Source organism: Phoca vitulina, unplaced genomic scaffold, assembly GCF_004348235.1.
Source record: "Phoca vitulina isolate PV1807 unplaced genomic scaffold, GSC_HSeal_1.0 scaffold62, whole genome shotgun sequence".
Lineage (NCBI taxonomy): Eukaryota > Metazoa > Chordata > Mammalia > Carnivora > Phocidae > Phoca > Phoca vitulina.
In genome coordinates this window covers 2,697,211-2,769,299 of record NW_022589765.1, presented here as the reverse complement: position 1 = coordinate 2,769,299, position 72,089 = coordinate 2,697,211, and the positions used below count along the sequence as shown (strand labels likewise).

Here is a 72,089-nt window from a genome sequence, read left to right as displayed (position 1 = left end):
CTTACACCCTACCGTGTCTAGCTCATTCAATAAACTAGTTTATATAAGTGCCACACTATATGTATAGTCAAGGTTCAGTGCGTGGTAGCACATGGGACAAAGTCATAAACTCTTCCCAGGGAGGCCAGGAAAGGCCTGACACCTTCTCTCAGAGGAGTTAGTGCTTGAGTTGGATTTTAAACACCAAGAAGGAATTTGCTAGGTAAGGATGGGGTGGGAGGACATTCCAGGAAAAGGGAACAGTGTGTACAAAAGTAGGTGTATATGGGTAAGTGCATGTAGTTCAGTGATTCTGAATCACTGTAGTGTAACCACAGCTGGATAAGGGGGGTGGGGTGGAGTAACATTTAGGAATCTGCTTATGAAATACCTTTTTTTCTGAAAGTGACAGGGCCAGAAGAGCCCAGTATTTTAAGCAGGGGAGTCACATGATCATATTTGCATTTTGAAGATCACTCTTGTCACAGTGTGGTGGGTGAATTGGTGGGGGTTGTGGGGACTGGGAAGCAATGCCAGGTTAAAATTGAGTCAACGAGATCTTTTGATTATCTAGAAATATCCTAATAATAGACTCATCTATTTTAAAAAACACTTTGTCTAAATAGAGTAGGGTTCCCAGCTTGAGTCCTGGCTGGGATTTGAATTTTTCTGGGCTTATGCAATGAGCTGCAGGGATGGGCAGCTGTAAGTCTTTTAGTATGGGGCCCTGTAAGGACTTGTAGGGGCCAAGGCAGGCAGCCCCAAGATGGACCACTTTGGCATATTGATTATTTTAAGTAAAAGTTACTTAATGTTAGAGACAATTAGTTAGGTTCTAACAGGATACCTGGAGGCCAGCAAAGAGGAAGTCATGGCCAGGTGTGGAGCAAGTCAGAGGCCTGTCCTGGCAGCACTCCACAAGAAGCCAAATCAAACCAGTCAGGCCCAAGATGGCAGGTGCCATGACAGGAAACCCCTGACAAATAAGGAAGAAAAGGTGTGAAACCCTGCTTCCTGATATCCCTGCCTGGAGTAATGAATATTCCACCCTCTAGTGAACAACTGTCAATAAAAGATAGAAACCTAAACCCTAGGGCTCATAGCTCTCTCTTGAGCTTGCCTGCTTTCCCATCACAGGAATGTACTTTTGCTTTAATAAACTTTCCCAGTTGTGTTGCTTGTCCACTGTGTTGTGTCCATCCTTGAATTCTTTCTTGTTACAAAACCGAGAACCTTTGGCGACATCTTTGGGATGGGCTGGGTTGAGAGGCCCCAGGGCCCAGGGTCTCCCCAGTTCACCTGGCAACATTCAGAGACAGCCTATGTAAGGACACTCAGAACCTCCTCTGTGCCCCTGAAAGCAGGAAATAAATATCTCATGTGAAAGGTAACCTTCCTGTACCAGGAGGTAGAGACATCCTTATCACCAGAATTGGGAACTTCAGAGCCAAGAAGGCTGTATAAAGAACTCTTGTTATTTTTTACTAATTTACTACCCCAGCCCAAATTCTGTTTAGAATTCCTTACTAATTGAAGCTTCCACAGTTTTCTTTGTCCTGCCAATTCCTCACAGATGTATGATCTCTTTATCTAGAAAGGATAAAAACTGTCTGCCTTGGTCATTTCTTTAGGTCTTAATTTCATAATTGGGCCTCTGTGCACATGTAATAAAACTTGTTTTTTTCTCCTTTTAATCTGTCTCATGTTAATTGAGTTCTTATTCCAGTTGGAAGACCTTGAGGGTAGAGAAGAAATTTTCCTTCCCTTCAGACTCCTTAAAGAGAACTTATTCTAAGGCAGTGGTTTTTTTTCCTTTTAGTAAGTTCTGTGCCCAATGTGGGGTTTGAACTCATGACCCCGAGATCAAGAGTGGCATGCTCTACCAACTGAACAAATCAGGTGCCCCAAGGCAGTGATTCTTACCTTGGGGTTCACAAATAGAATTCATGGGGGTCTGTGAACTTGGAAGGTTACATCTTTGGAAATTTAGCATTTCTCCCAGTTATGAACATAGGCAACAAACCCCAATGGTAGTAGCAGGATCACAGATATTTTTATATCACATTGTAATTTTATTCAGATGTCTCAAAATATTATTTACTCGTGCACTTCTTTGAATTATTGTGGTATTAGACTTGCTGCTAGATCATTTATTTAATGTGTCAATAAAAAGCAGTATTACCATATAAAATTTGTGCTAAAAATAGTTATTAAACTATTTCAATGTAATTGGTTCCCTTTGTAATCTAATGCATTTTATTTGATACATTTAAGAACCTTATTCTGAGAAAGGGTTCACGGAGTTCAACAGACCGCCAAACATATGCATGGCACACAGAAAGGTCAGGAACTCCTGTTTAAGGAAAAAAAGAATCACTCACATTTGTATCCCTGTCCATTTACATGTGAGACTGAGTAGTGTAGGGGTGGAAAAATAACCCTTCTAGGTTCCTGGCTGACACCCCACTGTAATAAAGGCAGATTAACAGGAGAAAAACAAACATAAGTTTAAAAATATGTATACCTCTTGTACACATGACACATGCCCAGGAATATTGAGTAGCTCCCCTAGATGGCCCAAGCCAACATTTTAAATGCCATCACTAGCTAAAGACAAAAGGAGATGTTGGGGGTTGTTGGAGAGACCGGTTTTGGGGGGTTACCAGGAAAGATCACAGTAAATGAGGGTAGGGTTGTTATGCAGATTTAAGTCCTTGCTGTCTCCACTGATAAGAGTTTCTAGAGATTGAGTAACCCCCCTCTTCCCGGTACAGAGAGGGAGACATTCTTACAAAGAAAGATTTCCTTTATAAATGTAAATTTCCCTCAAAAAAGGGTAACTTCTACTCTGTTTGCCCAGCTTCTCCTGTGTCTGCTGTTTCTTAAAAATAACCAGGCGAAAATAACCCTTATGCCAAAGAGGCATATTTTGGGGTGGCAAATTCTGCTCCTCTTCAGTAGTTACAATGAAAGTGCTATCTGCGTGCTCCTAAGAAGAACGAGGAGGCTTTAGTTCACTTATACCACCCACTCTTTCTCCTTCCACTGAAAAAGATTCTAGAACACAAGCAGCCTCCTCCCCCATTTGTCCTCCAAGCACCCTACAGAGCTGACATCTCTAGATTCCAGGGCTTCAGCCTCAGTGAGACATCAGAGGAGCCTGGTGGTGTAACCAGGGCTCCAGGGGTCCTAAACAAACCAGGCTTGGCCATTGCAAAATCCAAAGGCAGAGAAACGAGTGGTGGTGAAACAGAGAGGCCAGCACCAGGAAGACAGCGGACTAACGTATCAGAGATGGTCTCCAAAGTGCTGAAAATCCTTCCCGGTCCCTATAAGGAAAATGTGGGACAAAGGTCGGTGGGTACAGGCAGGTGGGCAGGAAAGGCCAGGTCGATCATTGTCTTGGGGTTGGTCCCGCGGGGTCTTGCTGGCTCAGGGCGGTCCTTATTGCTTGAGGGGGCAGTTTCAGTTCCCATCCCAGGATGCTTTGCCCACCGGGTCTTTGGCCTGAGTTAAGAGAGAAGTCGGAAAGAACTTAAATCAATTAGAAAGTTAAAGGTCAAAATGGAGGTAGTTGAATTCCTCTTTCAGTAGGTAATGGCAGAAGATGCCTGGGGGAGGACAGTGGTGTCTGGCTGATGCCATGGTGCCCAGCAGAGAGGGTGGGCAGGGGAGGTGGAAACAGAGTAGTAGAAACCACTTGGTAGCTGATTAGACAGCTGATTAGACTCGTTTGGGCTCACAGGTGATATTCACTCCCCAGCAAGATCTAGAAACACTCTGGAGGGCCCTTAATCAAAGAAACTGGAGTGTTAGGCGCCCTGAATGGAAGAACCAGCAAAATTTGGTGATTCTGTTTAATAGGACCTCTAGTATCCACAGGCCAAAGAGACCTGAAGAAATTTGGTTTCCAAAGCAATTTGTTGTGGGAGTGAGAGCCATCACATTGGCTTTTGTTATTACTTTTTTATATAAAAGATAAAAAAAACAGGTGGACTCCCTTTTTGTGTTCAGTATTCCATTAGTTGAACATCCTCTACATGTGTTTACAGAAATATTTTATGACCTGAGAATAACTTCAAAGGCTGAGAGCATATTTCCCCCAGCATTTGCTTTAGAGCTCACTCGAGTAATCAGTTCCCAGCTTCTAGAACAAATCTTAGTTTTCTTGAATATCAGTATCATCAGTCACTTGCTGATATATATTTGAATGGAAAAAGTGCCAGGTGTTTCAACTTCATCCCCAACACGTTTACAGTCAAACTGTCAATAGTTCATTGTTGGTTTAGAAAGGTTTTGTTTTGTTTTTTTTTTTTTGGTTTGTTTGTTTTATGCATATAACAGGAATTCTGTAATCTCTTGGGTGGAGATGTGCCACTGTAAATGCTACTACCTTGTGAAAAAATTTCCAGTTTACCATCAGCTGTGTCCACTGACATTTATCAGCTGTAAATTGAGGATCCTTGCATTATAAATGCCAGGTATTTTTAAAGTAGCCATGGTATTAAATAAAATAACATGTGACAAGGGCTTTGAACAGTGCTTATTGGCACAGAGCAAGTGCTTGATAAATGTTAGCTGTCATCATCGTCATCACCATCATCGTCCCACCCAATAAGAATGGATTTGAATAGTCCTCCCTAGGCTCCTGTCCTTCTGCATAGAGCATGTATGTGAGCAGCGGGGCAGAGGAAGGGAAGAATCAGATAAAGGAAGTCTCCTCATCTAGGTGTTCACTTGCTTGTATGGTTACATTTCAATGGAAAAGGAGATAAACTAAAGGTTCAGCTTGGTATGGGCTTCATTGGTTTAGGAGAACAGTTCTTAGGACTCTCTGTGGAAAATTAGTCCAGCAAGATCCCTAGGAGAAAAGCGGTCCCTTGTCACATAGGTCCGTGAAGTACTGTATACTTTAGCTATTCTTCAGCCCCCACCTTGGAGAGTCATAATGTCCTTTAGCACATTAAGCTAAGAAATCCCTCAGAAAAAAAAAGCAATTTAATTTTTTAAACTCAGTTTGACAAAGATCCTTGGCTACATCACTCTTCTTTCTTGTAACACTTATTAATATCCCCAGGCACTAGTGTTCTATATGTAGTAGGGTGTTCTGAGATAATTATATCTTTCTCTCTTCGGAGAAATGACCTGTCAGTCACTCTCCACACAGGCAGTCCGAAGGGCACCCTGCATTAGGTCTTCAAGAGGCCATGTCAGTTATGAAGATGTTCACGACAGATGTATAGAAGTCTAGAGCAGAAATCCAAGGAGGGAACAGACTTACATGTCCAACCCCTCTGACCTGAGATTTGGAGTTAGGAGGATCTATCAGGGTAGAGAAGAGTAGCCCTCTTCAAGGCCTAATGCCAGGAAAGGATCACTGGACTCATGAAATAAAGTCACCAACAATTTAAAGAGAGGCTGGTCTGGCGGTCTGGCCCTGGTGCTGAGTAGAGAAGAATGAACAGGATGGTGGCAGGACTGACAACATAGTTTGTAGCACCATATGGGTATTGAATCCTCTAAGAGGTTAGACTGGGCTGCTTTACATGGACATCTTAGGGCAGCAAGAAGGCAACAGGAAATTGCCCAGAAATTATACAGTGTCACCTCCACTGCATTCTTTGGGTCAAAGCAAGTCACAAGGCCATCCCAGATTCCAGGGGTGCAGAAGTAAACTCTACCTCCTGATGGCAGGAGCTGCAAAAAAGCTTGTAGCCAATTTTCACCAAATTACCATAAGTGAATTTGGCCTGTTCTTGAACTTCATAGAAATGATCACATTTATATGAAAGTACTCTTATTTCTGGCTTCTTTTGTTCAACATTATGTATGTGAAACTCAACCATTTTCTTAAAAAGATTTTTTAATTTATTTTAGAGAGACAGAGGGAGAGAGAGCAGGGGGAGGAGCAGAGGAAGAGGGAGAGAATCCTCAAGCCGACTCCCCACTGAGCATGGAGCCTGACACAGGGCTTGATCCCAGGACTCTGAGATCATGACCTGAGCTGAAACCAAGAGCTGGACGCTTAACTGACTAAGCTACCGAGGTGCCTTCAACCATGTTTTTGTGTGTGGCAGTAGATTGTTCTTTTTTACTGCTACTGCTCATATTCCATTGTATGAACATACTGCAGTTATTTAAATTCAATTTATTTTTTTACGATTTTATTTATTTATTTGAGAGAAAGAGAGAGAGAGAGAGGGCACAAGTAGGGGGAGGGGCAGAAGGAGAGGGAGAAGCAAATTCCCCTGCTGAGCAGGGACCCCAATGTGAGGCTCGATCCCAAGACTGTGGGATCACGACCTGAGCCCAAAGCAGACCCTTAACCGACTGAGCCACCCAGGTGCCCCTATTTAAATTCAATTTAGTTAACATATAGTGTATTTGTAGTTTCAGGGGTAGAATTTAGTGATTCATCAGTTGCGTATAACACCCAGTGCTCATTACAACAAGTGCCCTCCTGAATACCCATCACCCAATTACCCCATCTCCCCGCCTACCTCCCCTCCAACAACCCTCAGTTTGTTCTCCATACTTAAGAGTGTCTTATAGTTTGCCTCCCTCTCTGTTTTTCTTATTTTATTTTTCCTTCCCTTCCCCTATGTTCACCTGTTTTCTTTCTTAAATATCACATATGAGTGAAATCCTATGGCATTTGTCTTTCTCTGACTTATTTTGCTTAGCATAATACCCTTTAGTTCCATCCACATTGTTGCAAATGGCAAGATTTCATTCTTTTTGGTGGCTGAGTAATATTCCGTAATATATATATAATGGAATATTACTCAGCCATATTACTCAGCCATATATATATATATATATATATATATATATATATATATATATATACATACATACATATATATATATGTATATATATACACCACCTCTTTTTTATCCATTCATCTGCCGATGGACATCTGGGCTCTTTCCATAGTTTGGCTATTGTGGACATTGCTGCTATAAACATTGGGGTGCACATGCTCCTTTGAATCACTATTTTTGCATCCTTTGGATAAATACCTAGTAGTGTAATTGCTGAGTCATAGGGTCGTTCTATTTTTAACTTTTTGAGGAACCTCCATACTGATTCCAGAGTGGCTGTACCAGAAAACTATAAAACACTTAATGACAGAAATTGAGGAAGATACAGAGAAATGGAAAAACATTTCATGCTCATGGATTTGAAGAATATTGTTAAAATGTCTATGCTACCCAAAGCAATCTACACATTCAATGCAATCCATATCAAAATACCACCAGCACTTTTCACAGAGCTGGAACAAACAATCCTAAAATTTGTATGGAACCAGAAAAGACCCTGAATTGCCAAAGCAATGTTGAAAAAGAAAAGCAAAGCTGGAGGCATCACAATTCTGGACTTCAAGCTCTATTACAAAGCTGTAGTCATCAAGACAGTATGGTACTGGCACAAAAACAGACACATAAATCAATGGAACAGAATAGAGAGTCCAGAAATGGACCCTCAACTCTATGGTCAACTAAACTTTGACAAAGCAGGAAAGAACATCCAATGGAAAAAGGACAGTGTCTTCAACAAATGGTGTTGGGAAAATTGGACAGCCACATGCAGAAGAATGAAACTGGACCACTTTCTTACACCGTACACAAAATAAATTCAAAGTGGATGAAAAGCCTAAATGTGAGACAAGAAACCATCAAAATCCTAGAAGAGAACACAGGCAGCAACGTCTTTGACCTTGGCTACGGCAAGTCCTTGCTAGACATGTCTTCAAAGGCAAGGGAAACAAAGGCAAAAAAGAACTATTGGGACTTCATCAGGATAAAAAGCTTTTGCACAGCAAAAGAAATAATCAACAAAACTAAAAGGCAACCTATGGAATGGGAGAAGATATTTGCAATGACATATCAGATAAAGAGCTAGTATCCAAAATCTGGTTAAGGAATGGGCAGAAGACATGAACAAACATTTCTTCAAAGAAGACATACAAATGGCTAACAGACATGAAAAAATGCTTAACATCACTCGGCATCAGGGAAATACAAATCAAAACCACAATGAGATATCACCTCACACCAGTCAGAATGGCTAAAATCAACAACTCAGGAAACAACAGATGTCGGCGAGGATGCAGAGAAAGGGGAACCCTCTTACACTGTTGGTGGAACATACCACAATTTATTTATTCATTCTACCGTTAATAAATATTTGACTTGTTTCTAGTTTCTGGCTATTATAAATAAAGCTGCTATTCTTGTGCATGTATTTGGAAGAATATATGTACTCAGTTATCTTGGGTATGTATCTAGCAATAGAATTACTGGGTCAGAGGGAAGGCTAATATTAAGCTTTAGAAGATACAGCCAGATAGTTTTCTGAAGGGATTGCACTAATTTACACACCCACAAGCATTGAAGACTGACAATCTGGTAAGGAATTACCATGTCAGAAATGAAGGGCAAATGGTAAAGAGCATGGAAACTCACTATTATTAACAGACAATATAGAATTTAAGGTAAAAATCATTACTAGAGATGAAAAGGGACTCTTCATACAAATAAATGTTTCAATTCACCAAGAGATATAACAATTAAATATGCTTATGTTTCCAATAACATAGCCTCAAAATTTAAAAGCAAATATTGAGAGTACTACAAGGAGAATCAAACCCACAATCAGAGTGGTAGATTTCAACACACTTCTCGAAATAATTGACAATCCAGGCAGAACAAAAACTCTTTCTCTCTGTCTTTCTGTGCATGTGTATATATATGTATAAATATAATTTGGACAACACAATGAATAATGTGTTTTTAGTAAAATTTTAATTCTGGAATAACTTTAAATATATAAAAAATTTGTAAAGATAGGATAGAGAGTTCTCATATCCTCTTCACCAAGGTACCTTTCATATGAACTTCTTAACTAACCATAGTACATTTGTAAAAAGTAAGAAATTAACATTGGTACATTTACTGTTAATTAATGTGCAGAACTTATTCAGATTTCACCAAGTTTCCCACGAATGTCCTCGTTTGTTTGCAATATCCAGTCTTGAATAACACATTGCATTTATTTGTCATGGCCCCTTAGTAGTCTCCTCCAATATGTAACAATTTGTCAGTCTTTCTGTGTATTTCATCACCTTGCTAATTTTAAATCGTCAGGTATTTTGTAGAATGTCCCTCAATTTGGGTTTGTTTGATGTGATGTTTTCTCATGATTGAAATCTCGATTTCCCTGGGGTTATGGGTTTTTGGAAAGAATACCATAGAAGTGAAGTATCCATCTCATTGCATCATACCAAAGGGTATGTGATTTCAATATGTCTTATCTCTGTTGATATTAATTCTGATTGCTTGGTTAAGTTAGTGTCTGCCAGGGTTTTTCACTGTGAAGTTACTATTTTCCCCTTTCCACACTCCGTTCTTTGGAATTGAGCCATTAAGTCAAAGCCCACACTCAAGGGGTGGGGAATTATGCTCTCCCTCCTTTAGGGTGGAATATCTACGTAATTTATTTCAAAATCTTTTGCATGGGAGATTTGTCCCTTCTCCCCCATTTATATATTTATTCAATCATTTTTTAAGATTTTTATTTATTTATTTAAGAGAGAAAGCGTGCATGAGTGGGGGGAAGGGGGCAGAGGGAGAGGGAGAAGCAGACTCCTCACTGAGCAGGGAACCCGATGTGGGGCTCCATCCCAGGACCCTGAGATCATGACCTGAACTGAAGGCAGATGCTTAACTGACTGAGCCACCCAGGTGCCCCTCAATCATTTATTTATATCAGTATGGACTCATGCATATTTATTTTATTTTCTGAGTTATAATTTAATGTTATTTTATTTATTTTGTTCACATTGTACAATGAACAAATTTAAGCTAATGAAATATCTGGAGTACTATAACAAAAACTGCAGAAAAAATTGTTTTCAAGTATACATGGAAACATTTATCAAATATAATCATGAGCTGGGCCATAATGATGCTCCTAACACATTTCAAATAATTGAAATCATAAACAATGTAGTTTCCAACCTTGATGCAACTAAATTAGACATCAATAATAGAAATATATCTAGAAAATCCCCATATTTGGGAAATTAAGAAATAGATTTTGAAATAATCCTTGGATCAAAGAAGATATCATAATGGAAATAATGGAAATTAGGAGATACTTTGAACTTCACAACAAATATATAAATATCACAACTATGTATATCATACAACTTTCTCTCTATATCTATCTATATATCTATCTCTATCTCTATCTATCATCTATCTATCTATCTATCTATCTATCTATCTATCTATCTATCATCTATCTATGTATATCCTATCAAAACTTATGAGATACAGCTAAATTGGTACCTGGAAGAAAAGTTAGTCTTTTTTTTTTTTTTTGGAAGGAAAGTTAGTCTTAAATATCTATATTAAAAAGAAGAAAGATTGAAATTTAAAGAATTCATTACATTAAAAAAAATTAATCCAACGATTGTAGAAGGAAGAAAACAATAAGGGTGATGTGAAAGACAAAATATACTAGACAATTAAGGAGATGATTTTATTCATGCTATTGCAATCAGGTAAGTGTCCCTTAATGAGGAATGTCTCTAAGGAAAGGAAGAGGGTCTGAGGTTTTATAGAGGCAGGTAAACAAGGGAATTGTGGGTAAATCTTATAGGAGTCATGAGGAAGGATGGAAATAGATCTTATCTGAGGAATTGAGGAAACGTAGAGGTGGGTCTACTCTTGGGATACCTGAGGGCAAAGTGGTCCACAAATGGGTGGGAGTACAGGGTTCAGATGTTTAACATTGTCAGCAAGAACAGAAATTAATGAAATAGAATAAAAAATAATAATACAAGGGGTGCCTGGGTAGCTCAGTCGTTAGGCATCTGCCTCTGGCTCCGGTCATGATCCCGGGGTCCTGGGATCGAGCCCCGCATCGGGCTCCCTCCTCAGCGGGAGGCCTGCTTCTCCCTCCCACTCCCCCTGCTTGTGTTCCTGCTCTTGCTATCTGCTATCTCTCTCTCTGTCAAATAAATAAATAAAATCTTTAAAAAATAATAATAATACAAAAGTGGACCAACAACACCAAAGTTGCTCCTTCAAAAAGACTGATGAAATTGACAAATCTCTAGCAAGACTGATCAAGAAAATAAAAAACGATCTAAATAATCAATGTCAGAAATGAAAAATGATACATCACTACATACGCTGCAGACATTAAAGAGAGTATATTATAAATAACCAAATGGGCAAATTTAGATCAAGTTGGAAAATTCCTAGAAAAATACGACTTATTAAAACTGACTCAAGAAAAATTAAGCAATTTTATTCCTACTCACCCTTGTAGGCCATGTCTTTATAAATTGAAGAAAATTGGTAGAAGCTGTAAGGTTTTTGTAAACACTCCTCCTTTCTTCAGCACTAACTATAGGAAGGGAAGTAGGTTTGGGAGCACCAGAATTTTTTTTTCCTTGGTTCTCTCTTTTAAAAGTTTACAGTGTAAGGTTGTTCCCCTCTCCTTGTCTGGCTGCTGTTAGTTAATTTGGGGCAGCTAAAACAAGACTATTTTTTTTTAAGATTTCATTTATTTGTCAGAGAGAGAGAGAATGCGAGCGCTCAAGCAGGGGGGAGGCAGGCAGAGGAAGAAGCGGACTCCCCACTGAGGAAGGAGCCCAATGCAGGACTCGATCCCAGGACCCCGGGATCATGACCTGAACTGAAGGCAGACCCTTAACAACCTGAGCCACCCAGGCATCCCAAGATTATTTTTTCTTAATTAGGGATCTTAACACAGAATACAGCAGGATGAAAAAGAATTACATAATTTCAACCCTTCTCCCTCCCAATTCCTTTTTTTAAGGTTTATTTATTTAAGCAATCTCTACACCCAATGTGGAGCTCAAACTCACGACCCCGAGATCAAGAGTCGCACACTCCTCCGACTGAGCCAGCCAGGCACACACTCCTCCCTCCCGATCTTATATGGTTCTTCTATACTAGCCCTTGTAAAAGCCAAGCACATATTTTACAGTAACGTATAAAGGGGAGCAGCCAGGGCAGCCATGTGTGTTGCTTTCTAGTAATCTAACATGTAGGTTAAAGATGAAAAGAATCTGGAAGAGTATATGGTCAGAAAGTAGCTGAGACCAGTGGTCTACAAATTCTTGTTCACAGATCAACTTCATCAGGATCACCCAGGGAGCATTTGGTCTGGGGCCAGTCCTTGGGTGATCCTGATGGATATTTAGGCTTGGGAACCACTATCTTTCCTATCTTAAGCATCGATTGTTTCAACTGTGCTATTATACTTAAGATGACTCTGTTCAGTAAGTTCTGGAATGCAGAAATTCTGTACTTGTAATGAGACTGAAATGTAAACTGGTAAGTAAGACCATTCTGAAGAACAATTTAGCAATATATAATAAGGCTGGAGATGTATGCATGGGGAAAATTCTACTTCAAAGCACACACTCATAGATGTATATCAGGAGACTCCTAAACCGTTAAAAGGAATGAGCTAGTTTACAGTTATTAACATGGGAAGATCTAGAAAACATCATGGAAAGTGGAAAATGCAAGTTGGCTGCCCCAAGATGTACCACAATGGCATATTGATTATTTTGAATCAAATTTACTTAAAAAATAGCCTATGCAAGAAGCATACTCAGAACCTCTTCTGTCTCCCTGAAAGCGGGAAATAAATCTCTCATGGGAAAGGTCCCCTCCCTACACCAGGAGATAGACATTTTTATCACCAGAGGGAGGGAATCTAGAGCTGAGAAGTCTGTATAAATAAACCTTGTTACTTTTTACTAATTTACTACCTTAGCCCAAATTCTGTTTAAAATTCATTACTAATTGAAGCTCCCAAATACAAGTTTTCTTTGTCCTGTCAATTCCTCACAAATTTATTGTCTTTTTGTCTAAAATGTATAAAACTTGCCTGCCTTGGTCATTTCTTTGGGTCTCAATTCTTTGGGTCTCAATTTCATTATTGGGCCCCCATGTGCAGGTAATGAAACTTTGGTTTTTATCTCCTGTTAATCTGTCTCATGTCAATTTAATTCTTAGTCCAGCCAGAAGAAACTTGGACAGAGGAAACTTTCTTCCTCTCCTTCTCACATCTTTGGTGAGGGCGCAGTACTGAGTGTGCCCTTGGGCAGAGAGAACAGGGCAGAAATATTGCCTTCTCAGTTGCTGCTCTGATGGGTACAGGGTCTGTCTCCCCTGCAAGGTTTGTATGAGTTTGTGCTTATTAGTGTGATGGGTAATGAGTGCCCTTACCTGGCATAAGGCACTGTATGATCTGGGTTCTTCTAAACTCTAGTCCCAAATTTCCAGAGAACAGGGTGACACCTCCAGAGAGTGGTCAGTTCTCTTCCTTGTCACGGCCTTGTGGAAAACAGGACAGCAGTGGGGTGTGGAAGCCAGGCATTGGCAGAATTTGTGAAGAAGTCACCATCCTCTCTTCTCAGCCTTGAGGCAAGTCTGGAAGGATAACTGATTTCTTCTATCAGTGACTTTACAGGCCTGTCCTTTTCAAGTTAGGAAGATTTGGATAAAGTCCTTCTAGCTCTCCTTGTTGCCCATTCCTTTCTAATAGCAAAATGTAGTCCACTGAGCAAGACTAACAAAGGTTGTGGAAAAAGAATACCTTAAGTGGTATTTCAAAAGGCTGTGGGATGGTATGGGGTTGGGCTCATCCATACCACCCTCGCTGGTGAAAAACAGAAGATGACCTTACCTCTTCCTGTTTATTCGATCAGCATCTATCACCTATTGACCTTTAGGTACCCAGTACCCTCAAAAGTCTCCTCCTTGCCATCAGATCAAAACCAGAACAGTAGTCATTTTATACTGTAGTATACATGCATTTATATTAATGATATAAATGCATGTTGGAGGTGGCCCTATTGGTAAGCTATTTCTAAGAACGGCTGGGGCAAAAGGATCTATCCATTTCCTCCAAGTCTAGCCCAGTGATTTTTCTCAAAGGCTATGTCCCCAGTTTTTCTGTACTAGTCAGTCTATGCTTGATCTGAAAGAAACAGCTGCTTCACAGATCTGCCACCCAATTGGTTCCTCCCCTTCTGCTTCAGCCCCTACCTTCTGCCCCAACTTTCAGTCTTTCAGGTCCTAGGGGATTAAGAGTCCATTCTTCTTTGTTTCACACCAAGACACTTAGCTGATGACTCATCTGTCCTTGCCCTCCCCTCCAAGTGTGGTGATCCAAGCATGACTTGTCAGCTAGTTAGTCTGCTGGAGCTCAAGGCCCCAGAGTCTCCACTTCCTTGAGTTCTCCAGGGCACCCCAGAATGTGAGCAGATGTAAGAGATTGTGCATATGAGTGTGTTTGAGGTGAAAGTTGGGGTGGCAAGACTTAAAATTGTGAATGACTCCAGCGAAAATGTTCAGTGGTGATGTTACTCACAGATACTCAAGAACTAACAAGGAGAAAGGAAATACAAAAATCCAGTTTGTCTGCATAAAAAGAATTTATGAGATCTGCTTACTCTTCATGGCTAATTTTACCATATGTGCAATAATAACTGTGTGTGTTGTCAATACGGGTTAGATGAAATTGATTGTAAGTTATATTTACTTGCAATGTGACATTGTGTTCAGCTATGCTCACACTGTGTTGATTATCTACTATGGTTTCCTACTGGTGTATTCGGCTCACATCGGGGGAAAAAAATTTCAGGGAATGTGACTAGTATTTCTGAGATTAACTACCCAGGTGCCTCTTCCTTTTTTTCTTTTGGCACCTGCTGGGCAGCTATATTGCAGAGGTCACTGTGGGTGCAAAGTACCAGAAAAGAAAGCAAATGTAATAAAAGGTGTAAATTTTCCTAAAACAGTATAAAATCGTTCCTCAGTACTCAGCATATATAGCTTATATTTACTGTATATGTTTTTTCTCTATTCTATTTACCACCTTTGATTCTTGGGAGATTAAATCTGCACAAGCGTAGATACATACTAAAATGATGAATGTTAAAATGTTATTTTCCTTCCTTTATCATCAATGATTATCATTTAAAGTTGTTATGAAGCCTTTGTGACAGAGGTTATACTAAAATTGAAAGTATATGAACTTACTGAAAATCATGTAAAAATTAGCTATGTTTTTAATGTGGTTTCTCAGATTGATTAATTTATGCAATTGAATTGTTCTGCTCTCTTGTAAACATATATTCACACTTTGCAAACTTGCACACCTGCAAAGTAAAGGGTGGTGGTATTTGCGATATTATCATTGTTTCATCAAGAGTGATAACTCAGTCAGGTTACTTGTAAAATTTCACTTTATAGGCCTTTGTAGATCACCTTCCTGTTTTAATACAATGGAAATTGATTCCACAAAGGTCTTGAAGGGCAAAAGTATCTTAAATTTCATAATAATAATTTTAAAACATCTGGGCATTTATGAAATGTTGTTGCATTAATTTAGGAATAGTTTGAAGTTGTTATGAAGTTTAACATTGTATGAAAGCGCTTCCCCAAAAGATAGACGCATTGGTGTGGATATGGTGAATTTGTTTCCTTTTGGGATGTGTGTGTCTCTTTAAAAAAAATTACTTTTCTTTGGATTGAAACCATGACAAGGATATTGCCTTAGAGGTTTCAGTGTGAATTTTAACGAGGATTATAAGAATCATGGAATAGTTTCTGTTTTTCTCCCTTTCTTTCCTTTCCCCCATCTTTCATTATTCCATTGTCCCTTCCTTTTGGCATTTATAAGCACTAGCATGTATCTGGAACTGTGTTAAATGCTAGGGATCCAGAAATGAAAGTATACAGTCTTTGTTCTCAAGGGACTAAGTCTAGTTGATGAGAAAGAAGAATAAAAAAAAAAACTAATTACGGTATTGGTTGTGGAGTGGTCAGGAAAGTCTTCCTGAAGGAAGGTGATGGCTGAGCCGCAAAGATGAATGAGAGATGACAAGGAGATGGAATTAATCTTATTTGGAATATTAATGGTTTTTTGGCTATGACACCTTTCTTTATACCAAAAAAAAAAAAAAAAAAAAGGCAGAATAGGAAACCCCAGGGCTCCATCCCTCCATCAGTGAGCTGGCAAAAACTGTCAGAATCAACTTTTACAGAACTCTGGAGTCTAACTGAAAATTTACAACAACCAGGGCAAAGCTTAATAAAAGAAGCAGGTGCATTGCAGCAAGAGAGTTTTCTGATGTTTTATTTTTTTAAATTTTGTTTTCTGATGTTTTAAATGATCTACTTACCCTGCTCCACATACCAGATTGGAGGTGGCCATGAAGATAGCAGGCAGAGTACCTAGTGCAGCTTGCCAAGTACCTGTGGGACCAATACAGACCTTATTCTCAAAGAACTGTGGTTGTGTATTTCCATCTGTCTGCTGGCTCCCTGAAGGACTGGTGTACAAGGGCTTGCCTTTGTTTTGCCCAACACAGAGTGTTTCCAGGTCTAGGGTAGCTTTCCAGATGGCATTTGCCAAAAAGCACTTAAAAGAATTGGCTGCTATGCCTGGGGAAAGGGCGAAGAGTCAGGACAAACAAGAGAGGGATCAAAAAGGCTGGGAAGAGCGTGGGAAAGGAGGCGTGTGAGGGAAATGAGCGCTTTTTTTTTTTTAAAAAAGATTTTATTTATTTATTTGAGGCGGGAGAGGGGAGGAGGAGCAGAGAGGGACAAACAGACTCCACGCTGAGCACAGAGCCCGATGCAGAACTCCATCTCACGACCCTGAGATCATGACCTGAGCCAAAATCAAGAGTCCAGTGCTTAACCAACTGAGCTACCCAGGCATCCTGGAAATGAGGGCTTTTAAGAGCATGTGCCCAAGACTGGATGCATGCTCAGAAAAGGCCTAATCCTCGGAGACGATCCCAAACTTTCACCTCCCGCTGACCTTCAGGTTCTGCACAAGCAGGAAGTAAAGGTGAAAGCAGTGTTGTAAACAGCCGGGCTAAGCACTGAAGCAGTGTCCCAACACTGAGGCAAATTTCCAAGAGTGGGGAGCTTTCAAGCTTCTGAAAAAAATATTTGGGGGCTTCAGGTGTTTATAGATACTCTGTCAATACACTAGCTGACCACTGAGCTAATGGAACACAAACTTCAGTGGCCATATATGATAAAAAATTAGAAACTTCACAAAAATCATTTAGAAAAGTAACTAAAGCAACAACCTTAAACAAGCAGCAACAACAAACACAACAAACAAAAACTGAGTTAATTTTTGTATATGGGCTGAGGTAATAGTCTACCTTCATTCTTTTACATGTGGATATCCAGTTATATCAGAACAGTTTGTTGGAAACTATTGTCTCCCCATTGAATTGTTTTGGCACCTTGTGAAAAATCGATTGCATAGATGCATGGGTTTATTTCTGGACTCTCAATTCTATTGCACTGATCTGCTTGTCTTTATGCTAGTACCACTCTGTTTTGATCCTCTAACCTTGTGTAGTAAGTTTTGAAATCAGGAAGTGTGAATTCTCCAACTTTATTTTTCTTTTTAAAGATTATCTTGGCTATTATTAGAGTCCCTTGCCCATGTTATTTTGAGATCAGCTTTTACATTTCTGCAAAAAGAAAAAGGCTACTTTTTTTATTAAGGATTTTATTTATTTATTTGACTGAGAAAACAAACGGTGGGAGGGGGGCTGCAGGCAGAGGGAGAGGGAGAAGCAGACTTCCCACTGAGCAGGGAGCCCGATGTGGGACTCAATCTCAGGACCCTGAGATCATGACCTGACCTGAAAGCAGACTCTTAACCGACTGAGCCACCCAGGTGCCCTACTACTGGGGTTTTAATGGGGATTTCATAGAATCTGTGGATCACTTTGGAGAGTGTTGCCATCTTAATAATATCTTCCAATTCATGAGTACAAGATGTCTTTCTACTTATTAGGTTTCTTTTAACTACTTTCAACAATGTTTTGTAATTTTCAGTGTGTAAGTCTTGTACCTGGTTGGTTAAATGTATTTCTTTTTTTTTAATTTAATTTTATTATGTTATGTTAATCACCATACATTACATCATTAGTTTTTGATGTCGTGTTCCATGATTCATTGTTTGCGTATAACACCCAGTGCTCCATGCAGAACGTGCCCTCTTTAATACCCATCATCAGGCTAACCCATCCCCCCACTCCCCTTCCCTCTAGAACCCTCAGTTTGTTTCAAAGAGTCCATAGTTTCTCATCGTTCGTCTCCCCCTCCAATTTCCCCCCTTCATTTTTCCCTTCTTTATCTTCTTCTTCTTTAACATATAATATATTATTTGTTTCAGAGTTAAATGTATTTCTAAGTGTTTTAGTCTTTTGATGCTATTGAAAATGGACTTATTTTCTTCATTTTCTGGAAATGGGATTGCCAGTATACAGAAATACCACTAATTTTTACATGTTGATCCTGTATGCTAGTACTTTGCTGAGTTTATTAGTTTTAGTAACTTTCTTGTGGATTCTTTGGGAATTTTTATGTATAGGGTCATGTTCTCTATAAAGAGAGAGCGTTTTACTCATTCCTTTCCAATTTGGATGTCTTTTATTCCTTTTGTTGACTAATTGCTCTAGCTAGAAGTTCCAGGACAATGTTGAACAGCAGTGGTGAAAGTGGCATTCTTGTCTGCTCCTGATCTTAGTGGGGGACCTTTTAGTCTTTCACCCTTGAGTATAATGTTAGCTGTTGGGTTTTCATAAATGCCTGTTTCAGGTTGAGGAATTTCTTTGTTTTGCTTTTTGAGATATTTTTCTAATGAAAGTGTGTTGCACTTTTTTGGATTTTTTTTTTTTGTATCTGTTAGATGATTACATGGGTTTTTCCCTTCATCCTAGTATTGTGGTGTGTTATATTGATTGATTTTCATTTATTGAGCCACTTCTGTTTTCCTGAGAAAAATCCCATCTGGGGGATTGAACTTTTTTAAACATTATATGATCTATCCTTTTTTATATTTTAACAATTTTGGTCTTAAATCTTTGTCTGAAATTTGGAGAGCAACTCTAGCTCTTAGTTGGTTACTGTTGGCGTGGAATAGCCTTTTCCATCTTTTTACTTTCAACCAGTGTGCATCTTTGAATTTAAAATGAATCTCTTAGGGACAACATATATTTGGACCATGCTTTTAAAAAAAATTTTCTATTCTGTCCATTTCTGCCTGTTAATTGTAATCTTTTTACATTTAATATAATTACTGATAAGGAAGGACTTTGGCATTTTGCCATTTGTTTTCTAAAATGTCTTATATCGGGGGTGGCTGGGTGGCTCATTCAGTTAAGGGTCTGACTCTTGATTTCGGCTGAAGTCATGATCTCAGGTTCAGGAGATCGAGCTCCATGGCTGACTCTGTGCTCAGCGGGGAGTCTGCTTGAGATTCTCTCTCTCCCTCTCCTGCTGTCCCCCCCCACTCACTCTCTCTCTCAAATAAATAAATAAATTTTAAAGAAAAAAATGTCTTATATCTCCCTCTACCCCAATTCCTCCACTACTGCCTTCTTTTATGTTTCATTGATTCCTTTTTTTGTAACAATTTTTATTTCCTTCTCAGCATATTTTTTAGTTATTGTCTTAGTGTTTGTTCTGGGGGTTACAATTAACATGTTAATGTATAACGGTATATTTTAGATTAATACAAACTTAATTTCAAATGGTATACAAAATCTTTCATTCTATACAGTTTCCACTGTTATTGCCACAAATCACATCTTTATACATTGTATACCCATGAAGACAGACTTGTATTATTTTATGTAGTCATCCTTTAAATCATATATTGAAGAAAGAGGAATTGCAAAATGCATGAATACTATTTTTTGTATTTGTCTATGTAGTTACCTTTAGCGTGTGCTTTATTTCTTCGTGTAGATTCCAGTTATTATTTAGTGAAGCTTAAAGCACTTCTTCAGCATTTCTTATAGGGAAAACCCAGATTATGAGAGGAACATTTACTCTAAAAGAAGAAGAGAGACACCCTCTGAGAACAGCTGATCAAGTAAACATGAGAGTGAATTTGTAAGGAGAGTTCAGGGCATTCATGGCGCAATCACTGAATTTTCTTGAGGACAGGGACTCCAAGTTCATTTGTTCGGGATGACAAGGGAAGTGTATAGACAGTGTGATTGTACTGAAGGACTGAAGTAGTACCTAAGAGTTATGGGAGACAGAACTGAGATAAGAGCAGAACTGCACCCGCCTATGCAACCCTACCACCCGACTAGGTATTGGGTGGGTATTGATTGTCCTTCTGAAGTTCTTAGAAACAAATTCTTCCATAGGCTCACTGCAGTACCCAGTGCAGCCATCCAGCCTATTGGCCCTGTAGGGGGCACGCTGTAGAGGGAGGCGGATCCCAGCAGGCCTTGCGGGGTGACTCAGAGGTCGTCTCTGTGACGTGTAACACCCTCGCCTGGTAGGGGTTGGTGTGGTGAGGGAATCTGCTTTACTCCTTGTGACGAAAGTGAGGTAGAGAGGAAAGAGGCTGAGGAGGAGGGCCGGACTGGAAAGGGACTTTAGTAGGACTGAGTGGGGAGGTGAGTGGTGGACTTTACTGGCGGCAGCAGGGGCGGCCTCGCCTGAGGCGGACGGTTAACTAGGCCGCAGCAGCCATGGCGGTTGACTTTGGGGACCGCGCCAGCGGGTTCCGCCACACGGAGGTGATCAGGTTCATCAACAACGAAATCCTCATGAACGGCGGCGGCCCAGATTTCTACGTGACCTTCCGCTCACGGCCCTGGAATGAGGTGGAGGACCAGCTTCGGAGCGTCGTGGTCGACCCTCAGGTACCGCGCACCGCTAAGAGAGCCTGTGCCTGGAGCGCGCTGGCCTTGAGCGTGCGCGCGGCCGCGAGGCAGCGGGACCAGCAGGCGTACCGCGTGCGGCGGCTGCATGAGCAGGTGGAGGAGCGTGAGATGGCTGCCTGGGCCCTGGCCTCCGAGCTGCAGCGGCTGCGTGGGGATCGAGAGGAAGTGGCCACGCAGTTGCGCTTCACGCAGGTCGCCCTGCGGCAGGCGCTGACCGAGTGTGATGTGCTTCGTGGGCGGCTGCTCCACGTGGATAGGTCGGCCCAGGTCATCCCGCTGGCCCATGAAATACTGCCTGCGCCTCGAGCCGAACAGCATGGGACTATAGCCTGGCCCCTGAATGCTGAGCAGCAGAGAGATGTGGTTGCCATGGGGTTTCCTGGTAGGCTGTATCTCGAGGCCCAGGTGCCAGCCCCAGCAGCTGTTCTTTACATGCCAGAACCCCCAGGTCCCTGGGCTCAGGCCATACAACCCCCTCTGCCAATGCCGGCGCCACACTCACTTCCATTGCAAGCACCACTCCCAGGGGGAATCCCTTTCTTGCCACCTCTGCCACCACCAGTAGTCATGGATGCAGAAGCTGCAGTAGTCCCACTTCAGATGCTTCCTCCGGGGACCTACCCACCTGGTCCATGTGCTGCAGTGGGCTTCCAGGAGGAGGTGGCCCCACCGCGGGACCAAAGGAGTTACAGCCAGGAGGGAGGTCCTGGGATCTTCCAGAGTACAGTCCCCCTGGGGAATATCAGAAACCCTAGCCAGGAAGGTCTAGAGAGGCCTCAGGGGATGGTCCCCCTTGGGGATAGCTGGAGCCACAGCCAAGAAGAAGGTCCACAGAGGGCCCAGGGGATGGTTCCTCTTGGGGACAGCTGGAGCCTCAGCCAGGGAGCAGATCAAGGGACACCCCAGGGGAAGGTATCCCTTGGGGATAGTTGGAGCCAGATCCAGAAAGAAGGTCCAGAGAAGGCCCAGGGGATGGTCCCCTCTGGGGATAGCTGGGGCCAGAGTCAGGAAGAAGGTTTAGAGAGGCCCCAGGGGATGGTCCCCCTTGGGGAGAGCTGGAGCCTCAGCCAGGAAGATTCAGAGAGATTCCAGGAGGTGGTTACCCTGGGTGCCAGTCAGGAAGAAGATCCAGAGACTCCCCAGGAGGTGGTACCCCTGAGGGCCAGTGAGAGCCACAGCCAGGAAGAATTTCCAAAAAGACCCCAAGGGGTGGCCCCCCTTGGTGCCAGCAGGAGCAACAGCCAGGAAGAAGATGTAGAGAGGTCCCAGGACGTGGTTCCCCTGGGGGTCAGTGGGAGCCACAGCCAGGAAGAAAATCCAAAAAGACCCCAAGGGATGGCACCCCTTGGTGCCAGTAGGAGCAATAGCCAGGAAGAAGATAAAGAGGGGCCCCAGGAGGTGGTACCCCTGGGGGCCAGTGGGAGCCACAGCAAGGAAGAAGGTCCAAAAACACCCCAAAGGATGGCCCCCCTTGGTGCCCGTAAGAGCAACAGCCAGGAAGAAGATCCAGAGGGGGCCCAGGAGATGGTATCCCTGGGGGCCAGTGGGAACCACGACAAGGAAGAAGGTCCAGAAAGACCCCAAGGGATGGCCCCTCTGGGGGATAACAGTAGCCAAAGCCAGGAAGAGGATCTCGAGAGGCCCCAGGGGACTGGTCCCCTGGGGGACAGCAGAAGCGACAGCCAGGAAGAAGGTCCACAGAGGCCCCAGGCAACCCCCCCGGGGGATGGCTGGAGCCAAAGCATGAGGGAAAACCCAAAGATACAGCGGCCTCCGGGGCAGAAGGCCAAGCAACCAAAAGGGAAAAAAGCTTTGGATTCCAAGCACCAGGAGAAATCTGTCTCAAGATGCAGTCCAGTGAATTGGGACTGCCCATGGTGTAAAGCCATGAATTTTTCATGGCGCAAGGCCTGTTATAAATGCAAGAAAGTCTGTGTCGCAGGTGAGAGTAGAGGCCGGGAGCCAGGACAAATTTGCTGATTTCAAGAAGGTAAGTAAGAATGAAAACACTCCAAAGGAAAACCAATTTCCCAAGACCCTCTTCTGATCAAAAAGTAACTTACTTACTTCACAGAAAATGTGAAAACCAAAATAATTGTAGAGAAAGTTAAATAAAACAATCCATTATTCCATTACCGAAACTAACAACTTTTTATCATTGTGGGTACTACATACGTAAATACACACTCCTTTCTGGTTTCTTATTAACTTCCTTTTCCTGAATATGCCATGTCTTTGGGAACAGCCATGTGGTTTTTGAGTTATAACTATATTGAATTTTAGGAGCACCGCTCTTCCTTCAAAATGCTATTGTTCCTTTGTAAACTACAGTGTTCATGTTTGCTTCTTGTTTTTAAGTTTTATAGGTGAGGGCCTGTTTTTGTGTCTCTGAGCCCCACAGAACTTGTTTGTTGCTGAAGAAGCTGAACCCGTCCCATTAGAAGATTTCCCAAGAGTCTAAAGAAATCACACCTTGATTCCAGCTGACCCGCACCTCATTGAGACCCCCCATTGGCTGGAACTGAGAAGAGTGAGAAGAAGTCATGGAAGAAGAGATGCTCTGGCACTCAGTAGGGGGGCAGGGAGGGCAAAACAATTTTGTTAGAATGTAATTTCTCTGTTGGGATTAATTTGGGAGAGTTGGGGGGGGTGTTGCAGTATTAAATTCTATAGATGATAGCAAATTTGATGGATTACATTTAATTCACTAAACAAATAGTTATTGTCTAGTATGTATTAGGAGCTAGACTTATATGTTAATATCTGGTGCACCACCATCCCAAGCTCCTTTCCAGTCAAGAGTGGATGAAGAACAAAATGGATTCCAAGGGTGGACATCATGCTGTGGATGGTGCTTCTCTAATAAGATTAAAAAAGAACTGGACTGAGAGAAGCCCTTTTGGGAATGCCCCGGGCCCCTTCTCTCCCATTTGGTGTGTTCTCTGCAGGTTCTCTGCTCCCCCGAGGCAGGTGGAGCCCAGGGGGTGGGAAGTTAGATGGTCTCCAGTCTGAACGGAAGGTGTCCTCGAGTTCCCCCATGAAATCCCAGCTCACCAAGCTCAGCCTGTGTCAGAGGTTTCCTGAGTCTAATAATAAAGAGTGTGCACTTGCCTGCTGTGTCTTCTGTGTGGCGTGCATCTCGGGGCAGGTTTGCTCCAGGGCGGCAGTTTAAACCCACATCTTCCCACCAGCCCACCGAGGTGAAGGAAAGTTCGAGCTCATTCACCATTAGAGGGCCTCTCCTCTTCCAGCAAGTTACCCAAGATTGGGAGGGGGAGGGGCTTCTGTGGGGCCTTCAATCCATTGTGAACGTCCCTGCTCCCCTCACTGTCCGAGTCCACATGGTCCTTTGAAGGTGGGCATCTCCGCTGCACTTGGGCCCGTGGGGCACGGGAGGGGAGGTGGGGACGGGGCTTCTGTCTAGGCTGGGAACCCGGATGCCTGGTGTCCAGCCTCCCTATGTGCACCAAGAAGCCATTTCCCTGAGGCCCTGTCTCCTAGAGGTCCAGTGAGCAGGAATTTCCCTCCTATATTTCTGCCTTGCAAGGCGCTGTCCCCTCCTATGCACAATCCCACCAAGGGGCTCAGGGTTCTGGAAAATAGCCAGGTTTAGATGGCCTGTTAATAAGACAAATGTTCCCCGAGGCAAACGGGGGTGGAACCTGGCTGCCTGCTTGTTGTAAGGACAGGGGATGGGGCAGAGAACTGACCCTACCCCACCGGCTTTCTCTCTCTCCTCACTCCTGGTAACCGGGAGGCCTTGTTTACTAGTGGGGAGCACTGGGGAGGAAGAGGACCATCAGGGACATCAACCTAAAGCTAGGTTTTCTGGGCTAGGGGCTGGTTTTGTGATATTCCTGTGTGTGCCAATAGCTCCCTGGAATTTTGGGAAGATGATACACAGATGGGACTTGGGAATTTTCCAACATAATCCACCTTGATGTACTAGCAGGTCACTAGATCTCACTACGGTTGCTTTATTTATGGTTTCAAATGGGCTCTGCTGTTTGTTGGCATGCCTCTAGGTCTGCATGAAAGCACCCTCACCCTGTGCATAGCTTTTGTATAGTTTATTATTATTATCACAGTCTTTCCGGGTTGACAATTTCCAAAACAACCTGAATCATTAAGGTTGTCCAATCACTACCTTTTTTCTGGGCCGGGTACACACAATAAATGGTAGCGGTTTCTGAGACAAGAACCTGGGCTTTGGAATTAGAGAGACATGAGTTTGGATACTCGTGCTGTTACTCCCTAGCTGCGTGACCTTCAACAAGTTGCTGAACTTCTCTGAGCCCCCAACAAATGGGTTGTTCCTTTCCCTACCCTCAGGATTCTGCTCTTGGTGCTGTGGTAATGAGTACAAGGCATTGTTAATGATGGCAAGAGATACCACTGAGTGCTTACTGTGTGCCAGGTGCTCTAAGCACATTACCCTTTTTGGTGACTGTAAGGTATGAATAGGTACCCATGTTAGTAGTTCTTCAAAGTGAATATGATTACCCCCATTTTACAAATAGGGTAACTCAATACCCAAAGTTGGGAATTGGTGAAGCCTGGCTTCAAAATGAAATTGTACAGGCTCCAGCGCCTCTGCTCTTTCCATTATATTACGGTACCTTAAACTTGTACCCTTACTGAGTAATACATTTGCATGTCACATGGGTCATCAATGCCTAAATCCAGCGACAGGATTGTAATGGAGAGACTTGGAGGCATAGTAACAGTCCGGTGGTCATGGTCATGCTGCTCTTTAAGAATTTCTCAAGCTTTGTGACAAGTGCCCAGCTTGGCTGCCAGCGAGTAGGACCACTTACTATCTCTAGACTGCAGAACCAAGAGGGTGCTGGTGGTAATTTAGGCAATGGAAGCGATTTGTATTCGATTCAGCAGACTGGCCTTATGAAAAGTTTATATATAGCCGAGTTCAATACTGTTAAGATAGAGCCCATCTTGACTGCTTCTCAGAAGTCTGTCTGAAGAACTCAGCGTTGGTTTTAGGTGGATAAGGTACCAGCTGTAACAGCCTAATATACATGCATGTATACTTTTCAGCGAGGAAGGAGGGGGGAAAGGAGACTTCAAAAGCTTCACATTTGTGTTGCAAAATGGGGAATAGAATTGATGTTTTCTAAATCATGGTACTAAATCTATGACAGAGTGGCAAAGAAATACATAATTTCCTTATCGTGTGCTTTGTAAAGTCTCAACACCGAACGATAGCAGATTCTTATTATGTGGTGCAGGCACTGTGCGTAACGCCCGTGAGTGTTTCTCTCACTTCTAGCTCATGATGGAGTGATTGCATCCACTGGAACTAAGCCTCACATAAACTTAAGGATCCTGAAACAATCCTGGCCTGTGACCTTATGAGGTTGCAGTTGAACAGAATTTTCTCACTGACAGTGCTTGTTCTTTGGCACTTAAGACAAGTGTTCAAGACCACGATGGAACAGGCATAGGAAGCACTGCCACACTGAGTATCTGTACCCCCAAGGGACCTAGTACAGTTCCTTGAGTACAACTTCCTATTTGGTTCATGCCGGAAGCACTCTATTCAATGAGCCTAGGAATTCCTCCAGTAGGTCAGATCCTGGCACATCTAGCCCAACTTCTCTGGGGCAGAAAGCAATTGTAAAAAAGGATCATATACTCTTCCTGGTGTCAATTTTAGAGGGAAGAATGCCAGTAGGAATCCCTAGCTTTTTAATACTTTATAGATCCAGCAAAGAACATGCATATAGAGAAGGCTTTGGATGTGCCGCGCACTGTGTTAGACAACGTGGAAGTCATTACTATTGTCCTCCATAATCTCCTGTTCTGTTAGAAGAAATACGACAAATATACACCAAACAGTAGTCATCAGCCTTTTCATCAATTATTCAATCATATTTTCTGGCCTGGAGATGTCAGTTTTCAAAAAGTTCCTGTATATCAAACAGTATTATATAATACGTGATTATTTTCTCATTTAAAATTAAGAAAGCATGTATATCTCTAAGGTTCCCTCACACAAACTTGATGTACTTCCACCTAAAAGCAGTCATTTGTCATTTAAGTTTAGGATTTTGTGGGGATTTAGTGACTATTATTATCATTATTATTATTACATGCAGCCTAATCACAGGCAAATGGACCATTTTACTAGGCTCTTTGTAATAGCGACAATACCTTAGAATCCATCATTACCACCTTCTTCAACTTCTATGAACTTTGAGGACGCAAATTAGGAACAATTCCTGTAGAAAGCTAGTAGTTTTAATACATGTTAAATACCAGTAAGTGTTAAAGGATTAAAAAAAATACACGTTGAGTATGTATTTGGGGTTGCAAAGCTTCCATGATAGCCAGATGGTTTCAAATTGTGGCCCCAGTCAACAGAAAAAGTTGTTGAGAAAGTTAACTTTGTTTTACTTTGAAATAATATGCAGTATTACAGCTTCACTTGTGATATTCTCCAGCTCTTTGCTTTCTTCATTCTACACTACCTTACAAAAATGGTGCACAAGGCAAAAAAACCTGTGATTACTTTTGTGGTAGGCAGCATTTAACCTTACCCCAGTGTTTATAAAGTGATGACAAAGAGCTCTCTGAGGGTTTTGTCTGTAAGTAAAAGTTTTAGGATATTTAATCTCATTTATTTTTTGCTTGATATATATTTACTTTGATAATTTCAGTGACCATATTGGTTTCAGGAAAGAAAAAGACTGAGCAAGGATTGAAAATTTCATACCTTTACCACTACAATTCCTGATATTGTCTAGACAGTTTTGAAACTTCAGAACATATATGACCTGCTTTGTAAAAGACTCATACTACTGAACTCCCCACTGATCGATGTTTCTAGCATTTTTCCATGAAATATTTATTACTGAGAAGGAAAAGAAAAACGATGCCAATGTCACATCTGTAACTACAAAATGCATTCAGAAATCCACCATTAGCTGTTTTGTTTCCTGGGTTATAATATTTCCTTTGTATCTACAAAACTGCTCAGGGAAACGTTTATATAGTCCATTTCGTCCTGTTCCTTTGCCAAATTTTGGTGTTCGTGGTGTATAGATCAAAGTGGCCATCCCTGTTTCAAAACATCAGAGGTTTCTTAAAACAATGTTCAGGCAAAAAAAAAAAAGATGTATAGACAAAATAACAGTCTCTTGGACTTTAATCTTTTAGTTTAAGCTCTCTGTTTTTGAACTTCCAAGAAAGAGAACAGATTTTTAGAAAGAAAGTTGGAGCCTCCTTTACAATGAAATGATATTTTTTGCACTGCTATCATACCCAGAGTGCCCCCACCCAAGATGAAAGGCGGTAGAGAGAAGGTTCAGTAATGATCCAAAGGCAACTGGGTTGATGAAATCAGAAGGGCGACATGTTGTCAGGTGCCAAGGTGTGGGATGTGAAGACTTGTTTCTATAAACCAAAATGAGGCAGACCACAGGATAGACATTGGTAAACAATGAATGTGAAAGGAGGCAGTGTCAGAAATGATAGACTCCTTGAAGTAAATAAGAAGCCACACTCTCTGCAGAGGGAGAGAGAGGGGAAACAAAGGGGCTAACTTAGGTCAGGTACTGTGTTAAGACCTGGATGTGCCAAGAGGAATTCATCGTAGGTTCCAATCACATCATGTATGTTATTTCATTTTATCTTCACGGGGAAAGATAAGGAAAAACCGGCCAAGAGTGGCCTTCATTTGGTTGAGTAAAAGGAGAAGGAGAAAAACTGGGCAATAAGACCTTGTATGTGCATCCAGGCCCACCCAGGACAGAAGACGCCCAGACCACGCAGTGTTCTGTTACTTCACCCTTTTTTAAGTTTTTATTTTAATTCCAGTAAAGTTAACATACAGTGCTATATTAGTTTCAGGTGTACAATATAGTGATTCAGTGTTCTATTACTTTAGATGGATAAGCTGATGATTCAGATTCCAGACCTATAAGCCTGGGTGAATAGACCTTGACTCTGTAAGAGCTTCCAAGACATGCTAATCAGTGGGGCCCAGGCTAACACAGTGTACCTGATCTCATAAAGCACAGAGATAGACAGAGACATGCTACAAGTCAGGGCATGAGAACAGTTGACACTTGAGAAGTATATGAAGAATATTCTAGAAGTCCAAATTCCAGTAGTTGCTAGATAGGAGATGGAAGCCCGACCAATTCAGGGCAGTGACCTCAGAATTAAGGTTGGGAGGCAGAAGAGGATATTGGTGAAATGCACAGGCTCTGAGGTCATAGCCTGTATTTATTCCCAAGCGGGACACTGACCAGTTGTGCTGCATTGAGCGGGCTACCTAGACTCTCTGACTTTTGGCTTCCCCATTGGTAAAATGGAGGTAATAATAATTAATAATAATAATAATTTGCTTCATAGGGTTGTTGATACAAATAAACTTGAGATAATACATGCAAAATGCTTAGCAGGAATGCTTAGAATGTAATATGTGGTTAGCAAATCTTAGCTATGATTCCAAGAACAAAAGCTCAGTACCAGGCAAGAGTTTCAGCTTGAATTAGGAAGTGTTCTCTAAGCCATGAAGGAGGTAAAACTAGGACAAGCACAGGGAACTGTACAGAGCAGACAGAAAGATCAAGAACTTGCTGTCTCGAGTAGGCTGTGCAGGTTTAGAATATAAGCTGAGTTCGATGTCCCACTACTGTTTCCCCAGAAGCCCATCCTTTCCTTAGTCACAGCTCTTCTCTCCAACCTCAGTACCTGCTACAGTGTCTGTCACACAGCAGATGCCCATGATGTTGGTGGAAAGAGCAAACATATTTAAAGTAGCCTTAAGCACACACAAACCTGTCTCTGGCTTCTCGCTTAGAAAACAAAAGGGCATTAGAAAAATTAGCCTCATAGATAAACCCAGATATTATCAAAAGGAGGTGCTCTTTTCAAGACATTTTTTTTTCTTTTTCTCATTTTTGTAAAGGAAGTGAATTTTAGTAAGTGTGGAGAGAATGTGTAAACTCACCATAGGTGTCAAATCATAACACTGTCACAGGAGAATTCACACCTATAGATGAGCTAGTTGAAGAACAAAGTTAGTTTTGAAAGGTTAGAGAAAAAGATTTTGAAATGTCAGATCCACTCTATAAAACTGACCACCCTTGGCATCACCCTTTTAATCTACCTGGGTTGGAGAAAAGCCTAGGGCATTTGAAATGAAGACAATTAGCACCTCAGACAGGGCATCCACATGCAAAATTCTGTCACCTCTCAGAGACCTCAGGAGGTGACAAGTCTAGATAAGAAGACACTTTCAACCTTGGCTGACAGTTTGTCAATGCTTTTATATTTGACTTAAATGGCATCTATATTTTAAAAGGTTGTAGTTTGCTTTAAACTATGAAGCTCTCTTCCTCCACCTCATGATTTTTATTTCTTAGGTCGTTTAAAAAACAACAAGAACAAAAATCTTTCCTCTATTGGGTGAGATCTGAGGAAACAGCTCTTGCTTCTTGCACACAAATGAGCTCAGTCCATTTCCCCTCTGTTTCTCTGGAAAGTACTCTTGGCTTTTGTTTAAAGCACAGAGTGTTAAAGCTGGAAGTGGCTTTGGGGGTCATCTGGTTCAAGTCCATTTGACAGAGGGAAGAAGTAAGGCTCAGAAAGAGAAAGTGATTTCGTGGTAAAACATGTAGTATAATTTGACCCTCATAATTGCTGGATTAATCCTCCTTCCAGTTTATTTTGCTCTTCCAAAAGGTAGGCCAGAGGCATGTACAACCAAGTGCACGCGTGCGCGTGCATGTGTGTGTGTATGTGTGTCGCGCGCACGTGTGTGCACATGCATTTTTTCTCTTATTTTCTTTAGAGCACTAGTTTCATTCATTCACTCACTCAACAAATATATTTAAGCATCTAAAATGTGCTAGATGGGGGTGCCTGGCTGGCTCAGTCCGTAGAGTGTGCGACTCTTGATCTCGGGGTTTGGAGTTCAAGCCCCATGTTGGGCATAGAGTTTAATTAAAAATAAAAAATAAAAACAGATAAAAAAATAAAAAAATAAAATGTGCCACATGGAGGATACAGTGGTGGTGAATAAAGTACACTAATTCCTGCCATCAAGGACCCTACGTTCTAGTGCAGGAGATAGGCAATAAGGGATTCATCAGATAATTCTGCTTCTGAGTGGATTATACCTGTATTGGGGGCCCATTCTTCTTAACTCTTTCTCTGCTGGGGCCTCCACTATGTCCATTGCTCCCCTCTCTTGTTTTTCCCCTTTCCTCTCTTGTGGGTATGGCAAGAGAGAGAAGGAAGAGAGCCATTTTGAATCTTCTTTCTCTACACTTCAAGCTCGGCACAAAGTTCTGAATTTGCTAAAAAGTCAGGTTCAGTACTGGTGTAGCCCTAGAGTGAAGATGTCGGTATTTTTCATCAACACTGCAATAGTGGGCTGGCCCAGCTGTCAGCTTGCTTGTGAGATGACAATGACATGCTGGGTGTGAGAGTTGGACTGTTACCTTATAATTGATCTGTTCTTTTTTCATACGAGTTAGTTGTGCTGAACCCCATTGTACCTGGCTGCTTTGACAGGTGTGCTATTTTAGCAACACAGAACCAAACAGAGACTGAAAAGAAGAATGCACGGTACACTTTTGCTGTCAGATCCAGGTTGCTCTGTTTCTAAGTTTGTGGATGATTTGTTCAGGGTTGTTCAGAGACAAAAAAACAAAACAAAACAAAAAACAAAAAAACCCAACAACCATAAAACCAAACAAAACTTAGGTTTCATTTTTACCTACATGACACACTGTTCTCACAGTTCACCTCACAGGTGGGCTATTGTCTATAGGGCGTGAATGAGGGCCTGGACCCCCTACCCTATCTTCCCCTTTCTTGTCTGAAATTCCACCATTGTGATGAACTTCTCTGGGCTAATCATTTGCCAGCTCAAAATATAGAGAGTTCAGGGCGGACTGACTTCTTGAGTCCTTAACATTGGTGTATGCGTTCACTTATTAGATCGATTTTTTCCTTGACCCAAAGCATGAGGAAAGGTGAGAGGTGGACTTGACCATAAACAAGTGAGGTAGAAAGATGATGAGACAATCTTCGCTCAATTCCCCAGAGCTATCCCCGAATATCCTCTTGAACGCTGTTTTATTTTCTTTGTTTATTCTCGGTGTTGTAAGAGGCTTATGTTTACGCTTCATCTAAGGTTGATAGAGTCTAAGGCTGGGCATGCTTCAATCAAGGAGAGTCACGGGGCACCTGGCGGGCTCAGTCGGTAGACCATGTGACTCTTGATCTCGGGTCCTGAATTTGAGCCCCATGTCGGGGGTAGAGTTTACTTTAAAAAAAAAAAAAAAAGGTGAGTCACTACTAGCTGCCATTGAAATCTGAGAGGACTGTTCTCATCCCCAGCGGGTGGCAAACACGTATCTGGCTTTGGTGCAAGGCAGCTCTGGGCATGTGGGGATTTAGAAATTGTTCTCCCAGCCTTGAGCTCCCAGCCTTGCCGTGCTCTCGCAGAACTAGGTGCTGAAGTTGTGGAAGAGATACAACAGACACATGACTTCAGTTATGTAAAATCCTGTTTTACAAGTATTTAACATAATCGAAAGGAACAATGTAGAAGACCGTCCAGCTTCAAGCATTAAACAAAGTCTTATTCCAGTAAAAAGGGGGAAGTTTGAGGGGAATATTACTTAGCAGCATATTTTAAAATAGAAGCAATGCTTTATTTCAGAGTAGGCAATGAAAGTTGAAAGGCTTTAAAAATTAATGATAGTTTAGCATCAACTGAAGAAAAAACATGCTCTATTAACAACAGAGGCTAAAATTATCAACACTTGCGATATGATTTAAAACAAGTTTTATGCCCCAAATGCAGATAGGTGGGCCCTGTACATCAAAGGGTGTATACAAGTCCACATAAAGACAAAGCACCAATGAAATGATTCATTCTCTCAACTAAGGCTTATCAAACAAAAAAAAAATCTGGAACATCTTTGGACATAGATGGATTTCTTTTAAAAGTTTTATTTATTTATTTGAGAGAGAGAGCAAGTGAGAGCTAGCATGAGCAGGAGCCTGATGCAGGGCTTGATCCTGGCACTCTGGGATCATGACCCTAGCGGAAGGCAGACGCTAACCGACTGAGCCACCCAGGTGTCCCAGACATAGACTGATTTTTGTTCCTCAATCAGCACTCCAGAATCTTGGCCAAGAAAGTAGGAAAAATCAGTATTTGCTCTGGATCAGGATTGCTCAAGATGACTAGGAAGAGTAGCAAAGGAGACTTGGCCCGTGTTGCTTTCTCACGGACTTTTCTGATTGTGTAGGAGCCTCCTGGTTGTGCTCAGGAGTGCCTGCACACTGACAGTACTGGTAGTTTCTGTGTTTTGGTCTCAGAGCTTCTGGTTCTTTCATTCTCTGTCAGCATGTTTCTGCCCCACATGAAGGCCATGTACACCTTGCCTCTATCATCAACCCGTCTGGGGACTAATTAAGCTAAGTCATCCCTGGCGGCCCCTGGGAAACCTGCAAGAACGGAAGCCTTAGCAAGCATTCCTGTCTGTGGGCCCGGGTCGGCCTTGGGTAGTACAACCGAGATCTTGCAAGGACCTTCTTCCAGTTGGCCTCCCCTCCCCCTCTGAACCTTGTGTTGGGGGTGGGGTGCGCAGGGTGGGGGCAGGGAGGGGGATTGAACCTTGTGGCAATAACCAAGCTTCTAAATTGCTGAGCTGGTTTTAATTGAAGTGTGAGAAGGAGGTTTGAAGGCAGAGAGACAACATCCTGTTGTTCGGGCGCTCCTCTCTCTTTTTCTGCACATCTGGCTGAACTGGGAGTCAGGTGGCTGACTTGGGGCCCGGTTGCCGCAGCAGGGGCATCTGACTTCCACCGGCCCACGCCTCAGCGGCCCACGAGTCCACCAGGCCATGGACGCGGTGGCTGTGTACCACGGCAAAATCAGCCGGGAGACGGGCGAGAAGCTTCTGCTGGCCACGGGGCTGGATGGCAGCTATTTGCTGAGAGACAGCGAGAGCGTCCCGGGCGTGTACTGCCTGTGTGTGCTGTGAGTACGTCGCGGTGGCTGCGGGCACCGGGCCCGCTGGCCAGACCGCACCGGCTGGGGCTGCGGGCGGCGGCGGCGGGCGACGTCGGGGCCTCCAACACTGCTCCTGCGACCTCCCCAAGGTCTTCCGCAGGTCCAGCCTAGGGGCGTCGCGGACCGAGCTTCGGGGTAGGCCCTTCATGGGGGTTTCACTCCCAGGGCCTTCCCGCTCCAGAAAGGCCTCCCCGGGGCCTTTTGTGGCAGCTGCGGAGAATGCCCTTTGGGGTGGGGAGACGAGGCCTAGAATCTACCTTTGCTCTGAGGAAGATCCAGGCTCCCCACCTCCTGTTTTGACCTCTAGTGGAGGCCAGCGAGGTGGAGCCCTGGGATGGCGGACTGGCCATAATTGGGGCCACCGACTCCTGAGAAAAGGAAAGGCATCTCTGCTTTTCCAGATCTCTTTAAATGGAATTGGAGGTGTCCTCCCAAGGGAAACCATCACGTTCTGGGAGAGCAAGAGGAATCCATTACTTTAAGAATGCAATGCCAGTTAGGTCGGGGTGCTGAGAGGGGGATATTTGGAAGTAAGACTGCCTCTCTGGATCTGCTTACTTCGCTTCTTTTGGAGGAGCTGTGTGTGGGGGCTGGGGGTTTCAGAAGTAGGACCCTTCTTTTTTTTTTAATTTTATTTTATTATGTTATGTTAATCACCATACATCATTAGTTTTTGATGTAGTGTTCCATGATTCATTGTTTTCATAGTGCTCCATTCAGTACGTGCCCATCACCAGGCTAACCCATCCCCCACTGCCCTCCCCTCTAAAACCCTCAGTTTGTTTCTCAGAGTCCATCGTCTCTCATGGTTCATCTCCCCCTCCGATTTCCGCCCCCCTTCATTTTTCCCTTCCTACTACCTTCTTTTTTTTTTTTTTTTAACATGTATTATTTGTTTCAGAGGTACAGGTCTGTGATTCAACAGTCTTACACAATTCACAGCGCTCACCATAGCACATACCCTCCCCAATGTCTATCACCCAGCCACCCCATCCCTCCCATCCCCCTCCACTCCAGCAACCCTCAGTTTGTTTCCTGAGATTAAGAATTCCTCCTATCAGTGAGGTCGTATGATACTTGAGAAGTAGGATCCTTCTTGATAAAAAGCTAGGACTGACAGTAGTGGTAAAGGGCATGAAGGGAAAACACCCCTGTTATGATTCAGCTTTGCCCTTTACCTAGGCATGCCTTAGTCTAACGCCCATTTTGAATCAGATGCACCTTCATCTTTGCTCCAAGGCTCCAGAATCAGGAGATCTGAGACCTAATCCTGTGCCAGGCTGATGGTAGACTTGTGACCTTGGCAAGTTAACCTCTCGGTCCTTCAGTTTTCTTGTCCATAAAATGGGTATAATAATGCGACCTACCTCATAGGAGAGTGAGGGGCAAATGCGATAATGCAGGTAAAGAATTTAACACTGGACCGGACACATCATAAATGCTCAGTAAATGTAAGCTATTGTTGTTATTATTGTATCTGTCTTCAGTCGAGTTCTTTCGGTACTCATGGGGCATTTCTAAGGAAGGACCTAACTTGATCATTTTTTGTTACACATGGAACACCTGCACTACGTAGTAGGCTCTAGTCAGAAACAAAATGAAGGAAAATGCTTGGTAGTAATTTTGATACCTAATGATACACTGCAAGATTGTGAAATACTTTCTGGGTCAGTGAAGAAGATCATACTGAGGCCATTATTAGATGATTTTCGTTGTTTATTGTTTTTTTTTTTTTACATGGTCAAGCCATGTTGGTGACAACTCTCAGGCCATGCTAAACACATTTATTATAAAGGCTTCAAGAGAAATATGTGGAAGCAGTTGAATCTCTTGGGCTCACATCTTTTTTTTTTTCTTTTTGAAGTACAGTTGACATACAATGTTATATTGGTTTTAGGTGTACAACATAGTGATTTGACAATTCTACGCATTACAAAATGCTCAGCACGATAAGTGTGGTCACCATCTGTCACCATACAAAGTTATTACAGTATTGTTTACTATATCCCCTATGCTGTACTTTTCATATCTATGACTTATTTATTTTATAACTAGAAATTTGTACCTCTTAATCCTCTTCACCTATTTTGCCCATCCCCCCCATCCCTCTCCCCTCTGGTGACCACCAGTTTGTTCTCTGTATTTAAGAGTATTTTTGTTTGTTTTATTTTTTAGATTCTGCATATAAGTGAAATCATATGGTATTTGATTTTCTCTGACTTATTTCACTTAGCATTATACTCTTTAGCTCCATCCATGTCATTGCAAATGGCAAGATTTCATTCTTTTTATGGCTGAGTAATATTCCATTGTATATATTATACCACATCTTCTTTATCCATTCATCTGCTGATGGACACTTGGGTTGCTTCCATATCTTGCCTATTGTAAATAATGCTGCAATAAACATAGGGGTGCATATGCTTTTTTGAATTAGTGTTTTTGTTTTCTTTGGGTAAATACCCAGTAGTGGAATTACTGGATCATGGTATTTCTATTCCAGTTTTTTTGAGGAACCTCCATACTGTTTTCCATAGTTGTCACACCAATTTACATTCTTACCAGAAGTGCGGAAAGGTTCACTTTTCTCCACATCCTTGCCGACACTTGTTATTTATTGTCTTTTTGATACTAGTCTTAGGCTCAGACCCTTATGATTTGCTTACATTATTGTTTTTCCCAATTGGAAACTGGGGAAGGTCGGTGAAAGCCATCTAGTATTCTGCGGCTCTTTTCTTATCAAAAGAATGTGGAAGAATGAGTGGGCAAGTGAAAGGGGCTTCTTTAGAGAAGGTGACAAAGGAGGTAATGAGCTCCTTAACCTAGCGGTAAAAAAGAAGCCTGGGCAGGGGAGTAAGATGAAACAGTGTGTGACAAGATGCACCTAAAGACTCAGCCACATTGGCCCCTTTGTTTTTTCTCAAACCTGCCAACTGTGCACTGTCCTCCTAGGATCTTTACACTTTGTTAGTTCTGCCTCGTGCCTCAGAGACCACTTCCTTGACCACCCTATCTAAATTAAGTAGCTTCTCCCTGTGCCTGTTATACTCTATGACTTTATTTTTCTTCAAGGAGCTTTAAACTAGCTGACATCTGCTTGTTTACTTATGTATTGCTGTTTTCTTCAGCAAAAATGGAAACTCACTGAAGGCAGGGACATTGTCTTCTGCACCAGGAACACAACCTAGCACATAATAGCCATTATGAGGCACGTTATGAGGTACATAATAGGCACTCAATAAATATTTTTGAATTAGCAAATGGATTGCCAAGGCAAATACCCTTCTTTACTGCAAAGAGCTTTGGACTGATAATCAGGCCAGGGTGTGGACTCTGGGGAGGTCATTCAGCTTCTCTGGGTCTTGATTTCCATACACGTTAAATAGGAATCATAAGGTGTGCCTACCTTTTGCATAAGATCGCTATTGGAAAAATATGCAAAAGAAAAGGACAACTTTTAGCCTTTCGCCTATGTAGGCCAGGACCACATAAGGAATTAACTTAGGCAGAGTGGGAAATTCTCAAACATGTAAGTTTTTACCCAAAGTGAATCTTGCATAAATGCAGTTTTTATGACTCTCAGTTCTCCATGCAAACTTCCTTATGAAGTCGTGGAATTTGGTAGGCCAACTGGGAGTCTCCTAGCATGTCTTTTGATGGGCACACTGGGGCCTCAAAGTCTTAGATCATGATTGCCAGGCTGTGCTACGGAGGAAAGACACAAGGAGACATTGTCTCTTATGAGAGTTTCTTACTCTTTTTGAGCCAAGGGTCCCTTTTGATAAACATAAAAATTTCATGCCCCCATTTTAGTACTATGCTGTAGTAACAAAAATCAAATTTTATTTTGAAATAAACAACATACTCATTTCAAACCAAAACTTGTGTGCTCATGATATGCAGTAGAAATAACAATGTAAATGGTGTCATATACACACGAACAAGATATAGCTAACAAACGTGAATTGACTATAGAATTCACTCAGAGTAGTTTCTCATTCTATCTCTCGTTTTCTCCCATTGTCCAAGAAGGTTTGGTTGAGCTTTAGTTTCTGTAATTTTATGGCAGAAATAATACATTATGTGTGCTTTCAAACTTTATTTTAAACTCTATTTTCAAACTATGCTTGCTCCTTTCCCTGGTCCTGAGCCCCCAGTCATGGCCTTTAGATATGGCCTTTTCCTCTGTTCAGTTTTGGAAAATTGAATCTCATAAAGCACTAAAGAAATTTTCCATTTACAGAATTTCTCACCTTCCTTTAAAGTGAGTTTTCCTTTCAGTTATTTTCAGTACATAAGTGCAGATTTTTGTATAATGAGTCTATTAAAAATAGTTCCTAATACCTATTCTTCTTATAGAAAACTTGAAAAATGTAAGTAATGGAAATGAGGGAAATCATCTATAGTTTTAAAACCTAAAGACAATTATTGTTGAAAATTAAGGGAATTTTCTTCCATATTTTAATAAAATAAATTGCTTTCTAAACACACAAGTGCTCTTACAATATCATATTCTACTGCATTTTCCACTTAACATGAAAAAAACCCATTCATATATATTTTAAGACATCATTTTTAATGGCTGCATGATAGTTCAGCCAGTGATTGTACTATATTTTCCTTAACCTGTCATCATTTTTAGACATTTGAATCATTCCATTTTTCTTTGCTGTTACAAATGTCATCATGATTCATATTTTAGTCCATAAAGATTTCCTTGTATTTATATTATTTCCTTATAATGAATTTCAAGATATGCAATTTCCAGGTCAGAAAACATTAACAGCTTAGGATTCTTGATATATACATGATCATCAAATATTTTTCCTAAATGGTTATGCCAGTTTACATATATGTTCATCAGTAATGCATGAGAGTGTCCATTTCACTATGCCCTCCCTAGAAATGGGTATATTGTTAACAAAAATTCTCCTTGAAATTTGGTGTCTCACTCTTTATTTCATATTTCTTTGATTAGTGAGTGTCTTTTATATGGTTGGTAAGCTATTATACCTCCTCGTTCATAAATTGGCTCTTTGTGTGCTTTGCCATTTAACCATTTGGATCTTACTATTTTTCTTCACACATTATGAATTTTTATATACTAGTCCTTGATCTGTTGCAAGTATCTTTTCTCAGTTTGGTGTTTGCTGTTACTTTTCTCTGATACACAAAAAATAACGTTTTTAGGGGCGCCTGAGTGGCTCAGTCGGTTAAGCGGCTGCCTTCAGCTCAGGTCATGATCCCAGGGTCCTGGGATCGAGCCCCGCATCGGGCTCCCTGCTCGGCGGAGAGCCTGCTTCTCCCTCTCCCTCTGTCTGCCGCTCTGCCTACTTGTGCTCTCTCTCTATCTCTGTTAAATAAATAAATAAAAATCTTAAAAAAAAAAAAAAGTAACATTTTTAGTAGTCAAACCTGTCACTCATTTTCTTTGTGCTTAATTTCTTCCTTTGCTTCCCAGCTTAGAAAGTTCTTTCTCCTGCAGAGATGTCATACCACTTCAGTTCAGTTTTTGTTTTCAATTTATGGTTTGGTTAGTTTACATTTAACTCTTTAATTCCATTTGGGATTTCATTTTGATGTGGAGAAAAGATCTAATTTGATTTTGTTTCAAAGTAGCTAACAATTGTCCTAATATAATTTATAAATAGAACTTCCATTCCCCATTGATTTCCTAGCCTACTTTAACATACGTTAAACTCTAACATAGAGCAGTTATTATTTCCCATCTATTTGGCTCAACTGATCTATTTATTCTTGTATTACTAGCACTGTAGTATGATAATGTTTAATACATTTAAATAATTATTTGCTATTCTTTTTTTCCCCAAAGATTTATTTTATTTATTTATTTTTTAAAGATTTTATTAATTTATTTGACAGAGAGAGACACAGTGAGAGAGGGAACACAAGCAGGAGGAGTGGGAGAGGGAGAAGCAGGCTCCCCTTTTAGCAGGGAGCCTGATGTGAGGCTCGATCCCAGGACCCTGGGATCATGACCTGAGCCGAAGGCAGACGCTTAACGAATGAGCCACCCAGGTGCCCCTTAAAGATTTTATTTTTAAGTAATCTCCACACCCAACATGAGGCTCGAACTCACAACCCCAATATCAAAAGTTGCACGCTCCACCAACTGAGCCAGCCAGGCACCCCAATTATTTGCTATTCTTATTTATTGGTTCTTTGAGATGAAATGTAGAATAATTTTGTTAAGTTAAAAAAAAATCCCATTGGGACTACATTAAACTCAATAATAAATTAAGGAATAATTGCCATCTTTAAAGAATGTAGTCTTTCCATCAAAAAACCTGATACATCTCTCCATTTATTAATTTTTAAAATTTATATCCATCAATAAAGTTTTGTAGTTTTCTTCCTATAGGTATTGCCCATTTTTTGTTAAGTTTATTTCTAGTCATTGTGTGTATGAATGTATGTGTCAATTTTTTTGTTTCTATTGAAAATGGAATTTTCTTTTTCTACCATAATTTTCTGTTGCTTAAGAAAGCTACCGACTTAACATTTTTCTTGTATTCATCCTGTGTACTAAATGCTCTTATTAATGCAAATAGTTTTATTTTATTTTATTTTAATTTAGTGTAGTTTAGTTTATTCTTTTTGGTTTTCTATGGATATTAGGTTTCTTCTCACTAAGTTACACTTGAACTCTGACATTTCTTCCCTTCTCACCCTCAATGTAGACAGCCATTGGGAAAGTCCTCCATGCCCACTGGGGTAGTTTGATGGTGAGAGGAGGAAAACCAATTTAAAATATTTAAAATAATTAGTTTGCAGAAATAGTTTATTTCCATAATTAGCATCCTCCTGTACATCTCTGACTTTGTTTGTTACCTATCTGATGGAAGATTTAGAAGCTGAAGTGCTGTTATATTCTTTATCTGCAAGGACGCATAGTGAAGTCATTTGACATATATGTCTTTAGATAAAAGGATAATTATCTTTTTGTCCTTTGAGATTTAAGGGATAACTGGGAATAAAGGTGCCTATCAAACCACTGAACTGGAGAAAAGGGGGAAGGAGCAGTGACGAAATAAAATTCCAGTTTATCAGTTGTAATAGAGGGAAACATTGTAGCCAAGAACTCAAAAGAATGAGAAATTATGACTTAGTTTACAGTTAGTTTTTTATTACAATTGGATATATGTGTTGGTGCCGCATTTGTCTTCATGATAATTTAGGTCACCAGAATTATTTTGGATTTTCTGAGTACAATCCATTAGTGGCAGAGCAAGCCTGAAAGCCAGCCTAGGATTAAAGTTGCATCACATAAACCACCAAATGTACAATTCACAGACCAGTAAATCAAGTGCTGATTCTGGTTGACAATGTGAAATTAAAGTTGCAAGATTAATCTGAGGATGTCATTTGCCTAAGTGAAGGGGAAGTCTGGGTTAATCTTTTTTGGGTTCTCCTCAACTGGCTTCTTTTCTTCAGCCCCTTCTTTCCCTCTCCCCCTCAGTGGACACTTCCAGCCCTGAGGCCAAGCAGACTCCCTCCCTTTTTGAGAACTGTGCTTTTGGAATCACCTTAAGACCAATTTATTAATTCACTCCCTCTGATATAAGAGAGAGACAGCATAGAAAGATGGTTAAGAGCCCAGATCTTTCATCCAGACTCTCTGGGTGCATCCCAACTTGACCCTAAACTAGCTATTTTATCTCGGGCAAGTTACTTAAACTTTCTGTATCTCAGGTTCCTTATCTGTGAAAAGGGAAATGATGATAAGAATAGTATTTCCCTCATAGGGTTAGTAATTCTCAGAGGATTATTACATGAGTTAATGTTTATAAAGCTAACATGTAGTAGGTATAGTTAATATAAATAAAAGATCTACAAATAATTGCAATACAAAGTCAGAGCATCATAGGACTACATAAATAAAATGTGCTGTGGCAGTTCAGGGGAAGAAGAGATTACATTTATTGTCATGACTCATCGAAACTGGTTTTACATAGTTTTCCCATCAGACTTGAAGCTGAATGACTTGATATATCAGTTTTGTAAATTCAAGTTCAGTCTGAAAAAAGGAGGATTATGCCATAGGAACTTCAGAAATCTCTTGACTCAGAGTATAGTGTCAATAATGATGGCTTTGTATAAGATACCATTCTTCTGGGTTTAAAAGTTCTGAAATATTTGTTAAAAAATCAGTCACATTTTAATTGTGCCTTGAATTTTGCTCATAGCATTGGTTTGTATAGACATAGACCGTATAGGCACTAGCATGCTTTATTTGCAGTGTCATGAAGAATCAGAGGTAACTAAACTTTTTCTTTTGTGTAGTCCTTGAAGTGGTATAAAGAAAGAATTGTGGTTTTGTTAGTTCTAAACCAAGATTTGTCCCTAACACTGACCCCTTGAGAAAATAAGAAATAAGTCAAGGTTGCTTTCTTCTCGTTCATTTCTAACCAGAGCACTTTTTTAAGGGTTGGGACAGCTTTTGAAAAAATGAAGGCAAATTTTAATATTAGCAGGGCCCAAATCAACACATGCTTTGTAGTCACTAAAATGCAAAATATTAGTTAAAATTAATGTCAATAACAATAACAACAACAATAGCAATAAAAAGCCTCGACTGTTTTCTACTAATTATTCATTTTCTAGATTTTTTTTTCATGATAAATTTTAAATTCCAGGACAATCAACAAGTCTGACAAAAGATTTGGTGGAGGAAGGAATTTTAAAATTACAGAGCATTCTTGGTTTGTCTGTATTAATGGAAGGAGTCAGAGAAAAGATAATCCTAAAAGGGATGCAAGAGTTTTTAAACATAAATTAGATTTTTCTGGTTTGTGACTTAGACTAGATTTGTAAAGCACCAAATCGTAATTTTGCTTCTTTTTCTTTAAAAAAATGTTAGTAGTCACTTATGTAACTTTATAGGAAAAATTAATATATGAGGATGCATTTATCTTAGTTTAAATTTGCTTCTAGTTTGTATACATACAGATATGGTTCTGAATAGTTGTAATCAGGGTGATGTCTCCATGTGTCCACTCCTTTCATGTACCATATTTTATATTAACATAACCCATGTGCTTAATTTAACATTTTTTGAAAAACATAAGAGGACTCTAATACCTTTGCACTTTGGTATAATTTTGAATGGTTCTTTCTGCTACCATTTTCTTATTTTGAATAACATACCTTATTTGGGGGTACTTAGGTTAATTCTCTTTTTTCCCACCCTTAAAATAGAAGTACTATGAAACTCTTTATGAAATTGCTTTGTCCTTTGATTCCTTGGAGTGTAATGAAGATAAGCAAGGTCATTCATTAGGTCAAAAATATGCACGGTATTATGGCTCTTTTTACAACTCTATTCCCAATTTATTTCCTAGAACAGTGGCTTTTCAGTGGATGGGGAGAGACTATGTGTAGTTTGAAAAAACATACTCAAAATTTAGTTGAATTTTATATTTTAAAATTATTATTTCATAACTCAAGCTACAGAAAACAAAACATGAAATTTTGTTGGAGAAGAGGAAGTACATGGTTCAGAAACACTGCTCAATGAAGACTGAAACAATTGAAAAAGCTTTGGCTTGTATTTATTTTTTTCCTTAAAAACTTTTATTTATTTTGAAATTAAAAACGTTTTTACTGAAGTATAGTTAACGTGCAGTGTTAGATTAGTTTCAGGTGTACAGTATAATGATTCAACAGTTCTATACATTACTCAGTGCTCCTTACGATAAGCGTACTCTTAATTCCGAAAACAGAGACTGAGTGACTACGGAGGAGGTGGCACAGAAGTGCCCTAGGTGAGTGCGAGAACCTAGCTTGACTTTGCAGAAATTGCCATCAAGAATCCCAATAAGGTGTGGGCATTCTTTTTGCATTTTAATCAGTCCACCTATAACTGTAACGTTCTTACAAATCACCCGCAGATCTTGTTAAAATACCGATTCTGATTCAGTGGTTCTCGGGCAAGGCCTGAGACCCTGCATTTCTAACAAGTTCCCAGGTGATGCTGATGTTATTACCCTGGCAATGTAATTTGGATGGCCCCTTTTTGGATCTCTTGCATCTATGACCATAGGGTAACGAGAATTGAGTACAGGGGATTCTCGGTCGGCGACTTCAGTGACTTGAAAGTGGAAGAGATGAACTACTGGTTTATTTGAGGGGTGAAGCGATTCTGCTCATTCAGAAATCTGAGGGGCGGGGGAGTAGGAAATTGTTAATATTAGATGGGTTAATCACAAGAAGTCTTAGGTGCCACTGACACCGGGTTGTTCAGAGACTGAGGGAGGTAAGGGCTTTTGAAGTGGTACTCAGGTTCCTGCTGCTTAACTGAAAGTGAGATAAGATCAGATTCGTTAGGAAACAATTTTCAAAACAGACTCATTTATTTTGACTAAATGAGGCTGAATGATAGTAGGGAGATAGATTCTTTGTATTTTTAGAGACTCGCTGTTTTAGAAAGTGAAAACTGGTTGCTTACGATTTTGCTTGCATTGTCGCTGAGATTTTAAATAATGCATTTCCACATCACCTTTAATGATACTGAATTGCTGCCATTAATCGCTTCCCAGAGGGAAATTGGAACGAAGGACCTATGCTATTTCTCTGCTTCTATCTCCATTTTGCTATGTGACTTTAAGAAAATCACTTAAAGCTTTAGGTTTCGAGTTCCCATGGTGAAAAATAGAAATCAAAGCCCTCACCTTGTTCCCTGTAGAGTACTTACTGTAATCAGTGTGCTTTGAGGTAGATTTTGTTGCTTAAAAAAATAAGACTTTAACAATGTAATATTATATATTTATTTAGCATATTATATATGCATATATCAAGCTATTTTATGTATGATCTAAATATGCTGGCAAACCTTCATAACAAAAATGAAACATTTCCTATGATCACACCAGCAATTAAATTGAATTTTTTTGGTTTCACAAATTGAATGAACCTGATCATAGTGTTTCAGATGTATTTTTTTGTCCTTTAGATAATCAGTACTGATGGATATTGATTAAAGATTCAGTAATTTAATGCACATTTTTAAAAAGATTTATTTATTCATTTGAGAGAGAGAGTGCGTGCGCACGCATGCAAGTGGGGGTAGGGGCAGAAGGAGAGGGAGAGAGAGAATCTCCAGCAGACTCCCCGCTGAACGCAGAGCCCAACGCAGGGCTCAATCCCACGGCCCCAAGATCATGACATGAACTGAAACCAAGAGTTCGACACCCAACTGACTGAGCCACCCAGGTGCCCCTACTCCACATATTTAAAGACTTTGAGTTCTAAAGGGAATTGATGGTAAGTGAGGTCAATTACTTGAGGATGACCCTCTGTTTGGAATGCTTTAGAATCATCTGTTCTTTAAAGTTTAAATACATCTGTTTTTACCAAAGTTTAACATGTATTCTAACCAAAGATCTATAGTGACCTAAACTTGTGCCTAAGAATAACAATCAGAAAATGTCTAAAATAAAACTGTGTTGATCCAGAGAATCTGATCCATACTCCTATTCATAATTTGAAATAATTCAGAACAAAGTTTACCCTACTTTTCTATGAAGTAAAAGTTTCTTAGGCAGATTATAATCTACATCCATTATAGTATGGGGACCAAGAGCTAGGGCTCTAGAGTTAAACAGGCCTGATTCAAGTCCCATCTTTGTTGCTTGATCTCTAGTGTGGTTCTCGTTACTTAGCTTCTCAAAGTCTCAGTTTCCTCATCTATAAGATTAATTTTACAATATAAAGCTCATAGGATTGTCGTGGGGTCCAAAAGAGATAATAATGCATGTGCTATGGACTGAATTGTGTCCTCATCAAATTCCTATGTTGAAGCCCTAACCCACATTGCGGCTGCATTTGGAGATAGGCCTTTGGAATATAGTTAAGGTTAAATGAGGCCGTAAGGGTGGGGCTCTAATCCAATAGGATGGGTAGCCTTATAAGAAGAAGAGAGAGAGTCTCTCTCCATGCACACACAAGGAAGAGGTCATGTGAGCTCACAGCAAGATGGTGGCTGCCTGCGAGCCAAGAGAAGAGGCCTCAGAATGAAAGCTATGTCGCTGGCAACTTGATCTTGGACTTCCAGCCTCCAGAACTGTGAGAAAATAAATTTCTTTTGTTTAAGCCACCTGCTCTGTGGTATTTTGCTGTGGCAGCCAAAGCAAACTAATATAGCATCTAAAACTCTTGGCATCAATTATAGTTGTACAAGTATGCTTACACACTGAGTGATGGTGGAGAATGTTTACCCCAAAGGACAAGCTGCTTTCAAGTACTTTAGCAGGAGTCTTTTCTGAAAAATTTTATTTATTTTTGAGAGAGTAAGAGAGAGAGAGCAAGCGGGGGGAGGAACAGAGGGAGAGGCACAAGCACATTCCGCGCTGAGCACAGAGCCAGGCTCGGGACTTGATCCCATGACCCCAGGATCATGACCTAAACTGAAACCAAGAGTTGGATGCTTAACCAACTGAACCACCCAGGTGCCCCAGGAATTTTTTTAATTCAAATTTCTATTCTTACTATATTATACTGTAAAGTAACTATAATAGTAATATTATAGAAATATAGTATTATATTTATTATATTTATAATTAATATTATTATTTCTATTAAGTGGACCTGATAGTACCTTATTCCAATAAAATATTTTTCCCCTAAAGGCTCTATATGTACTTAAAAGTAATATGACCACACTTTGGGGACACCTGGGTGGCTCAGTCAGTTAAGCGTCTGCCTTCAGCTCAGGTCGTGATCCCAGGGCCCTGGGATCCAGCCCCGCAATGGGCTCCCTGCTCAGCGGGGAGCCTGCTTCTCCCTCTCCCTCTGCCTGCCACTCCCCCTGCTTGTGCGCTCTCTCTCTCTCTGACAAATAAATAAAATCTTTAAAAAAAATGACTACACTTTCTTCAGTCTATTTAATAATCCATGATTTTTACTAATTACAACACATCTCTAGTTTCTTTCTGTCCAGTCTCTCAACTAGACAAAGCCTTAGGAGTGTGAGCTCCCAAATTTTAAAAAAGGGAAAAGATAAAGAAGGCTCTCTAAAAACTGTGATTAGCCAGATATAATATGCAAGCAAGTTAGATCCCCCAGGTTTTTCTTCCTGTGAATGCAGCGGTGCCATATATGTATAGGTAGCATTTATGTGGAATAGTTAAGCTCAAATTTAGAGCATCTGTTGTTCTTTTGGATTGTTTCAGTAATTGAAGTTTATTCTTTCACAGGTATCAAGGTTACATTTATACATACCGAGTGTCCCAGACAGAAACAGGTTCTTGGAGTGCTGAGGTATAGCTTTTTTATTATTTTTTGCTTCTGGGGGTATCAGGGAGGTGTTTGAAATATAGGCTGGTTTTATAAAAGAGTTGTCAAATCCTACTTTCCCCAAATATTCATCAGATTCAAATCACTAAAGCTCCAACCCAAAATTGTTCATGGGTCTTAAGAAGGCTTTAGAGAATTTTTGTCCCAGTTCTGTTCAGCCACCATCGTATAGAATGGTCTCACTTTGGGGAAAATATAAAAAAGTTGAAGGATTGTGTCAAACTTTTAGTGCCTATGCAAAATTTTAGAAAGCATACACAAAATGTGTATTATGGTTAAATAAGCAATTATTTACCAAATGATACCAATATGAGCGTTGGATCAATGGTGGATTAAACAACATGACTCCTGTTTTCTAAGAGCCTCTATCTAATACCCCTGGGGAGATACAACATGAATTCAAGAGCGATGTGAGAGCTCAGAGTTTGTCGTCAGGTAGATCTGGGTTCCAGGTCTGGAACCCCCTCCTCCCTGACAGGTCTGTGAACTTGGGCAGGTTACTTAACTTTTCTCTGAACAAATTTCTTCATCTGTAAAATGAGCCTAAAAATAGTGCCTTGCTCATAGGGTTCATTTTGAAGATTAAATGGGATAATGCTTATAAAAGAAAGCTCTTAGCTACAGGACCTGGTACATAGTAAGCCCTCAAAAATGTGAACTCACCCAAACTGCTGGACAATATGATTGTATGTAGTCAATTGCTATGTTATTTAGCATAGGAGTTCAAAGAAGGGAAGATTTTCCAAGGATTAGTAATCAAGATTGCTCTTTGTGTGGAGGCAGACTCCTAGATGGGCCATGTGGGAAAGACAAGGGTAGGCAGAATAAAATTAGAGGGAGCATTGCAGTGGTTTTAAAGGTACGCTCTCCAAAATTCTAAAGTTCTTCCAACTGGGTGCCATGGGGTAGCCGGGAGTGGGGGTCAGAGGGAGAGGGGGACAAAAGTGGGTATGCTTTTGGGTGCCCAATTCATCTTTGATCCGAAAGGTTCACCTTTGTTTTGCTTATCAGCTGGGACTCGGATAGGATTTCATTAGAAAAATGGGCTCTGATGGCTTTGAAAACATTTGAAAGTCACTATACCGTTGCAAGTAATGCCCACAGAGTGAATTTATTTCCATGTACCAGGGTAGGATATCACATCTTACCAATGTAGAGGTCTCTACAACTGAAACCTTTGACCTCAAATGCTTTCTCAGATTTCTGACTCTTTAAAAACAGCCTGTCTTTATAATGAAAGCACTTTATTATGAGCTGTTTGAAAACATAAATGCAAATATCAACCTCTGTTAATAACTCAGTCTATGCGCTTAAGAAATACTAAAGTCTAGACTTAAAAAAAATTAAAATAGCTCTAACCTTTACAAATTCATCGGTAAACTAGAAAGCCCAAGTTGCAGACTACAGATGTTTTAAACTACAGAGATGAATTAGGGCAAGTTTTCAAACATGTTGCTTTATATCATAAATAAATAATTCATTAATAATAATTAATTATAATTAATAATTACTTTATAATTATCACAGATAATTAATACTGTGATACTAATTAGAGGCAAAGCAGTAGCATTTCTAATCAAAACGATTTACACCCGTTTATATTTTAAAATTCTCTGCAGCACTGCAGAGATGATTGAATCAGAAATTAAATTTCATTTATCATGAAGAATAGTTGTGATATATACATATATATTTGTATATACTTTGATTAGAAATAGCCTTTCTCCCTAGAGAAGTAGCCTTCGGCTGCTGAAGAATATTCTTTATGGAAAGGGCCTTAAATTATTAGGGTTTAGCTAATCTTGTCTTTAAATTTGTTTTCTTCTATTTCAAGTATAATATCATATGCTAATTGTTACATGCTTGTGATCATGTTAAGGAAGAAAGGGCTTATTGAACATAAATGTCCTTTCATCCTGTTGTCTGGTCTGACCCCATATTGTAATTATCTGCACCAAGAGAGCAGAAGATTGGCATGTTTTCTCCAAAGGGAAAACAGTTTGTAAAAAATGCCTTAGATTTATTTTTGAAATGCATATTGCATTTTTTCTATCTACTAAATTTGCTTTCTTAGTTATGTTTTTTTGTTAAGGGAATATTAAACTAGTGTGTGTTCTCAGAGCTCATATCACCTGACTGGAAGAAATTTCTCCAGAGCATATTGAAGACCAGCTGTGATCCAAAACATGTTTCCATGGATAACTAAGAGATGGCAGTATGGGAAATGTGCAAATTTGAACAATAGCTGAGTTCAGTGACAGAATGGGAGTTGTCAGTGGTACGATTCTTGTGGTAAATGTATTTTCAAAATTGGTTAAATGACAGATATTTATACTGCTTTTTGGAACAGTGCTTTAGTTTGCCACACTGCAGGAAAAATCATGGCAGTAACACTCCATCCTCTGTGCAAAGATTGTGCTAGAAATCTAAGTAAGTCTGAGATTTGTTTCAAAGAGTGGAATGAAATTTTAACTCTGGATCCCCCGAATTATGAAAGACAAATATTATGTGAATATCTACTTTTAGATAGACTTTTAGGTTTTATCATTGCCTAGTGTATTAACTTATCTCATGAGACTCAGGCTAAAATTTTGCTAAATTGTGAATTTAGAGAATTCTATACACAGTCAACTATCATTTATTAATATGTGCATTGTCATCAGCATATTGTAAAAAAAAAAATGTACTAGGGTGCCTGGGTGGCTCAGTCGGTTAAGCGTCTGCCTTCGGCTCAGGTCATGATCCCAGGGTCCTGGGATCGAGCCCCGCGTCGGGCTCCTCAGTGGAGAGCCTGCTTCTCCCTCTTCCTCTGCCACTCTCCCTGCTTGCGCTGTCATGCTCTCACTCTCACTCTATCTCAAATAAATAAATAAAATCTTAAAAAAAAAAAGTACCAAGCTCCCTCTGTGGACTTCAGTGCCTTTGGGCTTTTCTGGATATTTGATCATCAGTAGATCAGTAGATGCTAAATAACTTTACTTATTAACCTAAGCAAAACACTGTAAATTAGGATAGTCATTTGCCAGCGAAACATTGTATCCCATGTTCAAATTGTACATCCAGTGCTATTATTCCTTTCTGTTAGTGTGGATAATCAAGTGTTAACTGCATGTTAAGTCCCCATAAAAAAGATGTTTCTGTTGATAAATGGTTTTACAAGCCACAAGAACAGCTAAAAAGATGTGTGGTTTGAAATCTTTCCATACTGGGGGAGTGTACAGTTTCTCTTCTGGTTGGTAACTCTAACTTCTCTAGAAACTGTTTGGTCTTACCCTCTCTGTTGGTGAACTCATTGTGGGTATTGGCCTGAACAACAAAAGACTGGGTGCTGGGATCTAGAGCCAGTTCTGCTTCTGATTATCTGTGTGACCCTGGGCAAGCTGAATTGTCCCTTTGTATTTCCGTTTCTTTTTCTTTTTTTTTTTTTTTGTTTTAAGTAAGCTTCACGCCCAGCGTGGAGCCCAGTGCGGAGCTTGAACTCACAGCCCTAAGATCAAGACCTGAGCTGAGATCCAGAGTCGGTCGCTCAACTGACTGAGCCACATAGGCACCCCTGTATTTCCATTTTCTTATCTGTCAAATGGGAATAAGCAAATCAGCAAATCACTGCCAATTTGTGAGGAAATAGTGGAGGCAAATGACGGGAAAGTGCCTGGAATTGAAAAAGTACTGTGAGGAAGATATAAGGAGGTATTTTGTGCCTATGACCTGCCCATGCCATTTAGAGATTCTGTCTTGGAGCCAAAGAACTGTTTGGAGCCCTGTAAGAATGGCCATGGTATTTTGGATGAGGTCTCAAGTCGAGTTCTGGGAAGGTTTTTTTTTTTTTTAAAGATTTATTTCTTTATTTTAGAGGGGGGTGGGGAGGGGCAGAGGGAGGGGGGGAGAGAGAGAGAATCTCAAGCAGACTCCCTGCTGAGCACAGAGCCCAGTGCAGGGATAGATGCTGGTTTCGATCCCCATGGCCCTGAGATGCTGACCTGAGCTGAAACCAAGAGTCCGCCGTTCAACTGACTGGGCCACCCAGGTGCCCCCAGTTCTGGGAAGGTGTTTTGACCGTAGGGGTGGAGCTGAGAGAGAGAGAGTGTTCTACATCTACTGAGGCTCTGGACTCTGTGAGCCTCTCAGTAGACACTAATTTAAAGCTAAAAAGAACTTTTTCAGTGCTTTCAAAAAAAAAATACTTGCCCCAATGTAGGAAATGACTGTGAGTTACTATGGACAGCGTGCTGTCTTCAGCTTTTCGTCTAGTTGGCTGAAGTTTGCTCGCCAGCCTTCATGTTTTCTCATTAAATGCTAACAAACAAATAGCTCCCACCTCAAGAATCTTCCAGATGGAATAGCTGAAAAACAGCTTTCACAAAAAAACCTAGTCATTGTTCAATTGCTTATAGCAATACTATTTTATTTTATGTAAAATGACAGTTTTGAGCTGATGCCTAAAGCTGGGCTCATAAGCTTTTGCAGGAAATTGTTATTTTCAGCAGTGCCTTTGCAAGAGAATTGATGTCAGGAAAGGAATACATTTTAATAGTCACTTGCAAATAATGATCTCTTCAAAAGCAAACAAACAAATAAATAAAGGTGACCTTATATAGTCTTTCATTTTCGTGTCATAGAGAAAACCTTGTCACGGTGAGGTGTTGGCAGAGAGCAATTTTGGGGAGGATAGGGAAGTTTCCCGAGGAGGAAAAAATTCAATATGAAGGATGAGGCAGTACGTATGGTGAGGGGAGAGTCTGGGGACTAACTAGCTATGTGTTGTGTGTATCATAACGGTCAATTTTTAATTTCCTGCGTAGCATTTTTATTGTGGAATGATGACTGGGAGGCTGGGTTGCTGTTGTTGGTTTGTTTTTTCAGGCTTTTTATTAATGACCTGTACGATCTGTGTTTTTTCTGTGTTTAACTGCATCTTCTCTGTTGGCGCATTCATTGTGGGTAATGGCCTGTATACCCTTAGAGGCTCGGGATGTGTGATGGGTAGCAGGCAGGAAGGGCAGGAGCTTGTACAAACTAATACCACCCTTGGGAGAACTGAAATGACAGCTCATTAGCTCCTCTTGCAGGGAAATTCAGCCAACCAAAGTAAGCTCTGCTGGAAATGTTGTTTTTCCTTCTTCCTTATGTTTTCAAATATTTGAACAAGTTATACAAATGTTACCGGTCTAAGCCTCCCTCACACATTTTGTAGGCCTATTTGTATCATTCGGAGGTAGGTGAATAATTTGCTTGGCCTTTTATTTTCCAGACAGCACCTGGGGTTCATAAAAGATTTTTCCGGAAAATAAAAAATCTCATTTCAGCATTTCAGAAGCCAGATCAAGGTATTGTAATACCTCTGCAGTATCCAGTTGAGAAGAAGTGCTCCGTTAGAAGTGCACAAGGTACTACAGGTATGGTTCACTGTCAATTTTCGACAGGGCTTGGCAGCTCGCGGTTATGAGTCAACCTGTTCATAAATATAAAGTTATGGGAAGTTCCGTAAGCAACACACAGTGGGGAGGTAGGTGTTGCCAGCCAGTCGAGCGAGGGGGGACTATTCACAGGTTATGATTTCAATAGGCTCCACTGTAAACTTTTAATAAAACTCTGGGAAAATATAAAGAATTCGATGAGCCCACAACATTTAAACCCCTCTTTTCCGTCTTGTTCTCCGCCTTGTCCCTTTTGTCAACACCGAAGTACCATTTCACTTCACTAACTTAGACACAAAACGTTTGAAGAGTGGGATAGTTCCGACAACACCTGGGCCGTCCTTCACCTTTGCTTAGTAAACGATACTTTCTTTCCCTTCAGGGAAGGAAAGGCTAATGTTAGCGTGGCTCACGTGATCCTCATTTCTGAATTTGTGGTGCTTGAATTAATGACATTTTATCGGAGCGAAGGAAAGTAAATTAGTACACGCTATTATGCTATAGGCACACGTTGTCCCATCTCCTGAGCGAAGCTATTTTAGTGTATGTATCAAGCTGACGACAGAATACTGGTCAATATCTGCAGCTATGTGATTGTCTATTCATCTACTGAAAGGGGTTAATCACTTGTTTGGAGTAAGAGGCTATGCCTTGATTGAAACAATAAATATTTATGATTAGAAAAATGAGTTGTTATGTCCCTTTTTGACAGGGACCCAGGCTGAGGCATAAACTGACAATTAGACTTAAGTGCTGAATTAAATTAATGAGTAGTTAGCCTTTATAATAGAGATATAAATAGAACTCCAGTTTACAAATTGCACATTACAATTACAAACTGTTCCTTTCTGCTCCGTATTCCATTCTTTATAACTCAGTTTTAAGTACCGGTTGCTTGAGCGGTATCACCGGGTTATATCTTTGTGAGCTTTATGCCGTTGGAAATTTTATGATTATAAGTTCGAGTTAACCTGCAATTTTAATAGCTTGTAAGTTTATCCTTTCTTGATTTTCGTGATTATTTTTCTTTAGGGAGAAGAGAAGATCCTGATGTCTTCCTGAAAGCACCATGAAGAAAAATCAAATACCTTGTACTTTATTTTCTATAATTTAAATATATGCTAAATCTTATATATTGTAGATAATACAGTTCAGTGAGCTACAAATGTATTTCTAAAACCATCATAGTCCCGTAATGGAAGTCTCTAGCATGATGTAAAAGCTGAAATGGACTTTGCCGGTAATGAGGCGCTTTGAAATGAGGTTATTTTCAGTGTTATTTACAAATGGGAAACGATTTAAAACATAATGGTACTTTAGAAAAGATTAATGTCAATTCTTGCCAAATATAAATAAAAATAATCCTCAGTTTTTTTCTCAAAATCACCATTTTTTAGTGAAATATTATTTGACAGCTACTGATTTTAAAATGTCTTGCTTGATTAGATGGCAGGAAGCCGGTTCGTGTCCCTCGTCTTTGTCATTAGGTATTACGCTCTCCACTGGCTACGGTGGTGTAGGGTCTTTGGGGATTTATGAAGTTGCGCACTGTGTGTTAAGACAAGTACTGGATAAAGAGGGAAGAATTTCTGTTTAATTCTAAAAGCAACATTTTCGCCTAGTGTCCTGAAGTTGGATAGCAGAATCCACAGACCAATCTGGAGTTTAAAAATCCCGTAATTTAAAATACGCTCTAAATGTTGATTACATTTGATATTACAGGATTTTTCATCTACCTCTACCCCAGTTGTTGGTACTCCACGTAAAACCTTATTTTGAAAGAAAACTTCAGCAGCTGTGCTCCTGAGTAGCTGATTTACAAGCGATCTCCCTATTAGGTAGCCCTATGGGAGCCCTGAAAACCTTACAGTTGTGTTGTTTTTTAACAATTCCAAGCGACGGCAACCTAAGTGAGAGCCAAGATTTTACACAGTGACAGATATTTATATTTTTTTCTCACATGTATATTTTCATGACTTTTGTGATTTGATTATATATCAAGTTGTTTCGGGGCTCCTAGAATTCACTCACTCAACAAAGACAATAGGCACTGGGGTAGAGAAGTAAAAACACCCAGCCCCTGTGCTCAGGCAGCTCGCTCTCTAGTTGGACAAGAAAACAGTAACAATTAAAAAAAAGTAACAGAAAAAGAGCAAAAGATGTCAATAAAAGGTGATAAGCACATGCTAAGTGAGGTTCCCACTGTGTAGGTGGATCTGTTGTTAGAGGCAGAATGAGTCAAGACAAATACTCTGGTCCGTGGTCCATAGGAAAATGCTAAGTTCTGTTATAAACTAATAAATTGGAATTCTGGGTTGTACACGAGTGGGGGTGAGCTTGATGAACTGCCAAGAGACAGAGCTACTCTCTGTGCACTGGCAAGATCTGGTGTCTGAGCATTTAACATGGATGCAGTGCGAGTGCCGACGTGGAGTTGGGCCATTTACCATTTCTAGAAATAAAGGCATCTCTTTAACTTGTGAAGGAATTCAGAAAGCTAACTTTCAAAACAAAATGCGTATGTTTAGATAATTTTTCCTTTTTTGTAGCTTGGGTTTAAATTTTAATAGATGTAACTAATTTTCACTCTCTCTAGCTTGTTCATTCTGGAATAATCCTAAATACATGAATTATGTTTGCATGTTTCTTTACCAGAGTCTTTTTTGAAAAAGCTTTTTTGAATCATTAATGGTCTTTCATATTTCAATAAAATATTTGAAAGCTTTATTTACCTAATTTGTCTTAAAATATTTTTTAAAAATATTCAGAGATAGGTGCTATTAATATATTAAACAAAGCATTGATGAAAGCCATCTTATCTTATTGGACAGATTCCCTGAAAAAGCTAAGTGCTTTTTTCTGGGTCTGCTACTGTCAAACTTTCCAGTTGATGTGCCTACCCACTGTCTTCTTTTGCTGGCCTTTTACTCATAAAGTTTTTTTCACTTTTTCTCTCCCAGCATAAGCATTCTTGCTATTTCCCAGTACATAATAGCTTGCGGCTTTACAGAAAGGTCATATTCTTGCCATATCTAAAATATTGCCATGCTAACATATACCTGTAAGATGCTGAGTCAAGATAGAAAAATGCACATATATTTCCAAGTGTACACCTTTCTTCAGAAAAAAAAAGTGTGTCAGCAAGCCCACAAGAACATGACAGTTTATCAAACACTCATTCATTTCCTCTGAGTTTGTTCTTAAGAGATAAGGTCAGTAAGGGAGACAAGCTTAGGTAATTGTCAGTTTGGCTATTACAAGCAAGTAAGCTTTGTGGTAGTACATAGGTAGAATAAGTCTACAGAGGATGCCTCTGATTAAGACTTCTAGTGTAAATGGAGGGCTGGATTGAAGATATTTGTGGTAGAGCGGATAGAGAATTAAAAATGTGAGAAATAGCTTTAAAATCTGTTAAGAAGGTTTAGACATCAGCTCATGTTTTATTTGATTCACTTTATTGAGTTCAGAATCCAGAGTCTATTAATAATAAAATCCAGATTTGCCCTTGAGCATTTCAAGGTTACAAGATACCTACCTAGTCTTCCTGTTAGAGAGCTATAAATCCAACGTTGTCGCCTATGTTTGTCCTTGTAGTAAATGGGATACCATTAATTTAGAGTTTGCAGCTAGGGGTGAAGTTAAACTACCCACTTTGGAAACGTTCATCATTTGGGGTCATTGGCCAAACTTGTGGCAAAAGGCAGAATTTTCATCATTAGGTCGTTGGCCTCTTAAATGAATATTTTTATGTAGAAAGATACAACAAAACCGATTGACTGGAGAGAGCCCATCAACATAATATTTGAGATTTGAATTCTTTCAGCTTTGTCAGATTATCCGTGTGACCTTAGGTAAGTCAGTCTGTTACTATTATTGCATTTGCCAAGTAGGAACAATGAAGTCTTGCTCATCTCCCAGGATTATTGAGGTACTAGAATTATATAAATTTGAGGAAGTAATATTGCTAAAAATTTAAGTAGCACTGATATTCAAAGATCTCTAATAATGAGGGTGAATAGGGAGGGAATATGGAGAAATCTCTTCTCTCGTTTAATGATTCTATGTAGGAGCTCTTGCCTCTTTTTGCACACTGAGGGTGGGGTAGGATGGGTATTTTAAAAAAATGACTAGGTGATACTAATATTTCCGCCCTCCCACCCATGACCCCGTTGCTTTTTGCTGACTGGTTGTGTTGGAACAATCGGGATTGTCTTCTGCTCCATGAATCTTTTCACTGTATCTGTGTCCCAGTAGGCCCCTTCACCTGCGGCGGATACATTCCAAGACTCCCATGGATGCCCAAGCCCATAGATAGTACCAAATCTTACATATACTATGTTTTTTCTTATATGTACGTATCTGTGATAAAGTTTAATTTATAAATTAGGCATAGCAAGAGATTAACAACAATAAGTAATAAGAAAATAGAACAATTATAACAATATACCGTAATAAAAGTTACACAAATGTGGTTTCTGTCTTTTTCAAAATAGCTTACTGTACTGCACTCACCCTTTTTGCGATGGTGTGAGGTGATAAAATGCCTACGTGATGAGAGGAAGTGTGGGGAATGACGCACTCATTGTGACAGTGTGAGGCTACTCTTGACCTTCTGACAACGTCAGGAGGAGGATCATCTGCCTCTGGACTGTGGTTTACTGCGGGACTGCAGGTAGCTGAAACCCTGAAAAGTGAAACTGCAGATAAGGGGAGACTACTGGATATATCACTGAATAAAAAGGCAGCAGGGCATTTAAGGGTGATGTAAATTCCAGGATTCCAAGCAAGTTTCAGAAACAAACAGGTTGTTTGGACAATGGGTGCCCATTACTATCAAGTTGAATTTTGCAAGCTCTATTGGCCTGCTTTCCCAGTGTCACTCGTAAATATGTTCTCGTGAAAAATAAGTGCCAAATGGCCATTGGAACTGCCCGGGACGTGCGAGCTGTTGTTTTTTAGTGTTTCCTGACTGCCTCTCTCCCCCATTCGCTTTTTTGCCAATGCATCTGCGTGTTCTGCTCTCCTAGCTCTCCCCCACCCGTTTTGCAATTCTTCATTTTCTTTCCATTGCTCAGAAAGGCATCGACAAGAGAAAGAAACCTTTTTAAAATAATAGCCTAGAGGCATTTAAACTTGCAAAAGCTACTCTTCTTTTTTTATTAAATGGTCATTTGTGTCAGAGATCCTATTTGTACGAAAAATAAAAATGAAGAGACATCTGCTTAGGATTAGTGCCTTTTTGATTTCTGCACCTTCATTTTCAAGATGATGCAGTTTTACTGTTCTCTGTTAGGGAGCTACTTTTCAATTGTCAGGTGACCAGACAGACTCAAGAATGCAGTTTGGCGCATGAATAAAACGGGACGCAGTGTTCATTTGCAATTTTATTTTTTAAAAATGAAATATTCAAAGTACTTTTTTCTTTCAAATATCGACACATAATGTTGAACTTTAAATATTTACAGCATGTTGTTGTGATGCTCTTGTAGAAAAATGCATGCTTCTGGCCTGAAAGCCAGAGCAAAATGCAAAAGACCATTTAACTGCAGCCAGAGAACATGAACCTGTACAGTATCCAGTCACTTTTCAGCACAGGAGTGAGAGCAGGAATACAAAATTGGAACCTATTGTTTCCTAGCAACATGGCTCACGCCATCATAACACAATTTTCAGTATGATTAGAACCTCTAACTGTTGTTATATAGAAACTGAAAATGGCATACACTGTAAACATCTTTACTGTTCATGAGAAAGTAAGCAGCTAAAAAGAATATTTTTCTGACGTAAAGGCTATACTTCTCTTTTTCACCTTCTTTCTTACCGATGCTTTTGCCAGAAGAAGAGTAAAGATTTAGACATTGTCATGATTCATACAAGTAAAATATTTTCAAGGACACAATCTGATATACTAACATTTATTTAAGAGGTTAAAGTCCACCACTAAATCTAAGGAAAGATTTTTAACTGCCAAACACATTTCCTTTGACAAATAATGTAAGATGACAACTGCCAAGACAAAATCCACAGCAAGTTTAACTAACTATTTTCAGTTACTGTTTAGGAAGTAATTTCTTCGTACACACAGTAGTAGGTTTGGTCCTTAATAGCTTTCACGTGAAGGACACACTGAAATAACAGTCACTATTTTGTGGTTGAATTCTTTTTTGTTGTTTGTTGTTTTCTGTTTTTTTGTTTTGCTTTTTTGTTTTTTGGTTTTTTTTTTGTTTTTTTGGTCTTTTTTGTTTTTTTGGTTTTTTTTGTTTTTGTTTTTTCCTTTGCAGAATAAAGAACCTTACAGAAGGCTGTGGAAGAGCAGTCTGAGATCTGAAGTACTAGTCAGGTCAGCTACGTGTATGTGAGTTCCTCCAAGAAAACAAGAATGTCGCATCCAATCTGTAGCCTTCTGTCTTTCCACAAGCTAGAATACACTCCAGTCTCTTCCAAAGAGTGTCTTTCAATACTTGATTCCTATACTTTTGCTTCCATTACAATTGCCCTTACAGGAATGTATCTTTATAAATGTAAAAACTTCGCCCTGACTCTCTCAGGTGATATTACAGTGGGGCCTGGTCTGGTTAAAAATAGATTTTAAAAAAAGGAAAGAAAAAAACAGAGTAGGAACAACATGATAGAATGCTTGAAACTGTGTCAACAGTTATGAAAAAGAAAAATCTTAGAAAAATTATCATTCAGTTTTATACCTCTCTATGTAGTTAGCCTGTGAATTCCAAATTATACATTGTCAAGTTTTTATACATTTGGCTATGTTGTATATATATTATATTATATATATATAGTCTATATATTATAGATCTTCTAGATAAATTGACAGTAAAGGACACGCTTATTTTATACAGTATTTTGCTGGGTTAAAAATAAAACATATGCCTATTTATATGGTGAGTGTTTTGCTAGAAATTAGGATGCATTGGGCTTTATTTCCCTTTCCTTCAGGAGTCATGCTTCTAATCAATAATGATTAGAATGACAACTAAAAATAAATGTAATTAAATGTCTGTTAAACTGCAAACTTTGCAGTTCATTTGGATCTCTAGACCGTAGTGCAAGAGTAAAAACAAAACGAAACAAAATAAAACAAAACAGCACAAGTAAAATGGGCCTAACTAGGAAAAAGAAACAACCACAGAGTATTCCCTGCCTCCAGCCCAGAATGTTCTTCATGAGAGCCCCAACTAGCGTGCTCTCATTCGAAAGTGCTTGAATGGTGTGTGGTTATGCAGTGTCAGCTGCCTGTGCTCTGGGTATGAGAAATTCAAATATTTCTCTTTAAGATACATTTACTTTCATCAGGAAATGCAAACAAATTGTTCTTTCATTAAGTTAAACTTCAGAATTGCAAATCTATGAAGGCATTCCTTGTATTCAGCTGAACGATGTACCCAATATCTCCACGTTCTTATTAAGAAATGCCAAAATGTTTCTCTTAGATTTACTGTTCATTGGTGCTAACCTTTTGGGTTTTTTTCTCTTTCCTCCCAAAAACTTTGGAAGTGGTAAAGAGAAAAATAATAGTTCAAGGCAGTATTAAAACCACAGCTATAAGTGATAAAAAGTGCATTTCCTGAATATAATACAACTTTAAGAAACTAAAGGCACAAACTAAATAAATATGTATTACAAACTAGAAATGCACAGTTCAAGGTAATCACTATTAAGTAAAAGCTTCAAATATTTGTTCCTAATGGATATTTAAAGCAGTTTGAAAATGATACATCATCAGTGAATTGCAAAAAAGTATAATAATCGCTTAAAATATAAGCAAAATAGACTCTAATATTGACATCTTGGATTAGTGATAAAATACATCATCACATTTATGAATGCACTCTCTATATACAGTTCGCAAATTATTTTTCCATTGATTTAAAAGAACTTCAGAGTTTCTAGGAACTTAAGGTCCATTTTTAGGCTGGTGTGGAGGTATTCAAATTTTCAACAAGTTTGTTCATAATTTTAGAATCCCGTGCTGAATAAATACTGTACCACTAACACAGGCCTGATTCAGGGGGAAAAAAACAACACAGTAATATGATTGTAGTCTCTATCAGTAATCTCTTGAGCTGGTGTGCTTCCAGTTAAAAAGAGAGAGGAGTTCATCATGAATTCTCTCTCTTTCTCTCTCTCTCTTTCTCTTTCTCTCGGAATACATGCGTAAGAATGTGGTAATCCCAATGTGAAGTTTTTGAAAATGAAATGTTTGGATCCACCCTCCCCTGCTGTCTGCAGGTCCTTGCCTTTCTGTCCTTCCACTTGGTGGAGTAAGAAATCAGACTCTTTAAAAACCTTAACAGGAGCCTGAATTCTGACTTTGCATATTTTCAAAGAAGACTGTCATCACAAAGCAAGGCAATGACCCCACACTGCATTTAGGTAGTAGCTGGAAAGAATCCAAACTGTAACATTCCATCATAAATTCTCCTTCAGACATAGCGAATGTGCAGACCCAGTGATGAAAGGTGCTGAAGCTGGCTCAGGGGAATTTTCAACAGGCCACATTGTGCTGTCATGTATTTTCATTTGTGGTAACTTACAATTACACAGCGTTTTTACAAACTGTCTCTTTGTCACTGGGCACAAATCTCGCAGCTCACCAAGGGACTTCTTTTTACTACAGGATTCATAAAGATTGAGAAACTGCAGCTGATATTACCACTAATCCTGATCTTTTTCCAAAGTTTAACTGATCATGGAACAAAATAAGCTTTCCTGGAAAATAGTTATTTTCCCAGGCAGGACAGATGATTAAATAAAAATAAATGGGTAAAGACAGAGAACCAAAATAACTAACCGTATAAATTATTTTAGTAAAAAAACAGTCTGCCTCTCTATAATGAGTTGAAATGTTTTAGATTGGAAAGGGTTTGTTTAATTAAATTTCCTGACTGTGGCTGGGAGATGTTCAATACAGAATTGTACATTTGAAAGATAAATCTAAGTGGGATGAGTCAATGTGGCAGCAACTACTGTAATGTTTGGTTTGGTCTTCCCTTTAGTACTTTCCTTTCGTCTTAGTACTAGGTCTGTTTTTATAAAGGTTTTGGCTCTTGTGAATTTCTGCAGTAGTAGTGAACGTATTTATTGGTATTCCAGGCACGTATGCCTGCTAAAGTCTCTTTTATTTTTTTGTACCAGAATCATTTGTAGTAAATTACCTTCCGTGTGCACAACACCACTGGATTAGTGTATCAATACAGAATCACTAAGGTGAAACTATGACCAAAAACACACCCTATATATAAATGAGAAATTCCTACCCAGGTTAATAAAAGCTATGCTTACAATTTGGTAACCCAAAAAAAAAAAAAAGTAGTCAAAACAGGTTGTGGGAGAAGTTACACTGGCCAGCTGCCTTGGTATCGTGTACACACAAGCAAATAGTGGTAATTCAGTCCTGTTACCACACCCATAGGGAGGCGTGGTAGGCAGAACCCAGCCACCACACGCCAAAACACAGCACAACAACATGGCATTTACTTTAACAAGCAAGGAGGAATAATCAGGGAGGAAGGGCGAATGGGTCCTGACTCTGGGAGATGGTGGCTGAGGACATTTTACACTTGTTTGTAAGTTTCCTATAATGGATCTGGGAAATGTGAAAGGGCTGGCAGTCTTTTGAAAAGCAAGGTTCAGAATACTATTGCACCACATTTTCAAATAGCCCACAAGTTCTGCCAACAGTTAAACATGAAATTTCGTGTCACAATAGAGATAGAGAACCTTGGGTCCTTTATATTTGAACATATGCATGGCTTGACAAATTTAAAGTGGTGCTTTCTGAAAACTTTTTTTTTAGCTCTTTTACTTGTGTTATTTTGAATACTGCCACACAAGAACTAAAAATCTCTGTCATTTCTTAAAGAGTTTAAACAAACAATATTAAAATACCATCTTCCGTCACATTGAAAGGCAGTTGGATATGTTTTTCCTCCATATTTACATATACAGAGTTCTGATCTAGAAAACCAATACAATAAACCATTTTATGTTTTAAAAACAGGCAGTCTTTGGTGACGCAAAGGCAGAGAATTTTTTTGTTACCTCCTGCCTATTTCGCTCTGTCTCATAAAGTGAATATTGTTGGCACTGTCAGAAAGTTCTAAATACTGCTCAACAGACAAAACAAAATACCCATCATAACCTTGTACCCTCCCAGTGCTCAAAAGCTGCTGCTTTTCTCCCTCTGTCCATGCTCGAATACCCTCCTCCCCTTCTTGCAGTCTTCTTTGTTCCTTAGTCCAGGCCTGGGCAACAGCACGTTGTCTGGCAATCTCCAACACGTGATTCTTTTCCTCTTCGACAGTTGTCCCATACCGGATGTTGAAGCACAGAGCCCCGTGCTGGAGCTGGATATCTGCAAACCGTCTAGTCCTCCCATTCAACACAGAAGTCATCTGGGACACAGTGACATTGACACCATTCTCTAGAATCCGCCTCCCCCCAGTGTTACCGATGAGCACCAGGTCTTCCTCCAGAGACCCAAGCTTAATGAAGTAGTGAGTGTCCCTCCCCTCTATGGTAAAATGTAGGTTTTCCAGGTAATGAGCATTATTGAGAATGGCAGCAAGCCGCCTGCTATCTTCATTCGCTACTCCTATAATATCAGCTGTTACTATGCCATCCTTGATGGCGAATTTTATACCTTTTCCAAAAACAGAAGGAACAGCCGCAAACCTTGGTTGCTTCCCTCCTTCAAGGCACCATCCATCATTATATCGGGGAGTCATAGGAAGTTGGTCCAAGGAAATGAAATTCCTGAGCTGTTTCTGGAGCTCACACTGAATACCCAGAATAGTCTAGGAAAGAAGAAAGGCACAGTGCAAATGCTTGGTGATTGTGAAAAGTCCCTTCTTGCTTTACCGTGCTGGTGTGTGATTTCACAAGGAGCCAAATTTGGAATCTCTTCATCAGCGATTTGGCAAAGACAAGACTAAGAGGTTACTTGGTCACCTGGCATATACTTCTTGAGGTCTTGGTGAGTTAAACATAAGGAAGTATGTTCAAATTTGGTATCATAGAATCTCAGAACTAGAAGTCACTTCAAGTTAAGTGGGTCCAGCTCCCCCGAAACAAAGACATTTCAACTTCACCAATTTAATACTCACTAGCTGTTTGTTACTGTACGTGGTGTGATACATTAGCCACAGTGAGGAGCAGAGAGGGTTTAAGGCCTTATTCTTGCTTTTAAACAGATTATAACCTTCTACATAACTACAGCAAATCAGCAAGAAGTTCACTGATCTTCTTACGTGGACTTAAAAAAAAACCCTTTTTATTATGGGCATTTTCAAACATACTAGGAAATAAAAAGAAGAGAATAATGAACCTCCAAGTATCCACAACAAAGTTTCAGCAATTTCAACATTTTGATTAACTTTTTTAAAGGACTTTTAATTATAAAAAGGACTGTTAATTACTTTTTAATTACAAAATTATTTTTATATATTATATGTATTTACAAAACAGGATAAGCCTATAGTACCTATTTAGATTTGCCTTTCCCTTATAATTTTTTAAAAAGATTTTATTTATTTGAGAGAGAGAGAGCATGAGCCGGGGGGGGGGGGGTGCGAGGGGCAGAGGGTGAGGGAGAAGCAGACTCCCTGCTGAGCAGGGGGCCTGACGTGGGGCTCGATCCCAGGACCCCAGGATCATGACCTGAGCTGAAGGCAGATGCTTAACCAACTAAGCCACCCAGGTGCCCCTAATTTTTTACACTTAAATTTCAAGCCCTCCCATCCAAATTTCAGTTTTATTTTGCTTAAGTAATTTTTTTTTTTGCAAAGAGACAGTCCTCCATTTCTTTCAATTGAAAGAAAAAGTTACTTTTTGTTTTCATTTGTACCTCATACTCTTGATGAAATTACCTGCTGAACTGTGAATAGTTTGGTATTCCTATTTTCCCAGAGACTCTATCCCTATAGTATTTATTATTTTTACTTCATTGCTCTTACCACTTTTTGTCAGAATAATTTAATTCTGTTCTTCCCATGTTTTTTAATGCACTACACCCTAAATTATTTCGCTGTTGGAAATCTGAAGTTTTTATGTCTGTCAGTGAACAGTTTTCTCTATACAGAATCCATAATTGCCCTTGGCAGCCCGTTCCGGAATTTTAAAAGTTTAGTTCCTCCTGTTTGTCTACTGCAGCAGGGCATCGAATCCCACGTTAGTCTTGTCTTTTCTAAAAGCTCCAATTCCCTGATCCTTTCCTCATGGAAGCTTTTTTCTACCTCCTCATTAACTGTGGACATTTCAGTGAATATTCAAGATAACTCAAAAATAAGTAAGCAAATATATGTTAATGCCATTTCATGGTGTTGGATGCTCGTCTGTTTTTTCAGATAAACAGAGATGGTAAAATTTTTACAAACCTTTCCAGGATCCCACTCTTGAGTTTTTGTCTGAAGCTGTAGAAGCTCATAAGTTAATTCCAAATTTTCTAATTCTGGTTTGGGAAATCCAGGTAGAACATTGTGTAACTGGAAACCAAACAGCTCCAACCAACTTCCAATGTCTGTGAGGCACAAAATATAAAAGAAAAAAAAATTATGAAGCCCATACTTTACAACCTTTGTGGAAAGCTTGAACGATACCTCTCCTGCCTTCAAAATGTTCAGCCAGTGGGAAGTTAGGGATAAAACTCCCCCTTCTATCACCTGCTCTAAAACATAGGATCCTCTCTCTACAGGGATACCTTTTGATTCATGGATAATCACAGAGATAGGTTCAGTTTACAGCACTGAAACTCTTAATGTGGTAATGGTACTGAGGCCACACAGACCGTAATATTAGATTTATTTGATGGAACACAATCCTGAATTTTTCCTTTATGAAATTATTCGTATAAGCTTTTTAAAAAAAGGATGTTATTTATTTGAGAGAGAGCGAGCACAAGCAGGGAAAGAGGGAGGGAGGAAGCAGACTCCCTGCTGAGCAGAGAGCCCCACCTGGGGCTCATTCCCAGGACCTCGAGGTCATGACCTGAGCTGATGGCAGATGCTTAACCGACTGAACCACCCAGGCACCCCTCGTATAAGCTTTTAACAGTGAAACCTACAAACAGAAAGCTTGAAAGGAAAGAAAACGTGTCCTGGGATGCAGAAGCATCATGTTTTATGCCCTTTGCACAGTTGTGCTCCCTCTAGAAGACTAAGGAAGAGAGTGACTGCACAATAACTTGTGGGTTAACTGGCAGGAAGAGGAAGCATATTTACAGAGGCACTGAGATTATGTGATAAACACCATGGAGTTATTGCAAGTTTAGTGTAAAGTTTTATACCTGTGGTATACTTTGAAACATCTTGAATTTTGCCAACTGGGTAGTTATTTTCAAAGGAGTAGAGGTTGAATGGTTTAGGAAGGAGGTTCAACTGTTTCCATATGTGATGATTAGGCGTTGTCCACCTGCCAGCAAAAACATCGTAATCCCTTTGCCCCAGGTGCACTAATTTAGTAAGCAAATCATAGAGTCCTCCATGGAAGCCAATGACGACCTGAAAGTCAGGGTAAGTGTCATGATAGATATCTCCATAAGGCGTGTACAATATCTCTTTTATCACCTGACCTCGACTGCTGAACACAGCCAGTGGGGTGCCTATATTATCACAAGCTACATAATATTCTTCACCACTGCTTAGCTCCATGGCAATAAGGTGACCTTGGAGATCATAATACAGGGATGTAATCTCTGAGCTCGTGTGGTTGTACAAATGAGTAACTCTTATGGGGTTGGCCAGGTCTGCATAAAAGAACTGAAGGTGCTGCCCTAGGCTGGACTTACTGGCGACACGTCGCCCAAGCCCATCATAGTAATACTGCACAGTCCAGCCAGCAGCCTTATTGTAGGCTTTCTGCAGCAGACCATTAGAATTATATTCAAATATGTCATTTCCCCTCTGCCTCAGAAAGCCATCTTCATCCATTTTATACTGAATTTCTCCGAGTCTGGTGATGCGGTCTCGGAGGTCATATCGGAGAGGAGTAAGACGAGCACTATTTCCATGGCTTAAGAGGTTGATGTTTCCATTCAGATCATAACTATAACGCCACTGGGTTTTGTCATTTACAGAAACAGTCTGAAGTTGCCCATCGGCATCGTATTCATAGAAGTATCTCGTTATGTTGGCATCTACTCCCACTCTTATATCACATATCACCATACGCCCCATATTATCATATTGAATAGTCATCCAGTAGGCAATAGCCTTTAGGATTTCATATTGGACTTCAATAACTTGTCCGTTGGCACTGAAGATCTTGGTGTGCTTCATCACCGTAGTGGTTATGACCTGATTTAAATCGTAATTAATGACACTGAATTTTCCAAACTGCTCTGTTCTACCGGAAACATCAACATATCGGTACAGATCTATGGGCAAAGGGGTTTCGTTGATCACAGCTTGCATGCTGGTAACTCGGAAGTTGTTGTAGCTGTAGTCAAACCGAGCGTTCACCAGCCCTTCTTCGCTGAATCTGAAGATCTGGCGTCCAATAAGAGGTCCTGAGGAATCAAAATAAAAACAATGAGAACAGAGTTAGATGGGTAATGTTGAGCAACCAGAAGGATCTAGGGTCAGGGTCTTTAGTAGTGATGCTTTTACATTCAAAATAAGATATTAGAGATTGACCTCTGATACTTCACGCCCGGGCATATCATCTCATAGATACACACTCTCAGAGCTGTGGTCAGTAAATACGAAAAAAGACTGTACGCTATAGTTATAGAGTAATTTAATTACAGGAACTATTTAAGTAACAGCCCATCCAGTGGCTTGGGGTGATGAAACTGATATTATCAACATCCTTTCTTGTTATAATCACTGACAAAAGTACTTTTAATTCGTTTAACCTGTGCTACAAAGTCAGCAGGTCAGTTGTTGACAAAATCCAGCATTAAGGTAACTGACTTTGGGCATTTGATACGCTAAGCCCAAAGAATGAAATATATTCAAAAGTTCTGACTTTTGAACATATTTTGCCATCCTCTGAGGCTTATAGAGGTTACATGGGGCTTGAGCTTGTTTCAGGGAGGCTCAACTCCTGCAGCTGCATCTCTGGGAAGATCTGGTAATGAGTTAGGAAGGAGCACACAGTTGGATCAGGTTCTTAGAGCTCAGCTTTTCTGAGAGCTGAGACAGAGACAGAGAAATGCGTGGTAGGTTTTTAAGGAATCAGCTTTCATGCAGTCTATAACAGGTTTTTAATTTCAATGGAAGATAATTTAATAACCAAAGTGAACGTTTATGGGATTGGATGTCTACAGGTCAATGCTTCTATTTCACACTGTGGCCAGCAAAAATGTCATAAGAAAATACTGACCGATGTGGATGTACGCACTGCCACCCTTTCACAACAAACCTGTTTGCCTATATCTGATCGTGCAAATGAAGCCGTCGTGCATCAGGTGTATTGTCTTAATGACTCCAGAAGACTCTTCATATGTTAATGTGACCTGAGTGGTATCATAGAGAACCTCAGACAGCCTGGCTTGCTTGGTGTATTTGTATAAAACTCTGCGCCCTGTTCCCAGATGCAGGGTCTGCAGCAGTCGGCCGTCCCGACTGTAGTCTTGGATAAAAGAAGTGCTACTGTCTGGCGGGGTGTAGATGTTCCGGTAGTAGCCCACTGAAAGCATGGTTTGTAGGCTGTGGCGCACCATACTCGGCATGGTGACTGAGAGCAGACAATCCGACTGGTCGTACTCAAAGATGTAGCGCCGCTGGCTATGTAAGAGAAGCATCACAGACTGAAACGAGACAAAGGCAAAAAATAGCATAGTACGTACCACTGAAGCTGAGGAAATTAAAGGAGATTAAAGAAACACATTCAGCCATTCAGCACAGATTTATCCAGCACTTGCTCTGTGCCAGGCACTGAGGTGGACCCTAGTGGATATAGTAGTGGGCAGTAATGGTGTCTATGGAGAAGAAAGACAAGCAACCAAGCAATTACAACACAGTGTGCAGTGTGTTATGACAGAGGAAGGACAGGGTGCTTATGGGAGCAGACCAAGAATAGCTAAGCCAGACTTAAGAGGTCAGGAAAGGCTGCCTGGAGAAAGCAACATCCAACTTGAGATCTCAAGGATGACTAGGGCTTTGGCCAGGTTTGAAGGCAGGGAGGTGGGGGGAGCCGGGGAGCGAGATAGTGCTCCTGACAGAGGGCACAGCATTGAGGGTCTGGATAAGAAAGAGAACATGGCTTTTCAGAGAATGAGAGGAATTTTGTGTGGCCAGAGCATGTGTGTTGGTGGGGTGGTGAATGGCAAGAGATGAGGCCAGTTAAGTAGGCTGGGTCCAGATCATGCTGGGCTTTCTAAGCCATGCTAAGGAGGCTGAACTTAAACATGCTGGCAACAGGGAACCACTGAAAGCCAAGTTGAAGGACAGGGTCTTACAGAGCTGGGAGAAACAATCAAGTCAGTATTCCAAAAGGGTTACTGTTTGTGGAGTCGCATCCATGTGGAGATGGATTAGAAGAAGGTAAATGGAGGGGAGGGCATGCCACATACTGAGTTACAGTCACCAAAAAGTATTTATTGGCTTCACGTAGTCGTAAAGTCTTCCTCAAAAGTTTGTATATAAAATATTATAATTATTTCTCTGCAATTCGTGTTTTATTTATTTTTTGAGTATAGTTGACATTTTTTTAAGATTTTATTTTTAAGTAATTTCCATACCCAACATGGGGCTCGAACCGACAACCTTGAGATTAAGAGTTGCACGTTCTATCAACTGAGCCAGCCAGGAGCCCCTATAGTTGACATTTTAAAAAAATTTGAGTATAGTTGACAAGCAATTCATGTTTTAAACTATATTAGGGGAACATGCCATTAAAAAGTGAAGAATTCTCTGGATATGCAACCCCTTTCCTCCAAACTGATCTGTATTTCAGAAACAGTTATTTGTTGAGGTATAATGCCTCACATATGATTAGGTATTTCACTGATACTGGTTTACCTTATTTTAACCTCAAATACAAACATAAAAGGAACACTGTTTTACAGGGGACTCAATCCTATTTCTAATTGAAAAGCATTTAAATCTCATCTTTTAATAAAAATAAAAAATGCTCACCCCTGGAGACTCTGATATAACTCTCTAAGGAAGCTGTATCCCTCCCTTCTTGAGAATTACCTTACCAAGCAAAAGGATTTAGTTGAGCTTATTTTCTGAAGTTTGTGTTATGAAAACAATAGGTATCTTTTCATTTTCTAAACATAAATTACATAAATATTTATGAATATGAATTACAGAAGCGTATATAATGTGCACTTCCCTCTTCTAAATATGAAATTATATTCTAGTATTAAATCTATTTCTTGGAACTGCATATCCCCCCGCCTTCTGAGAATTATTGATTCTGAATCACATGTCAGTACCGTGAAGTCAAAGTCTGCAGTTATTCGCTCGTTTGTTCCTCCTTTCTGTTTTTTCCCACCAAGTACCCTGCCTTGCGGATACAAAGCTGCAAGCTGCGTGTGGGAAGCCTGTCACCTCATCATCTGGGGACAACCTGCACCTCCGAAACTGCCACTGAACAGAGGCAGGAGACTTGGCATGAGGACACGAAGGGAGAACCACCTCCTTGACCAAGGCAGAACCAACAGAACCTTGGGGGAGCTGGTGAAAAATGCCTTTGCATTAGCTCTATGCTCAAAGTCAGATTTCTCAGCTCCTTTCCAGTCTCTGCTGTCAGTTTGCCACGAACAAATGACATCTGTCACCTGTGATGTGGGCCAGGGACAATCACCATATGGCTCCCACACATTATCTAGTACCAGCCTGCCTGGGCCATGCCTTTTCCAGTCGCTGTGCGTGCCTTGCCAAACATGTATAGCACATTGCCATTGTGTTCTCTCCCCTGTCTCATCCATCGCGCCGCAGTAAAAAACCACTGCCCGACTCTGTCCTAGGTGCTGCTGATGCAGTGCGGTCTCAAAAGCTCCCTGGTCTGTTTTAAAGCTTTCTGCCAATGGCAAGGATGTGGATGACGTGATTAGAAAGCTCGTGAATGTAACTGTTGTGTTGCCAGAACGCCATTTAGCTCTCACTTGGCTGCTTTCTCACTTTGGGTGGGCATTATTACCAGTTTGTTCAAAAATAATGCTTATGAGTCCATCCAGCGCCCACAGTGCTGCTACAGCAGGAAAAAGGGCCATTTCTTCTGAGTCCAAACAATAGAGTTGGAGACTTTGTATTTTTTTTAATGGGTTGTGAGATCCTAAAAGAGATCATTGTAAAGAAGAAAAAAAGAGCAAGCATGTATATTCATTTGAACAAGAATAGAAATGAGCAATGGTGGAAATTTGAAAAGTTAAAGCACTCGAGTAACCACCAGATGGCAGTGTGGGGCCACCTGGAAGCTCAAGGCAACGTGCATTGTATCACTTTAGGCAGGCAGCTTTTGAAAATTCAGCCCTAAAGAGGCAATTTTGTGTAAATGTATCAGACTAGAGCATCTTATTAAATGATTATAAAATATCTTTAAATGCATTTTTTAAAATGAAGTCCTTGAACGATTTTAGGAAACCGAAAGATTTACATTTACTGTAATACAAAATTTTAGCCCCACAAGTCTTCAAAATATAATTAACTCAGAGAAGTCTCATAAATCAAGATAGAGAATTAATGACCACATAGAGAAAATTTAAGAAACAATAATTGATTTTTTTTAATAGAGAAGAGATCATTTAAGCAACCACAGCTATTACCCAAATAATTATTTTTCTCCTAATGGCTACAGATCATCGTGCATGAAAATGATACACGTAACTTGCACTTGCTCTTGAGGAAGTCACACGATTTCTACAAAATTTCTGCACATTAGGGTGAAATATTTGCTGTTGCTTTTTAATATATCATGGTATAGGGATGGCAAGCAAATTTACAGAGGTATTTTGAAGCATAAAATGAGGTATACATTTTCAAGCTTGAGAATTCTTACTTTAAAATATACTAGAGGAGCCAGTCTCTTTGTCTTTGCTCTGCCCCAGACATAGTGAAAGGATGTGCCAGCAAAGGCCATGTTAAAGAGAGGACTCAAAAGAGCACAGGAAGACACAGAACCTCATCACCTCACTGCAAAAGTTACATGTACATTGGATTTTGGTAAATTCAATATTCCTTCCCTTTTTATTTTCTAGAATCACAATTTCAAAAATGCTTTAATTTTCTTCTTTTCTCCTTTCTTCATTTCCCTTCCTCCTTTCCTTCCTTCTGTTCTTTCTTGTTTTAATTTCCCTTCAAGTAGTAGTAAGTAAGTAGCATTTGTTACTGACTGGAAAATAAATGCTATAATGCACTATGTAAATGGAACGAAACTAACTTATTTTATGATTAGATGCTCTGGGTGCTTTATATTCAGTTATTTCATTTAATCATCATATCTATTCAGTGATTTAGTTATTATTACTGGTAACTATAATGTTAATAAAATCAATCTCATGATAAATGATTTTTGGAAAGTAAAGAACCATTTCATAGTTGTGTGCTTTGCAGGTTCTGAGTTTTG

At 40.1% G+C, this 72,089-nt stretch overlaps 3 protein-coding genes across 7 annotated transcripts in view; 2 read left to right on the top strand and 1 right to left on the bottom strand.

The window, feature by feature from the left end:
• The first annotated feature begins 20,567 nt into the window (after positions 1-20,567).
• Positions 20,568-22,742, top strand: TEX13D (TEX13 family member D). The gene has a single exon (XM_032391404.1). The coding sequence runs from the start codon at positions 20,568-20,570 to the stop codon at positions 22,740-22,742; it is 2,175 nt and encodes a 724-aa protein (XP_032247295.1).
• Positions 22,743-33,520: 10,778 nt separating this feature from the next.
• Positions 33,521-55,200, top strand: SH2D1A (SH2 domain containing 1A). Its single transcript, XM_032391416.1, has 4 exons — positions 33,521-33,792; positions 47,040-47,103; positions 52,391-52,535; positions 53,589-55,200. Exons 1-4 carry the CDS (start codon positions 33,656-33,658, stop codon positions 53,627-53,629), a joined length of 387 nt encoding a protein of 128 aa, XP_032247307.1. The 5' UTR covers positions 33,521-33,655; the 3' UTR covers positions 53,630-55,200.
• A 2,733-nt stretch (positions 55,201-57,933) lies between these two features.
• TENM1 (teneurin transmembrane protein 1) overlaps positions 57,934-72,089 on the bottom strand; it is a 775,694-nt gene continuing 761,538 nt past the window's right edge. For all 5 annotated transcript variants that reach the window (XM_032391374.1, XM_032391377.1, XM_032391378.1 and 2 more), the window contains 4 exons: positions 67,935-68,322; positions 65,857-67,077; positions 64,949-65,091; positions 57,934-63,370 (listed from right to left, as the gene is read on the bottom strand). In XM_032391374.1, coding sequence (XP_032247265.1) covers positions 62,612-63,370; positions 64,949-65,091; positions 65,857-67,077; positions 67,935-68,322 — 2,511 coding nt within the window. In that variant the 3' untranslated portion in view covers positions 57,934-62,611. The remainder of the gene's footprint in view (positions 63,371-64,948; positions 65,092-65,856; positions 67,078-67,934; positions 68,323-72,089) is intronic.

Excerpts from the sequence above, each read along its gene's own strand:
- TEX13D (XM_032391404.1), top strand. The coding sequence starts at position 20,568 with ATGGCGGTTGACTTTGGGGACCGCGCCAGCGGGTTCCGCCACACGGAG.
- SH2D1A (XM_032391416.1), top strand. The coding sequence starts at position 33,656 with ATGGACGCGGTGGCTGTGTACCACGGCAAAATCAGCCGGGAGACGGGC. Across the intron at positions 47,104-52,390 it reads CAGGTTCTTGGAGTGCTGAG|ACAGCACCTGGGGTTCATAA; the intron begins GTATAGCTTTTT and ends TTTATTTTCCAG. Across the intron at positions 52,536-53,588 it reads AAGTGCACAAGGTACTACAG|GGAGAAGAGAAGATCCTGAT; the intron begins GTATGGTTCACT and ends ATTTTTCTTTAG.